The 63920-nt window shown below is 44.2% G+C and overlaps 3 protein-coding genes and 2 non-coding genes across 9 annotated transcripts in view; 1 reads left to right on the forward strand and 4 right to left on the reverse strand.

The window, feature by feature from the left end:
• Positions 1 to 27060, reverse strand: part of Cdkl3 (cyclin dependent kinase like 3) — a 94763-nt gene extending 67703 nt beyond the window's left edge. For 2 of the 5 annotated variants that reach the window (XM_026780040.1, XM_026780041.1), the window contains exons 1-9: positions 26911 to 27060; positions 26239 to 26421; positions 18666 to 18860; positions 10077 to 10255; positions 8888 to 9000; positions 5899 to 6038; positions 1745 to 1833; positions 589 to 748; positions 171 to 499 (exon numbers count right to left, since the gene is read on the reverse strand). In XM_026780040.1, the coding sequence (XP_026635841.1) occupies positions 171 to 499; positions 589 to 748; positions 1745 to 1833; positions 5899 to 6038; positions 8888 to 9000; positions 10077 to 10255; positions 18666 to 18860; positions 26239 to 26403 (1370 nt within the window). In that variant the 5' untranslated portion in view covers positions 26404 to 26421; positions 26911 to 27060. Of the gene's footprint in view, positions 1 to 170; positions 500 to 588; positions 749 to 1744; positions 1834 to 5898; positions 6039 to 8887; positions 9001 to 10076; positions 10256 to 18665; positions 18861 to 26238; positions 26422 to 26815 lie in introns of all 5 variants that reach the window. The other 3 variants (XM_026780037.1, XM_026780039.1, XM_026780038.1) reach the window with 3 other exon arrangements.
• A 3637-nt stretch (positions 27061 to 30697) lies between these two features.
• On the forward strand, positions 30698 to 44713 carry Ube2b (ubiquitin conjugating enzyme E2 B). Its single transcript, XM_005350111.3, has 6 exons — positions 30698 to 31136; positions 33319 to 33399; positions 35736 to 35761; positions 39185 to 39274; positions 42027 to 42115; positions 43464 to 44713. The coding sequence occupies exons 1-6, from the start codon at positions 31093 to 31095 to the stop codon at positions 43590 to 43592; spliced, it is 459 nt and encodes a 152-aa protein (XP_005350168.1). The 5' UTR covers positions 30698 to 31092; the 3' UTR covers positions 43593 to 44713.
• Positions 44714 to 52113: 7400 nt separating this feature from the next.
• Positions 52114 to 60499, reverse strand: Cdkn2aipnl (CDKN2A interacting protein N-terminal like). Its single transcript, XM_005350114.2, has 3 exons — positions 60201 to 60499; positions 57918 to 58017; positions 52114 to 53633 (listed from the first exon to the last, which is right to left on the reverse strand). The coding sequence occupies exons 1-3, from the start codon at positions 60437 to 60439 to the stop codon at positions 53622 to 53624; spliced, it is 351 nt and encodes a 116-aa protein (XP_005350171.1). The 5' UTR covers positions 60440 to 60499; the 3' UTR covers positions 52114 to 53621.
• Positions 60500 to 63352: 2853 nt separating this feature from the next.
• On the reverse strand, positions 63353 to 63481 carry LOC113456370. The gene has a single exon (XR_003377192.1). It is a non-coding gene; the product is annotated as a small nucleolar RNA SNORA70 (small nucleolar RNA).
• A 284-nt stretch (positions 63482 to 63765) lies between these two features.
• On the reverse strand, positions 63766 to 63873 carry LOC113456431. The gene has a single exon (XR_003377242.1). It is a non-coding gene; the product is annotated as a U6 spliceosomal RNA (small nuclear RNA).
• Positions 63874 to 63920: the final 47 nt, after the last annotated feature.

Consider the following 63920-nt stretch of genomic DNA (forward strand, 5'->3'; position numbering starts at 1 on the left):
AAAACTTTTCATGTGGCATTTCCAGAATCTACTCAGTGAATGCCGGATACATGACTATCATTTTAACTGATCTTCAAATTCAGTCTACATTGACACTATTGAAGTAACCCTTTGAAATGCCATCCTAAAGAAAAATGTTGTACTTAGGCCTCCCTTCTGGCCCAGCTCACCGTGAATTAGGGTGGGAGAGGTTTGCATTGAGCTTTGTAGCTATCAAATTACTGCTTGTCAGGTTGATGGGTGGCATTATCATACAACCTCCAGACTGTGGGTCTTCTTTGACACCGTCAGGGTGCATGCTGGGATTGACAGGGTTTGGCACTTCAGCAATGGCGGGCTTTCTATCCTGAGACAAGGCGTGCATGTCATCGGCTGGGCCCTGCTGGCGGTGTTCACCTTCACACTCTATCTTTTTCAGGTCTGGGACATTGCCTTTCCCTCCTTTGGCCTTAAGAACTCTGACTTTGATCTCCTTGGGTCTTTTGTCTTTGTCCGTTTCCTGAAATAGGTGTGTTAAGAATCCAGGTCATGAGAGCCCCGACTATGACAAAACCACAAAGGCGGAAACAGAAAGCAAGGTCAGCTCACCTTTCCATGAAGTGATGTGTTTCCATAAAGCAGCGTGTTGGTAAAAGCTGGTTTCCGCTCATCTCTCACAGGTTCATTTTCTTTAAAATTCTCTCTTGGCTTTATGAAGGAATTAACCTTTGCTTCTTGTAATAATTTAGCTCTCAGCTCTGGTATAAATCTGATGAATCAAGCAATATTTTCCAACTGTTGTTTTACTTATATGGTTTATCTCAATAGAACTATTCAATCAAGCATAAACAATGCTAAAGAAAATAACTGATACCAAGAGATGGCACTATTTTGATATTGTGTGTGTGTGTGTGTGTGTGTGTGTGTGTGTGTGTGTGTGTGTGACAGGCTATCACTGTGTAGCCCAAGCTGGTGTCAAGCATAAAATTCTCTTGCTTCAGCTTCCTGAGTGCTAGGAAGACAAGTGTCCAAGTTCAAGGCCAATCTGGTCCCCAAACGAGTTCCAGGACAACTAGGGTTACACAGAGAAACCCTATCTCAAAAGAATAAAAACAAAACACAAAACAAAGACAACCAAGCAGGTGGATCTCTGTGAGTTCCAGGCCCACCTGGTCTACAGAGCTAGTTCCAGGACAGCCAGGGTTACATAAAGAAACCCTATCCCAAAAAGCTAACAAACAAAAAACCTTACAAAACAGACTTACATTAGATTCCCTTTGAGATGTGAACTTAATAAAATGTCCACTTGAGTTTTGATACAGAAGCTGTTTGTATCTCTGGACTTACACAGAATTTGTTACTTAGCACTCATGTTAACTAGCTCGCAACTGCCTGTAACTCCACCTCCAAGAAGTCTATTGTTCTTCTAACTTCTATAGGTACCCATACACGTGCACATACACATAAATCAAAATAAAATAAATCCTTAATTCTTATATTAAATATGACCTCTGTCCTGAGATGAGGCTGCAGTCTGTAGAATGGGATCTTGGTACCCGGCCTACAACCTTGTGTCCCTGCAATGAATGCTAGCTGTAGTTACTGCAGTGAATCTTCACCCATGTCACCCGCCAGACTACCATACACCTGATCAATGCCTGGCACAGTAACTCTGTTGGGATTCTGTTATGTTGAATACTTTTGTTCTGTAACATTTTCCTGTCTAGCGATTCCCCATCTAGTAGAAAAGACCACACATACTTACTTCTCAATAAATCCATCTCTAGTAAAGTAATCGTGACGCAAAAGATCAGTAGACGATATCCTCTCCGCAGGGTCAATTTGTAAACAAGCCTAGAGAATAAAAAGGATTAATAAAAGATGAAGTATGGGCTCTGCCTCTAAAATTAAGTCTTTAACAGGATAAAAAGTTGATTTGTCACATGACAAAGTAATTAACCAGAGCTAACAGAGTTTGAAAATAGGCAAATTTCTCTCTCTCTCTCTCTCTCTTTCTCTCTCGATGTTGCTGTGTCTCTTACCAGCTACCATCTCACCAGTTAGTGAAAATTTTATTACAGGTTAAAAGTTACATGTTTGTAGTCAAAATAAAATCATCCTGCTCATGCTGAAATTAGCAGAAATTAGGAATACAGGGTACAGTTTAGTAGTGTCCTAGCCCAGCACACGCAAGGCTCTGGGTTCAATCCCCAGCATTTCTCTTACACAAAAATTGTAATAAAATCATAAGGTTGCATTAGGTTAACAGAAATAATTTAGTTTCTTTAGTTCCTTCTGTCAGCCCTGTATGAAGGAGCAGCTCACGGGCAATAATTTATACTGTGCAGATCCAGAAGCATGATCAGGGATTTGCCTAATGGGGATTTTAGCCCATCGTATCAGCTGACTCCTAATGCTGCTTGCTCCCTTTGTGGCATAAGGCAACTCAGATAATCCTGAAGCTTTCAGCCCTCCAAAAGCCCAGTCTTAAAGCCTCTCTCTTGCAGGGCTGGAGAGAGCTCAGTAGTAAGAGCACTAGATGCTCTTCAGAAGAGCTGGCTTCAATTCCCAGCACTCAAATGGCAGTTCACAGTCATCTATACCTCCAGTTCCAGGGCTCCAACTCCCTCTCTGTCCTCTTCAGATACCGTGCACACATACAGGCAGGCAAACACCAACAAACATACAATTTAAAAAAATTTAAAAGTCAATGAACTGCTCTTCTCTGCCCTGGGAAGACCTCAGCTGAGGAAAGGACCAAAGCCCAAAGGCAACTTATGGGACAAGCTGTGAAAAGGGAGCTGCACACAAAGATCCACATGTCACTAAAGACTTGGGCTGTTGCAGAGAAACATTCTTTCAAACAATGAGGCAGAGGCAGGCCGATCTCTGTGAGTTTGGGGCCAGCCTGGTCTACAGAGTGAGTTCCAGGACAGGCTCCAAAGCTACACAGGGGAATCCTGTCTCGAAAAACCAAACAAACAGTGAAGACAGGATGTGAATGAAAGGTGCCTGCTCTTTCCATGCCTGCTGCCTACTTCCCGGCTCATCCCTACAGTTCACATCACAGGACTCTTACCTGTGTACGCTCAAGGAGACCAAGCCCCATAGATGTTAAATCACCTAACATCTTCCAAAACTTTAATTTCATTTTGTGGAGGACGCATGCCACAACACATGTGTGGAAGTCAGAGGACAACACCGTGAACTTGGCTTTCTCTTCCACCTTTATGTGGCTTCCTGGGAAGAACTCTGGGTACCAGGCTTGCACTTCCTGACCCATCTTGCTGGCCCTTGTCAAGGTGGAAGGACCAGAGTTAAACTATAGAAAGGTGCTTCTATTATCTTCAAAATGTATAGTATGAACTAACAATTCAGTGGCTCTGCTACACAACAGTGTACACAGCACTGGAAGTACTGGTGAGATGGGAGAGTGTACACACATACAGCAATTCACCAAATGAAACTGAGTGTATGTCTGTGTGGTGTACATGTTCATATGTGCAGTCATGTACTCATGTGTGAAGACCAGAGGTTGATGTCAGGTGTTTTCCATCACTCTTCACCTTAATTTTTTGAGATTGCCTCTCACTGAACCAGAAGTTGGCCAACTCAGTCAACAAGCCTCGGGATCCTCTTTTTTCCACCTCCTCAATACTGAGATCACTGGTGCATACCACTGCCCCAACTTTTTACCTAGGTTCTGGGGGACAGAACTCAGCCCCCATGTCTATAAGACAAACAACTACCATGTGAACCAAGAGCCTCTTTTTAGAAGATACTTCATTATACTTGTTCTGAAATTCCAGAAATCATGTTTAAGAACTGTACATTGGGCTGGAGAGACGGCTCAGGGATTAAGAGCCAGGCAAGGTGGTGATGGTACAGTCTTTGATTGCAACACTCTGAAGGCAGAGGCAAATGGATACTGTCTGGAACTCCAATCCCTCCAATCCCATCACACCCAACACCCTCTTCTGGCCCATGTGGACACCAGGCCCACACGTGGTACACAGGCATACATGCAGGCAAAACAGTCACACCTATAAATTTAAAAATAAAAAAAAAGAGCTGTATGTTAGAGAAAAGGTCTTTACTGAAGTCTGTAATTGTTTTTTTTGGGGGGGGGGTAGGTTTTGCTTTTGTTTTTACTTTTTGGAGGCCTACCAACCAGCTCCCAAATAAATAGACAGACTTATTCTTACTTATGAATGTCGACCTTAGTTTGGCTTGTTTCTAGCCAGCTTTTCTAACTCAAATTATCCCAATTCTCTTCTACATTCTGTCTCTGGGCCTTGTATTTTTATCTTTCTTTATTCTATATCTTCCTTTCTTACTCCGTGGCTGGTTGTGTGGCTGTGTGACTGAACCCTGGCATCCTCCTCTCCTCCTTTTCTTGCTCCTTTCTTCTTCTTCTTCTTCTTATTCTCTCTGCCCACTAGTCCCACCCATCCTCCCTCTCCTGCCTAGCTATTGGCCATTCAGCTCTTTATTAAGACCAATCAGGTATTTGAGGCAGGCAAAGTAACACAGCTTTCCAGAGTCAAACAAACGCAACATAAAAGAATGCAACACATCTTTGCATCATTAAACAAATATTTCACAGCATAAACAAATGTAACACATCTTTTTTTTTTTTTTTTTTTTTGGTTTTTCGAGACAGGGTTTCTCTGTGGCTTTGGAGCCTGTCCTGGAACTAGCTCTGTAGACCAGGCTGGTCTCGAACTCACAGAGATTCACCTGCCTCTGCCTCCCGAGTGCTGGGATTAAAGGCGTGCGCCACCATCGCCCGGCAAATGTAACACATCTTAAACTAATTTTCTACAACAGTCATACAACCCTCATCTAGAAATAAGCATCTTCACTCCTCTTGGTATAAGAAACCAGCTGGTTAGAGAAATACAAGAAGATTCATAATAAACCCACCTTATGTACTGTGTTCACATGCTACTTAGTTTAAATACAATTTAAACTTAAAATAAGAAACAAGGGTTAGGGAGATGGCTGACTTGGTAAAGTGCCAGTAAGCCTAAGGATCTGAGTTTAGATGCCATGGCTGCATGACTTGTAATCCAGCACCAGTGAGGAGGAGACACGTGGATTAAGCTCATTGGTCAGCAGCGATACTATGCTATACTATACTATACCTATACTATAGCTATACTAGGTTCACTGAAAGGGATATCTCTCTCTCTCCTTCCTGTCTTCCTCCCTCTACCCCCCCCCAAGATGGATACTGAACTCAGGACCCTGTAAATGTTAGTTGTGTATTGTGTCACTGAGCTATACTCCAGAAAGAGATTCTGTTTAGATAACAACCACAAAGCATGGAGAAGTTTAAAGAAAGACACCTGATATCAAGTTTTGGCTTCTAGAAATACATGCATACAAGATGAATCTATGTGCACACACACTCATACTATGTACTGTCAAGTATGTATACCACACACACACACACACACACACACACACACACACCTCTTAAAATGTTTTTGTTTTCTCCAATTTGTGAATTGGGTACTGGTGCACCCTCAGCAACATTCATATAACTGCCAACAGATGCCTCCGTAGACAGTCAGGACAGCACAGGACAAAGAACAGCCCTAGCCTGGTAGACCAGATGCCGAAGGTGGTGAGAAACATGGAAAGTCCTTCAAGTGTTCCCAATTTATCCCTCAGTGTCTTAAATTTTAATTTCTTTCTATTAATTTCTATGTAATATGTAACATAAATATCACTTTAGGGGTCTTTCTGGAATCTCAAGTAACACTTTAAAGCTGTATTATTGCTGGGAATGCGGCTCAGTGGTAAATGCTTGCCCAGCTGTGGGCTCCATTTCTAACACCAAAGAGAAGAAAAAGACTCCATGTTATTATAATTTCTTCAAATTCTTAAGTCATTCTTAATGTCTTAACATACATGAACTATATCTGCCAGCAATCCGTTGAGCTTTGGGAATTTCTTTCTTGCATTTTTTGGGTGTTGAACTTGAGGAAGAACCACCCCGGCAAAGATAGGACTCTTGGAAAAGATATTGTGCAGGTGCGGGGTCAGGTTGCCTGAAACGAGAACCAAGTGTCTGAGTCACAACACTGCTCCCAGGGGAGATCCCACGTGATGTGGTCTCAGTTATGAATGGGGAGAAAAGGAAAAGCGCAGTTTTTATTTTACAGTTGAAAGAAAATATCTAAACATGTCATAAAAACAGAGGCTCTAGGTTAGGGACACAGCTCTGCAGTAGAGTGCTTATCTAGAAGTGTGGAGTCCTAGGTTCAATCTCCAACTCTACAAAAAAAAATAGTAAGTTTTAAAAATTGAGGTTTCCTCCAGGAAGCTGTTGAGAGGCAGCAAAACACATAAAACAGTGTGGTTCTTTTACACCAAACTCTAAGACATAATATATAATTACCAGCAAAAGTTCTTTAAAATTTAACATGTTTCTCTTTATTTGTTTCTTTTTGGCTTTTCGAGACAGGGTTTCTCTATAGCCTTAGCTGTTCTTGGCTGTCCTGGAACTTGCTCTGTAAGCCAGACTAGCCTCGAACTCATACAGATCCGCCTGCCTCTGCCATCCAAATACTGGGATTAAAGGTATGCGCCACCACCACCCATCTTGACATGCTTCTCTGTTTGTATCTTAATGGTTTAACTGTCAGATGTTCAGCAGCTTTTGAACCAAAACCATACTCAAAATAGCTAGAACAATAAAGCCAGGTGGTGGTAACATACATCTTTAATCCTAGCACTCAGGAAGCAGAGGCAGACAGCTCTCTTCTTTCTTTTTTTTTATTTCTTTTTTTTTTTTTTTTTTTGGATTTTCGAGACAGGGTTTCTCTGTAGCTTTGGAGCCTGTCCTGGAACTCCCTTTGTAGACCAGGCTGGCCTCGAACTCACAGAGATCCGCCTGCCTCTGCCTCCTGAGTGCTGGGATTAAAGGCGTGCGCCACCGCCGCCCGGCGACAGCTCTCTTCTAACACAGTCTCATAACAGGACTTTAAAAAGGCACATGAAGTGGATGCTTCAAGACTCTGTCTTTTATTAATCTTAAATCATCTTCAATCAATGTTAATCCAGGTTTTACTGCTTTGATGACTGTTCCCAGTACCTTCTTCCTCAGAATCCTGCAATGATGTGTTTATGAAGAGTTTCTCCAACACACTTGGGGCTCCTCAAGTTCTTCCTTCAGATTAAAATACTGTGTGCAAAGCTAACTTCCAAATGTGTAGGTAGTTATGGTGATCAGTGTTAACTGCCAACTACCAGGAAGCCTCTGGGAATGTCCTGGGGAAATAGCTTGATTACATTAATTGACCCCCTATTATGGATGGCAATGTTCCCTGGCTGGGTCCAGGATTGTAGAAATGGAGGAAGGGAGTCAAGCAACTTGAAAGCATTTGTTAGTCTCTGTTCCTGATTGTGGGTATGATGTAATCAGACCCTCAAGCTCCTGCTGGGACTTCTGCTCTTTGATGGACTGTAACCCAGGGCTTTGAGTCAAAATAAAACAGATGTCTCCTAAATTGCTTATCAGATATTACAGAGCAACAGGAAAGCATCTAAGACAGTAGTTAAAACAGATTGTAAGATAATTAAACTCTTATCAAGTATACTTTTAAATTTTATTTTTCATCAATTATATCATTGAACACATTACTTAGCTACATGGTTTCTACTGTGGGTTTGATGATAAAGAGGATGATTTAAAGGGACTGGAAGAGATGGATCAGAGGCTAAGGACACTCTGCTCTTCCAGAGGACCCAGATTTGGTTCCCAGCACCCACCTCTGGTGGTTTACAGTCGACTGCTATAACTCCAGCTCCAAGGGATCCAGCACACCTCTGGTCTCTGGGCACCAGCACTTAAATGCACATACCCACACACCCACACAGAGATGCACACACAATTAAAACAAAATAGATCTTATTAAAAGGATTATTAGCAAATAATTGATTTTCTATCAACAATACTTTAAAAAAGCATCTGACTAAACTTTACTGATGTGGGATAATGCTCTTGTACACTGTAAAGATTTGTCACTTGTACTGGTTTAATAAAACACTGATTGGCCAGAAGCCAGGCAGGAAGTATAGGTGGTGTGGCAGACTAGGAGAATTCTGGGAAGAAGAAAGGCAGAGATGCAGTTAGCAGCCAGATGAAGAGGAAGCAGGATGAGAATGCTGCACTGATAAAAGGCACCAAACCACAGGGCTAAATATAAATAAGAAATATATGTTAATTTAAGTTGTAAAAGGTAGTTAGTAATAAGTCTGATCAATAAGCCAAATAGTTTATAATTAATATAAGCCTCTGTGTGTTTCTTTGGTACTGAATGACTGTGGGACCAGGTGGGACAGAAATGTCCGTCTACACTTTACTATTTAAAGTCCCTGTCCAGAAGAGAAGCTGTTTGCAGAGGCCAACATCTTTTAGTACTTGAACAGAACAACTTTTTTTTTGCTTTGTTTTTTGAGACAGGGTTTCTCTGTGTAGCTTTGGAAACTAACCTGGCACTCTCTCTGTAGACCAAGCTGGCCTCAAACTCACAGAGATCTGCCTGCCTCTTTCTCCCAAGTGCTGGGATTAAAGGCGTGCACCACCACTGCCTGGTGAACAGCACAACTTTAAAAAAATATATAGTACTGGGGCTGGAGAGCTAACTTGGTGAAGTATACTACACCATATACTTTTCTTAGCAGCAATGATTAACATGTGCCTTTGAGTTCCTGCAAAAAAGTTATTATTTGTCAAAACAATTTTCTGCCTTCTTTATCAGCATAGAAACCCATCTGTCATCACCTGTCTCACAAGGCACTTCCTTAGTGTTCATTCCCTAAATATGGGCATCAGGCATAGCTGATCTGGAAGCAGTTACTTAGACAGGTAGCAGAGTATTTCAGTAATACCTACCTACTTTTAAAACAATCTTGTGGAGCAAATCCAAATCTGAACTGCTAGGAAGGTAGGGATTGCCAGTGGCCATCTCAATGATCATACAGCCCAAAGCCCAGATGTCTACTGGTCTGGAAAAAAATTTACCACAGAGTAAATTACTTTGTCAGGAACAAATATGTATAACAACTACTCTAAAGACGTTTATATCAGATCAAAGCTAAAAAGAAAGAATGTTTGCCAGCAGAAGTGGAGAAAGAGAAGAGAAACTAAGGACAGATGAACACAACCAAAGCGTGTACATACAAGAAAACGTCCCAATAGATGCCATTATGTCATCTGATTAATAAACCCACAAAGGGGGAAAGCCACAGTGATGGTGTATATCTTTAATCCCAGCACTGGGGAGGCACAAACGGGCAGGTATCTGTGGTTTGGAGGCCAGTTTAGTCTACATATTGAGTTCAAGGCCATCCAAAGCTACACAGTGAGGCCCTGTTTCAAAACCAAGGGATGGAGTGGGGAGGGATAATGTTTAAGTGGTATTATTTACAAACAATTTTTCACTGTAGGATATTGACTGAGGGACTGTGCTCCTTTATGAGTCATCTAGAATAGCACAATTTTTAAAAAGCATTACTTTCAGTCTTTATAAGGAAGGTGTCACTTTTTCCAAGAAAGAGGAAACTTGGTAGATCCTGTTTCAACACAGAATTATGGTAAATGATTGAAGAATCTTTGGAGGGGCTCAGCAGGCAAAGATACCTGCCACTGGGTCTGAAAACCTGAGCTGGATCCCACACAGTTGGAAAGAACTAAGTCCTGCAAGTTGTCCTCTAACCCCCATATGCATACCATGGGCCCCACCCATAAATAAAAAATATATAATTTTTTTAACCGTTGCAGAACACAGAAGCAGAACATCAAGAGAGGAGACAACACTGCTAGAAGTATGGCACAGACTAACGCAAGCCTGGAAACAGTGCAAGAACATGTGCCCAGGCCTCCAGCAGCTGCCACCATTTAAACCCTCCAGTGTAAGTACAGACACAGTCACCAGTAGCACAGGTGCCCACAATGTCCTCTGGGTGCCTTTAAAGGTATCCCTCTTCCTTGACCAAAGCCAGACACAGATGGCAGGGAGTGAATAGCAGAGGGAAAATGACACACCTGGGAGAAGCCAGGCGAGTTCCCAAAGTATACGTACTTTCCGTAAGAGGTATCTTTTAACACCAGTTCTGGAGCTCTGTACCAGCGAGTGGCCACATAGTCTGTGTAGACATCCCCAGGAGCTGCTAATGTCCTTGCAAACCCAAAATCACAGAGCTTAGTAATCCCTGACTGGGAGACTAAAATATTCTCAGGCTTTATATCTCGATGGATAATCTAAAAACAAACAGAAAATTTGATATATTAAAACGAGGTTTCGTTTTATATAGAATCCAAAACTCTTCAAAGACAAGTCTAGCTCACAGATAAGATAGGGAAGACATTTCCTAATCATGGAAAAAAAACGTTACATATTCTCCATCCATCACTTCCAAACAAAATGAAGCCAAAACAGACACAGAAAATGTAAATCTATTGTGCAATATGACTTTAACTGTGTAAAGATGTGTTGCATTTGTTTATACTGCACTGATTTAATTATGTAAAGATGTGTTGCTGTTTTACCGTGCCTGCCTAAGGCCCCTGACTAGTCTAATAAAAAGTTAAATGGCCAATAGCTAGGCAGGAAAGGGACAGGCTGGGCTATCGGGCAAAGAGAATAAGTAGGAGGAGGAATCTAGGCTCTAGAGGGGAAAGGAGAGAACAGGGAGAAAGGGAGACACTTGGGGGCAGCCAGGCAGCTGCCAGCCAGACTCCCATGGAAAAGCAGAAAAAGTAGGACATACAGAATAAAAGAAAAGTAAAAAGCCCTGAGGCAAAACATAGCTGAAGAGAAGCAGATAAAACTAAGTTGTAAGAGCTAGCGGAACAAGCCTAAGCTAAGGCCGAATATTCATAACTAATAAGTCATCTCTGTGTCATGATTTGGGGGCTGGCAGTCCAAGAAAGTCTGCTACATAAATCCCACTCTAAGAATGAAAGGGACTTGGTGAGACAAAGCTGAGCTTTGCTTTGACCCAGTTGGTACCCACTGTCTTCACAGCCAGTCCTCGGAAGAATACTGTGCACTACCCTGTCCTCTGCTGACCACGCTGTACTCAACTGCTCTGGACAAAGTCATTGACACTATTTCCACACTGATGGACCCCTCTCAGTCCTTTACCTTACTCATTTCTTAGTGTGAGTATATTATCAAACACTCTTCTACTCTGCAGCCCTGGGACCAGAAAGTCTCTTCTTTGCCTAGAACTTTCTTTCTCTGTCCTTTAAATGTAGGACTGTTTCCCACTTTCCATTCACAATATCATGCTCTTCTCTCTCCTTTCTCCCCCCTTCCATCTCACTCCTCTGGCTTCCTGTTGTGGTTTTGTTTTTGTTTTTAGACAGGGTCTCATGGAACCCAGGCTATCCTTCAACTCACTATGTAGGCAAGCATAATGTTGCACTCCGGTCTCATGGGACACTAGGCTCTGTCTCTCCCTGCGGACCATTTCCATCACTTGGTTCTGGAGACCACAAACTCGTGTTTCTTTCCAAATACCGACTGACCCAATTCAGTCTCAGCACCTCTCTTTTTAATAGTTTTACAGAATAAGAGAATATTTTAACTGACATAAATTACATATATTAGTTGCATATACTTTATTAAAATACACCAAAAAAGTTGGGCATGGTGGCACATGCCTTTAATCCTGGCACTTGGAAGTTCAAGACAGGAGGATCACTGTGAATTAGAGTCGGCCTGGTCTACATAGTGAGTTCCAGGACAGCCAAAACTAAATAGAGATATCCTGTCTCAAAAAAAAAAAAACCCAAAAAGTCCACCAAGAAGTGACTAAATTAGACAAACCTTTCACCTAATTTTTGCACAAAAGACCTTCAAATCTATTCTTAGCAATTTCAATAACATGATAGTCACTTACTAGAGCAACCATGTTGTAAAAAAAAAAAATCTTGTGAACTTACTCCTATCTGAAATTTGGTAGGCTTTGACAGGAATCTCTCTCAGCCTCCTTTTTAAGATTTTACGTGTGACATAATATCCTCAATTTACCCACACTGTCCCAGATGTTACTGCGCCCTATCATCAAGTCTCAGTACCGCACTGCATTCTCTGCGCCCACTCACCTACAGCCGGACACTTAGATGCACGGCACACTTGCCTGCTGTGAATGTGCTACGGTGAAAGCAAATGCAGGTATCTTGGACCAACTAATGTTTCCTTTTCATACACACCCAGAAGAGAGACTGTGGTTACCCATAAGTTCCTACTTTAAGCACTGAGGACACTGTAGTGTCCAAGGAATTTACACTACACTGGCATCTGCACAGGTTTCCTTTTCTCCACATTCTAATTGCCACTTCTGCAATGACCGTTGGAGCAGTGACTTCCATCATTTAAATTTCTCTGATGATGACAGATTTTGAGTACTTCTTCATATACCTGTCTGCCTACATGCCTGGCCTACTTCTTTCCTTCGCTCATCTTTAGTTATTCTATTTACTTATTGAGTTATCTGAGCTCTTCATTGGTTTCCATTTTCTCCCATTCTGGAAGCTGTTTCCTCATGCTGTACATTTTCCCTTGACTACATTCAAGCTCTTCAGCTTGGTCTCATCTGCCACACAACCGTTCTCTTTTAGCCTTAGCCTCGGGCCTCACATTAGCGTCTTTAGTCTATCTTGAGCTGACGTCTGAATGTGGTTCGTGGACTTGAGACACTCTGGTCTGTCGCTGTCACACAGTCCATTAAAAACTGTCTTTCCACCTGTCAGACTGCGTCAGTACTTCTCTACAAGTTTACCTTCCAGCGTCCAGATCTCACACATCTTTTGTCAAGGTTTATTAGGTTATATGATATTTTGATGCTATAAATGGCATTTCATTTTACTTCAGGCAGGGTTTCCTGTATTCCGCCCACATGTTTTTGACTCTCCAGCCTCCAGCTCCCAAGTGCTGGGATTTCAGGAGTGTACCACCACACTCAGTTCTATGTAGTGGGCGGGGGGGGGATCAAACCAAGCACATACAAGCACTCTACCAATTAATCTACATTACCAGACCCTAACTGTACCCTAAAATGTCTAATTTCTGATTATTTGTTGCTAATGTATAGAAAAGCATCTGGATGGTGGTGGTGCACACCTTTAATCCCAGGTTCTGGAAAGCAGAGGCAGTAGGGTCTCTGAGTTTGAAGCCAGCCTGGTCTGGAAAGTGAGTTCCAGGACAGCCAGGGCTACACAGAGAAACCCTGTCTTGAGAAACCAAAAAAAAAAAAAAGAAAAAAGAAAAGAAAAAAAGGATTTAGAAATGATCTTCTTTGCTGTGGGAATTTTCTATGTAAATAACATGTTATCTGTGAATAAAGACAGTATGCTTCACCCAACTCAAAAATAATGCCATGGTATAACTATTACACTAGCTACAATAAAAGTGACAGTCACAGGGCTGGGAGTGTACCTCAGGGGTACAGACCCTGCTCAGCATTCACAAGACTCCAAATTGATACTGTCACTTAGGAAAACAGTTTGGCTCTTTCTTGTTTTCTTTCTTTCCCTTCCTTCCTTCCTTCCTTCCTTCCTTCCTTCCTTCCTTCCTTCCTTCCTTCCTTCCTTCCTGTCTTTCTTTCTTTCTTTCTTTCTTTCTTTCTTTCCAGGACAGGGTTTCTCTGTAGCTTTTGGAGCCTGTCCTGGAACTAGCTCTTGTAGACCAAGCTGGCCTCAAACTCACAGAGATCCGCCTGAGTGTTGGGATTAAAGGTGTGCGCCACCATCACCCGGCTTCTTTCTTTATTTTTAGTTTTTGGAGACAGGGTTTCTCTGGAAATCACTTTGTAAACCAGGCTAATCTTGAACTCAGAGAGATCTGCCTACCTCTGTCTCCTGAGTGCTAAGAGTTGGCATGCACCACCACTGCCCAGTGGCAGTTTATTTAAAACTACCACCACCAAAATAAATAAAACAAAGCTGTTGACAGCAATATTATTCATAAGGCCTGAACTAGAAACAAGCTAAAAGTCCAGCAGCTGGTGTATGCTGTATCTTCACTAGAGAAGCACTCAACATCTAAACAGAACAAAGTACCAATACATGTCCCAGTGCAAATTATGCTAAGGTGAAGGAAACCATGTGTAAGACTGTTCATTTATGAGAAATTTTCAGCAAGAGCCTATCTATAATCTATATCGCCTATCCATATAAGAGCCTATCTATATAGCCTATCTAAAAGAGTTACCGGTTTCCTGGAGCTGAGGGTAGAAACTAGGACTGAGGAAAAGGAAGTGAGTTCACTTTAAAACTCCGTCCACTCACTAGCTGACCACTGAACTGAGCAGACATGACAAAGATTGCAGACTCAGAACTTTAGAGTGGGGCATGGAGAGGCGGCTCAGGGGTTAAGAGCACTGGCTATTCTTCCGGAGGTCGTCAGTTCCATTCCCGTCAGCTACGTGGTGGCTCACAACCATCTAAATATATAGTAGGATCTAATGCCCTCTTCCGGCCTGCAGCTGTACATGCAGAACAGTCATACATAAGATATAATTCTTATTTAAAGTACAGGAAAATTAACTTAAAAAAAAGTGAGTATTGCGACTCACACCTTCCCATCATGCCTGCGCTTGGACAGACAAAGGCAAGAGAACCTCAGCAAGTGACAGGTCACTTGATCATCACTATGAGTTCCAGACCAGCCACACCTACTTAGCAGGTGTGTGTAGGGTGGGGAGATAAGCCCAGACAGGGATGGAAAACTTCTATTTCTGTAATTGTCACATTATTTTAAATATCCTGTTATCAACAAAAACTAAGGGGCACACAAAAAAGAAAAGAATCAGGAAACAGAGCTCTCGGTAACTCAGTAGCTGTGCTTCCAAGAAGCCAACACAGTCCTTGGTGAGCAACCTTTAAATCAGGTTACTTACTTATTCCTTTTTGGTAAGCATATAGTACTTGTATAATACAGTGGGTCTCATTTTGACATTCTTTTCTGAGACGGGTTCACTTTGAAGCGCTGGCTGTCCTGAGACTCACTACATAGACCAGGCTGCGGTCTGCCTGCCTCTGCCTCTGGAGCACTGGGTTTAAAGGAGAGCACCACAACACTCCTTTCTTAGTGAGTCTCTCTGTGTGGGAGGGTGCATGTGTGCCAGTGTGTGAGAGACCAGCAGGAATCGTGCTGTCAGCCTTGGCAGCAAGTGCTACCTACTGAGCCATCCTCACTGTCCCTTGTGGCTTCTCCGAAATGCTTATACATTTGATTTTGTATGTGCGTGCTCTGGGAAAAAGCCTGTCCAGAGCAACTCTGCAATCACGTCTCCTCCTCCCTGATTTATCACCACTCTCCAAAGTCCCCTGCTCCCGGACAAAAATCTCAAGGTCCAAATCAGGAGCAGGAGGAGAGAGAGCACGAGCAAGGAACTCAGGACCGCGAGGGGTGCACCCACACACTGAGACAATGGGGATGTTCTATTGGGAACACTCTAAGGCCAGCTGGCCTGGGTCTGAAAAAGCATGGGATAAAACCGGACTCTCTGAACATAGCGGACAGTGAGGACTACTGAGAACTCAAGATCAATGGCAATGGGTTTTTGATCCTACTGCACGTACTGGCTTTATGGGAGCCTAGGCAGTTTGGATGCTCACCTTACTAGACCTGGATGGAGGTAGGGGTTCCTTGGACTTCCCACAGGGCAGGGAACCCTGATCGCTCTTTGGGCTGACGAGGGAGGGGGACTTGATTGGGGGAGGGGGAGGGAAATGGGAGGCGGTGGCGGGGAAGAGACAGAAATCTTTAATAAATAAATAAATTTAAAAAAAAAACAAAAATAAACAAAGTCCCCTGCTCAAGTTGACGTCCATCCTACAGCAGCAGCCTGTGTGCACTTCTCTCCTCTAACAAATCCTAGCTACATTTCAATCCAACTTACTTTACCTCTTCCTCAGACTTTTACTGTTTGGCCCACACTCCCTGCAGACACCATGCACTACTTTCAATTTGCCTGGAGGATGTGTGTGTGGGAGGGGACACATTCTATCTACACCCTATTTGGTATTTTATTTTTTCTTTTTTGGTTTTTTAAGACAAGGTTTCTCCGTGTAGTCCTGACCAGGCTGGCCTTGAATGCAGAGATCCACCTGCTTCTTGCCTCCTGAGTGCGGGGATTAAAGGCATGTGCCACCACCACCTGGTGGGTTATTTGGTATTTAAGGTCAGTGGCGTAAGGTCATGTTATTTTACAGACAATAAAGGGAAGCTTGAGAAGGTTGTCACCACAAAGGTGGTGCTGGTCTTCAGTGCCAGCACTCAGGAAGAAAGGCAGGCAGGCATCTCTCTGTGAGTTTGAGGCCAGCCTGGTCTGCACAGTGAGTTCTAGGACAGCCAGAACTATGTGAGAGACCATGTCTCAAAACAAATGAATCAAACAAAGAATGTTAAATCTCCAGGATATGGAATCATGGCGCTGTCAGCTCTGGTGCCACAAATCATGTAGGTTTTCATAGATTGGTTAGTGTGCTTCATTTTTGAGACAGGGTCTGATCAAGGAGCACTGCTGGCCTGAACTTGCAGTGACCCTCCTTCCTTGGCTTGTTGAGTAAGTCTGCACCACATGCCCAGCGCTATATGCACCTGATGGTCTCACAACTACCTCATCTTGGATCTAGCTGGCAAGGACATTACCACGTCAACTCCAATTGCTATCACAATAGTTTTTTCTTTTTTAAATAAAGACTTACTTATTAATTATATATACAGGGTTCTTCCTGCATGTATGCCTTCAGGCCAGAAGAGGGCACCAGATCTCATTACTGATGGTTGTGAGCCACCATGTGGTTGCTGGGAATTGAATTCAGAACGTCTGGAAAAGCAGTCAGTGCTCTTAACCTCTGAGTCATCTCTCCAGCCCCACAACAGTTTTCAAAGCCATGAAATATGTGGCATTATTAGCAAATCAAAGCAGTAAAAGCCATCGGAGAAATCCTGGAGTATGCAGCTGTACCAGTATCAACTAGACAAAATGATTGCTGATGCAACAGTGGGTGGCTCCCACTATGATCTCAGTACTCTGAAGGCTAAGGCAAAAAGACCTGGAGCTTGAGGCTAACCTGAGATGCATACTGAGTTTGGCATTAGCCTGGGCTACCCATTGAGAACCTTGTTTCATAAGACAAAAACAAAATATTTTTGAGGACTTTACTATTTTTTCTGAATATATAATGTATCGCTATTTCCTGATTACTTTCCAGAAAGTCAGGCATCTGAAAAAAATAAAGTGTCACAAAAACTGCTAAGCTAGGCTGGGCTTTGGCAGCATACGCCTTTAATCCCGGCCTTCAGGAGACAGAGACAGGACGATCTGTGAGTTCAAGGCCAGCCTGGTCAACAAAGCAGGTTTCAGGACAGCAAGGACTACATAAAGGCCATGTCTCCAAAAACCTGATGAGCAACATTACTACTTAACACTGAAGTCAGTACTAGAAATCAGCTGGGCTTTTTTCTCAATATTTTTTTACAGATTGAGTGATGTGTAGTGAGCCCGACAGGATCGCCATTACAAGATGGCACCACATCCTGTCTTGTTGGTTATAAACAACCCCATATTTGGCTATGCCTTTGAGAGCTACATGTCCCCTGCTTCCCGCATGCGCAGTGAATATGGGTCCCTGGGCCTATCTCGATTCAGTCTGGTGTCAGCTGATGGTGGCAGCCAATCACAGGGCGACCCGTGTGCCAATTCCCTATATAAGCAGCCGCCATTGTGCCCCCAGGTCTCTCTAGCGTTTCCCCCTCTCTCGTGTCCCCCTCTAGCGTCTCTCTTTCTCTCTCTCCCCTTTGCTTTATGCTCTCCCTCTCGTTTCTTGCCCCCCTTCGCTTCATGTGCTCTCCCTCAACCAAATGCACTCCTCGTGTGGTGGGTGTTTCTTCCTCACCGGTCAAGAAGCCCCCCCCCCCCCCCGCAGGGATGGACACCTGCTCTGCCTTCCACAGATCATCTGACTTACCATTCCTTTACCTAATAACCATCCCCTGGCCCCAAACCTCCCTTCATTTAAAGGAATCTTCATGAAAGCACAGCTCTGACTTTCAACATTTTGATTCATCTTCTCAGAGATATTCTTCAGTTCAATGATGAGTCCTTTAAACCAAATCATTGATACTGCTTTTAGCATCTGCCATTGATTGGATGTGAAGTGTCCCCTTCAAAAAGGCTCTTTTCATTTAAGAGCAATTCCCACTGCTGCTGGTGGAGGAGGCTCGGGAAATTTCAGGGGCATGTCCTTGAGGGAATACACCTTGTCTGGGACCCTTTCTCTTTCTGTTGCACACTGCCCCATGCTCCTGAAGGCATGATGCTTGAAGAGAATCATGGGCTGAAACCTCTGAAGTCATGAGGCAAAGCAGTATTTCCTCTCTTTAAGTTACCCTCACAGTTGTTTTCGTCACAGCCTATGGGAAACTAACAGTACCTCAGACTCAGCCCATCTTATCATCCCAATTACTAAGTACTCAATAAATGCTTTTGGGTTCTGCAAATAAGCTGAAAAGCAATCTCCCCCTTTGCATTTTCAGGAAGTCTATTAGTATTATACACAGAAAAATCTTAACAACCTCCATTAAAAATAGAACTATTCAAATGGCACTTGTGAGTCATAGCCATCCCAGCTGGGCTCCCTCTGAAGCACTTACATTATTATTGTGAAGATACTCAATCGCTCGAAGAATCTGGAACAGGTACTTTCTCAGTCGCTTACTCTCTAGTCCGTGACAGTAATGTTGCAACTCATCTAAGACTGTGTGGTCAATAAATTCAAATACCAAATGAATTTTCTTTTTTTGTCTAAACACTTCAATCAGATTGACCAGGTTTTCATGCCGAAATTGCTATTAACAAAAGAAACAGAGTTTAAAATAAAATTGTTTCAAGCAGTAATTCATTCAAACACCTATATAATTTTGGAGAAAAAAAAAAAACAGGAACAGTTTCAACTTCTTTTAACAGGAACGTCTCAAGTGATCTGGCACATTCTTAATGTGTAAAAATTACTGTGATTTCTTGCTCTCTAGAAAAAGGTGAGACATGTTGACAAGATTGCTTATTAAAACAATTTAGCACTAAAGTACCACAATACAATGAGAACTGTTTTGCTATCTTTTAATTTGGTTTGTACTTAACACATGAAATTTAAGAGGACTGCATCCAGCACTTGGAAGGCAGAGGCGGGCCAGTCTCTGAGTTCAACGCTAGTCTAGTTTACACAGGGAGTTCCAGGCTAGGCAGAGCTACAGAGTGAGATGGTCTCAAAACAAAACAAATAAAAATCAATAAATAAAATAAAATGGACCTTGTTTCATATTTGCTAATTTTGTTGTTGTTCTTTCTTTTCATTTTTAGAGACAAGGGCTTGCTATGTATCCCAGGCTAGACCAGAACTCACAACTTTTCTGTCTCAGCTTCTGGAGTGCTGGGTGCTGGGATTAAAGACATAAACCACCACATTTATCAGCAGGTGTTTTAATTTTTGGAAACTGAACTTGGGATCTTTCACATGCTGAGCTAAGTGTACCTAGCCCCTAAGGTCCTCATATTTCAGCTGAGCGTGGATTTTTACACTTTTACAATTTATGTTTGTATGCTGGTCTATACACATACATCTGCATCAAGTGCACTCCTGGTACCCAGAGGTCAGAAGAGGGTGATGTTGGATCCCCTGGAACTGGAGTTAAGAATGGTTGTGAATCACCATGTGGGTGCAGGAAGCAAACCTCGGTCTTCTGCAAGAACAAGTGCTCTTAGCCACTGAGCCATCTCTCCAGCCCACACGTATATTTCAACATCATTGAGCATATGTTATAAATTTATATAACGTATTCTCTAATTTTGGTCCTAAGTTGTAGAGACTGAACCATAAGTTCTAAGGGTCATTTTTAATTCACTTGATAATCAAAAAAATATCAAAATGTTTTAAAAATCTTCAAATATATGAAATAATTTATAACCATGGAAATAGCATAAATATGCAAATATTTGGGTTTTTTAATTAATTTTTTATTCTACAATTCTACTAAGAAACAAAACACCCTTTATCTCAGATACTCAGGAGACTGAGACAGGAAGATAAATCTGAGGCCAGTCTGGGCAATAAACACAGTGAGATCTTCATTTCATGCAAACAAAAATTAAATAAGTAATTTTTTGTTTTCTTTTTTTCTTTTTGTTTTTTTTTTTTTTCGAGACAGGGTTTCTCTGTGGTTTTGGAGCCTGTCCTGGAACTAGCTCTTGTAGACCAGGCTGGTCTCGAACTCACAGAGATCCGCCTGCCTCTGCCTCCCGAGTGCTGGGATTAAAGGCGTGTGCCACCACCGCCCGGCCTAAATAAGTAATTTTTAAAACAAAAATTCTTTTTTTTTTTTTGGTTTTTCGAGACAGGGTTTCTCTGTGGCTTTGGAGCCTGTCCTGGAACTCGCTCTGTAGACCAGGCTGGTCTCGAACTCACAGAGATCCGCCTGCCTCTGCCTCCCGAGTGCTGGGATTAAAGGCGTGCGCCACCACCGCCCGGCCCCCAAAAATTCTTTTTTGTGTGCTCCTAACAACCATTGTCAAAAATAATTTTAAGGAGTTGGAAAGATGGCTTAGTGGGAAAATGCTTGGTATGTACACAAGTACCTGAGTTCAATCCCTAGCAACCACAGATAACCAGACATAGCAGCAGGAGCCTGTAACTAGCACTGGGTGAGGTAAAGTTGGGTGGATAGAGGGGAAGCTCACTGCTCAGCTATTTCGAGCTCAACTGATAGCTTCAAATTCAATGACAGATTCTGTTTCCAAAAAGAAGGTAGAATGTGGTAAGAGGCAGACACCCAACCTGATCTCTGACATTCAGGCACACATGCACTTCAAACCAACAAATACATCAAATAAGTACTCTTAAATAATTGCCATGTAGCAGCGTAGAAGACAAATAAAGCTTAATATTTAAGTAACTTATTCTATTTTTCGACTATTGTCCTTGCTACAATCAATTTTGAAATATTTAACCACTTTTTAAATTAACAAAAATATTTATAGGGCTGGAGAGATGGCTCAGCGGTTAAGAGCATTGCCTGCTCTTCCAAAGGTCCTGAGTTCAATTTCCGGCAACCACATGGTGGCTCACAACCATCTGTAATGAGGTCTGGTGCCCTCTTCTGGCCTGCAGGATACAGGCAGACAGAACACTGTATACATAATGAGTAAATAAATAAATATTTTTAAAAAAAAACAAAAAAATTATAAATTTGGATTAAAAATGAGTATATTTCATTATTAGATTCACTAGTAAACTATAATTTATTTTAAAAATGTATTCATTTATGATGTATACAGTGTTGTGCCTATATGTCTGCCTGCAGGCCAGAAGAGGGCACCAGGTCTCAATATGGATGGTTGTGAGCCACCATATGGCTACTGGGCTGAACTTAGGTCCTCTGGAAAAGCAGCAAGGGCTCCTAAGCGCTGAGCCAGCCCCGCAAACTATAATTTTTTTAAGAAAATGCTTTTATTCTAGTGGTATAACGTCAAGTTTTCTACTTTCCTGCGACTAGCAGAGACTAAAATCCTTGAAACATGACTGGTAGAAATTTTTGCCAAAATACAATTCCAGATTCCTTTCCTAAATTTTTGGTTTTTTTGAAGACAGGGTTTCTCTGTAGCTTTGAAGCCTGTCCTGGAACTAGCTCTTATAGACCAGGCTGGCCTCGAACTCACAGAGATCCACCTGCCTCTGCCTCCCGAGTGCTGGGATTAAAGTGTACCACCACAGCCCGGCTTCTTTCCTATTTTTGCTCTCCATTTCCCTGTTTAGTAAGATGCTCTGGTGCGGCCGTGGCAATGACACACTGGCAGCAGTGAAGGGACAGCGGAGGGTCAGTGCTTTCAGACACCACACAAATGGCCCCCCTAGGGAAAACTGCTGGCTTTCTGTACGACCTCTAATTTATATTCCTATAGGCTTATTTATGAGTATAGGTGTCTGATCTGCATGTATGTCCGTACACACGTGCATGCCTGGTGCTCACCCCTGGAAACAAAGTTACAGATGCTTGTGAGTCACCATGTGTGTGATGGGAATCAAATACAGGTCCTCTGCAAGAACAAAAGCTCTTAACAGCCGAGCCATCTCTCCAGCCCTTAGTCTTTATTTTAAAGGCAAAATAGTGGAGGAAGTAAGGAACAAACAAAAACAGTAGGGGTCTTCTTTCTTTGTGTGTATTTAATTATATTTTTCTCTATTACTAGACAACCTTTCACAAATATTCTAACTGCTGTGTCAGTAATTTAATCAGATTCTACCATTAAAATTTAGTTAAAATTGAGTTATTTGGGCAATCATTTTAGGTTAAGAATATTAGCAAATGCAAGAGCTCTCTTATTAGATTATGCTAAATTGAAAAGTGGTATGCAGTGGCAAGTGCCTGTAATCCCAGGACTACAGAAGCTGAAGCAGAATGAGGAAGAATTTGAGGCCAGCCTGAGCTATACAATGAGTTCCACGCTAGTTTGGACTATGCAATAAAATTTGGTGTAAAAAGAAGGGGCCTGGAGAGATAAAATGGTGATTAAGAGAACTGGCACATCTTCCAGAGGACTCTGGTTCTTTTAGGTTTATTTCTTTTACAATTTTATGTGTATAAAATAGTAAAATATATGTGCAGATATATATTTTACATTTATGTCTGTACATCAGATGCATGACTGGTGCCCAGGGAGGTGAGAAAGGAAAATCAGATCCCACCTTGTGGGCTACAGGAATCGAACCTAGGTCCTCTGGAAGAGCAACAAGCACTCTTAACTGCCGAGTCAACTCTCCAGCCCATAAGTCTCTGATCCTGAACCCTCATGCTCAGAGCTGTGACACCCTCTTCTGGCCTCTGTGGGGATGCACTAACACGGTACAAACACATACAGACTAAAGACCTATACACATAAAATAAAACTCTTCTAAGTTTAAAAAATATTTCAGCCAGGTGAGGTGATGGTGCATGCCTTTAATCCCAGCACTTGGAAGGCAGTGGCAGGTGGATCTCTGTGAGTTTGAAGTCAGCCTGATCTACACATCGAGTTCCAGGACAGTCAGGGCTGTTATACAGAGAAACCCTGTCTTGAAAACCCAACCAACCAACCAAAGAAAGAAAAAAATATTTTAAAGGAAGAAAGGTAGGAAGAGAGGGAAAGCAGGTGGGACATCCCATACAAAGTCAGCGAGAATAGTTTAGAGTGCTAATGGTGTTACAGGCCTTTAATTCCAATACTCATAAGGCAGAGAGAAGCAGATCTCTCTCTCTCGGTAAATCAGAGGCTAGTCTGTTCTACATAGGAAATTCCAGTGCAGCTTGGACTACATAGGGAGACCCTGTCTTAAAAAAGAAACAAAGTGTCTTAAAACAATTTGCATATACCAGACATGGTCCCACATACCTTTAGTCTCAGCATTCAGCAGGTAGAGATAGGCAGATTAGTGAGTTTGAAGCCAGCCTGGCCTACATAGCAAATTCCAAATCACCCAAGGATGCATATGAAACCTTGTCTAAAGTAAGTTATTTGCCTATGGTTATAACAAAATATGTTTTCAAGCTCATCTCCATGTTCTTGTCACTACTTGTTAGTGTTATAGTATCACTAAATAGGGCTGGAGCTAGCACTCAGCTGGTGGAGTGCTGTCGAGCGTGCACAAAGCCCTGAGTGTGATCCCTAACAACACATGAAACTGCAAGGCTACATGGCTCAAAGGGTAAAGGCACTTGCTGTCAAGCCTGACAACCGAGAGCCCTCCAACTTCCGCAAGTTACCCTGTGGCCTCCACGTGTGCACTGTCAATGTGCATCACGCACACACCAGAATAAATGGCAAAATGAAATTTAAAAATTAAAAACAACAGGCATGGTGTATGCAATGTCAGCACTATGGAGGTGGAGGCAGAAGGTTCAGAAGTTCAAAGCCATTATTTCCTAATTTGATTTCTCACTTAAGGAGCACAAACTGCCTGACAGTGCTGTTTCATTTCATCAGGCAAGGACTGGTGTCTTTCATTAAAAAAAAAAAAATCATAATGTCTTTACTAGCTTTTACTTTTCCTTCATACGGTCTAGAAATATAGCAGTTCCAACTGTCCACAGGTGCTAGCATGGAATTCTATTTAGATTTATAATATCTAATACAGACAAAAAGAAAGAAAATGCTGGGCGGTGGTGACACATACCTTCAATCCTAGCACTCAGGAGGCAGAGGCAGACAGATCTCTGTGAGTTCAAAGCCAGCCTGGTCTATAAGAGCTAGTCCAGGACAACCAGGCTGTTACACAGAGAAACCCTGTCTTGAAAAACCAAAAAGAAAAAGAAAGAAAACGTTTCTTTTGTACCAACAAAGATGGGCAAGAGCAGCTGTACTCTTCATCACATGTAAAACATCTGGACTCCACTGTCAAGGTGAGAGCCCTGAAAGCACAGTAAGATAGAACACCTGTACCTGGAGGCACTGCTTCCCGTTTCGGTGTCTAGTTTTGGACCCAGTCCCCAAAGAATGTTCACACTCTTTACCTCCTCCGTTCTTTGCCTGTCACACATACAGTACCTTCATCTCTCCTGACACTTGCTGTTTGCAGAAGCCTTATAGTCTTTAGTTAAATATCCCTGTCGTCTGCAAGTCAACAGTCCCAGAACTGAACTAGCTCTCAAATTCTCCTCCACTTTACATCAACTGTAGCATTCTCTGAACTTCAAGGACATCTCCGACTCCTTTCTGCATGCCATTTACACTGCTGGAGTCTAAAAAAGGCCTCATCATATTAGCAGGATTTCTGAATTAAATTCCCATCAGACCCCTTTAGATTTCAGTCTTCTGATACATTACATTCTACAAAGTATTGATAGATTAATAACTAACAGATTTTTTTTTATTCTTTTAGTTTTTAAAGACAGGGTTTTTCTGTAGCTTTGGAGCCTATCCTGGAACTAGCTCTTGTAGACTAGGTTGGTCTCGAACTCACAGATATCTGCCTACCTCTGCCTCCCAAGTGCTGGGATTAAAGGCACGCGCCATCACTACCTGACTACCTAACAGGGATTCTTTACAATTAACTCAAACCTTCATTTTCCATCTCCTAAAAAAATCAGGTTTGCGTCTTTGAGTTAGGGTGTCACGTACCCCAAGCTGGCTTGGAACTTAATATATAGCAGAGGATTGCACGTGCTCAGTTTTATGTGGTTCTGGGGACCAAACCCAGGGCTTCGGACATGCTTGGCCAGCAGTCTACCAATGGAGCTACTCCAGATCAAACCCAAACCAAGTTTTGACTTCTTAGCCTAAAACACTTTAAAATCTACTTCCAATTTACGGCACTAATTAGAATTCTAATTCTATACAAGAAACTCATAGACAAGTACTTGTTCTTTTCCTTTCCACTCGTTTGTTCTTGTCTTCCTACGCTTATGTTGTTCTGGAACTCAGTAGTAGCTCCACTTCACCCAAATGCTACACATCCTTCAAGGCCAAGAACACAGCATATTTTCTGCAAGAATCCTTCCCAGCCAAACAGAAGTGTGTGGAATTTAGTAGTAACCATTAAAAAACACAAAACAAAACAAAAAACCTGTGTGGTTATGTGGTTCCGCACACAAGCCTGCAGGTGTCCCCCGGGAGCTGGAGGTACAGGCAGTTGTGAGCCTTCTGGTATGGATCCCGGGGACTGACTCTAGTCCTCTCCAAGGGCAGCGAGCGCTCTGAACCACAGAGCCATCTCTCTGGCTCAGCATGAGCCACTCTTATTAGGATTATCTTTTGTACACCTCCTGTCTAGTCATAAGTCATTAAGGAACAAATTTTTACTTCTTTCTAGTCTCAGCTTCTTCCACAGTCCTTTGTACAAAGCAGACATCTTTAAGCATTATAACTGAGTAGTTTTGAACAGCTTCACAATATTATCATAATTCTGCTATACACAAGAACGCAGATCTTTTATCACTAGAAATTACAAACTATAGGTAATGAGAATTTCTCTATGCAGTATATTGTTAATGGAAATGTTCTTTTATACATTTTATCTTCATTCTACAACAATTTCTCGCTTGACTTACACAATCAAGGCAAAAGAAGCCCGGTGTTGTAACGTAGCCTGTAAATCTCAGCACTGGAAAAAATAAGTGTTCCAGGCCAGCCTGGACTTCATAGCAAGATGAATTCCAATGGGAAAAAATATGTATACAATAAAAGGCAAAAGAAACAAACCTTTAGAAACTTTATTTCTCTCGTTGCAATTTTGTTGACAGATTTTTCTGGTTTCTCATAGAATATCTTAATGGCCACTATCCGCCCAGTATCTTTATGTTTGCATTTCATGACCGTTCCATAACTTCCCTCTCCCACTTTTCCAAGAGTTTCATACATCTCCATTTTCAAGCCGGGGTTCTGCTTCACAGAAATAAAGAAAATGTTATAAGTTCGTGCTTTAAATTTTCAAGCTGGATAATGTATAGAGTCGATAATAACCCCCTACTTTCAAATATAAGAACAAAATCTAGGAGAGCTGGCTACAGCACAGCCTGTTCGTGGGAACTCTTAGGTTGTCGGAGAAGTTCCAACTTTCACCACAACACATGGGTGTCCCGCATTAATCTAGCATTTTGGGACTAAGGGAGGTCTGATTCGCGCTTAATTCAGGAATCATTTTAGAATACGGGATTTAGAAAACAAGCTCCCTTTTCAAAAAACAGCAAAGACGAAGGAAGGCAGGTTAAAAAGTCCCTCTAACAAACACTGCGGGTTTCTTGTGACCGCTACGATCCACAAGCGTGGGAACCTCCACCTCGGTACCGCATTTGCCCACGCGGCCCGCCCTCTCCTGAAGCCCACAGCCTAAACAGCCACAACCCGGGTCACGCCTTCCGCCGGGCTGTCCACCTCGTCCTGAGAGCCGCTGCCGACTCAGCCCATCCTGTAGTCCCGCAGGCCCGGCTCCGCGAAGTCCCAGCCGGCCGCGGGACACCACGCCTCCTCTCCAGGCCGACTTTGCCGGCTCTGGGCCGCCCGACGCCCTGGCAACGGGGTGGGGGCGGGGCCGGCGTTCGAACAGCAGTACGCAAGACTGGAAATCGCTGGGGTCCCGACCCGGAAGGGAAAGTGACACGAAGCGGAAGCTAGATGGTGCAGTAGGCCCAGCGTGCTTGCGGAATGGGAGAAGGCGGTTTTTGTCGCAGATTGAACGCCCTCGAGGGCTCTTTCTGCCAGGGGAAAAGAGCATTTTGTCGTCAGGGTGACTGGTCACCCGCTTGTGCCCGGTCCTAAGAGGCTGATTATTATTAAAGACAACTGACCCAAGGAAGCCTTTGTGACTAGTTTGCCAGCACTACATTAATATTCCATACACCTGAATCCGACTTCAAAGTCGACATCGATACTTAAACAGGGACAAGATGTTTCTTAGGCAGAGGGCATAGCCCAGTGGTAAGCCATAAACTCAGCATTCATTACACCCCTGACTTATTCCTAACTCCGCATTCACTGGACCCCTAACTTATTTCTAACGGTATTTCTAATGTTCTTTAAGATTCTCGCTATTCCTTCGTGTTTTCCAACTACTGGTACTCCTTTTTTATTTGTTTTGAGGCAGGGTCTCCTTTGTAGCTCTGGCTGGCCTGGGACTTACCTGTAGTCCAGGCTGGCCTTGAACTCCCAAGAGTTCATCTGTCTGCTTTGAGTGCTGTGCTAAAGGCCCTCGCAGTCCTTTTACAAAGTTTCCTCACTACATGTGAAATGCAAAACGGAGTGCTATACAAGGACATTTGGGAATGTACATTTAATAACCCGAAGAGGTGTTGAAGGGCTCCACCTTGAGATCCTGATTCAACTGGAATAGTAGTAAAGCTAGTTCAATAAGATAGCTCAGGAGAAAGGCTATGAAGCTGACAACTTGAGAGCAATCCCTTGGGTCTGCTTGGTGGACAGAGAACCAATTCCTCCAACTTGTCCTCTGGCCTGCACACAAAAATAAATGAATGCACACAGGAAGGGTGCTAAGGGGTGTATGTAAAAAAAGAGAAACTAGTCTGCTTATTTAAAAACAGGCTAGAGCATCTCCTCCTGTTAGGAGGAGAAATCCAGTTAGGGCTGGATTTCGGAGCTTGAGAGTGAGGAGGGATGGGTACGTGGTTTGGGTTTGCCATGTGTCTGTATCATCGACATCCTCATCGGTCTGTCCTACCCCACACAATAAAAGTGTCAGCCATGTGGCAGTGGTAACACAAGCCTTTATAGCACCAGTGCTCAGGGATGGGGAGGCAGAGGCAGATCTCTGAGTTCGAGGCCAGCCTGGTCAGCAGAGCGCGTTCCAGGACAGCCAGAGCAGTTGCAGAGAGAAACTCTGTCTTGAAAAAAACAAACAAACAAAATGTCATAGTTAAATCTTCCAACATTACGAGACCTTCTGTATGTTAATTTTCTATTTGTTATGAACTAAATATTTGCAAAGAGCAAAGCATGAACCAGACTGAGTTCCTGGCATCACTTAACTCACAAAGCTGCCAAGTCACTGGTACCCATTCTAATCCCAGTACTCTGAGGAGAGGCAGAGGTCTATCGAGACTGAGGAAGCCTGGTTGACATAACAAGTTCCAGGCCAGCCTGAGCTACACATACCCTGTTTTTAAAAACAAAAACTAAGTTCTAAGACCATAGTTGTAAGTTTCCAGCAAGCAGCCTGACCAAGAAATTGTGTGGGGTTTGTTAATATTCTGCTTTCTAATACTTTAGGAAGTACAAGGAATTTGTCAAAACATTTCATTTTGGAAAAAAATCAAACTATCCCATCCATTTCTAAGTTAAATTACTAGATAAGGGACAGAATAAGATTTTTTTAAAAAAAAAATCTCTTTAGCATTTCACTGCATATAATCCCACATATTTATCTGCCTTTGTTCTTAACTCATGAGGAAGATTAGGAATGGTATGGCTGGATGGCAAATTAAAAAAAAAAAAAAAGAAGACAAGGAAAGGCAAGATACCTGTTACCTATGCCAGCTACTCAAAGGGAGTTGAAGCCAGCCCAGGGAACCTTAGAGCCAGTATCTCTCCACGCAGCTCAAGGGAGCGTGGAATTTGCAGCCCTCCTGTCCCCACCTATTTAGTGCTGAGGCTGCATCTGTGCACTGTCACTTCCCGCTCAATAAAAAGTTAAAGGGCCTTTAACCCCAGCACTCGGGAGGCAAAGACAGGCAGATGTCTGTGAGTTCGAGGCCAGCCTGGTCTACAGAGTGAGTTCCAGTACAGGCTTCAAAGCTACACCGAGAAACCATGTCTTGAAAAACAAAAAAAAAGGACTATATAAGACCCTGTGGTTCTATCATATACCTCAAAAAGGAGAAAAAAACTTAAAAAGTTAAGAAGTATTTAACTTTTAGCTGAGTCACTCTGCGAGTGCAGAGCAGCGGCTAGGGTAACTTAGACCTACCTAGCAAACCTCAAGGTTACTTTTCTGGGGGTTGAGGGGTAGGAGGATGAGACTGTCTCACTGTCACTGAAGCTTACGCTTCAACTCCTGATCCTTTCCACTACCTGAATGGTGAGATCAGCAGAGTACACCAAGTCATTGGGTTCTCAAGGTTCCTTTAAACCAAGAGAATTCAGAGTTTGAAGAGAGGGGTAAGGGCAGTGGGAAACGTAAAGCCTTCCTGGTTTCCTGAAAACATGGGCAGGAGCGGAGCAGTGGATTTTCATTCCCTTCCTCCTGCTAGAATTAAGAATTCGGCGTCTTCTAAAATGTTCTGTACCCCTGACTAACAAATCCTCACAACTGGAGATGGAAGCTGAGGGTGGGTATTCCGTGACTCAGCAAAGGAGGACAGGGTCAAGGCTTTTGAGCCTGCTGTGCATGAGCACCCACGATGGGGCACTTCCGGTCCTCTTGGCACCCTCCATGCAATTATCCAAAGCCTGTAATGAGCTGTAATGAGTTGTCTCAGACTCAAGAAATACCTCCCACTCACGTCTGCACCATCTCTCCCCCCCATCTGAATCACTTCTGTACGTTTCTTTGACAACCAGCAGCCCATTGATATGCTCTAAAATCACACCTCCACATTTCTTGAAAAATACAATTGTGCCTCAAACGCAGGCAAATTCAGATTCCAATTTCTTTAGCTCTGTGCCGTCTTTAAAGGCTTGGACAATCTAGTCCATGCTCATATCCGTATAAAAATCCCACTAGTGGGAACAGGTTATTGGTCCCAAAGCCTGTAAGCCATCTCATTTGCGCTGGCCTTAGCATTCAAAGCTGATTCTAACAAGTGTATGCGACCGTTTCAGCACCTGCCCCACGTACCAAAGTTGCTAAGTCACTTGAAATAGAAAATTCAGATTTTTTTTTTGTTCCGTGTTAAAGACTTAGAAGGCAAGCGGCTCCTTCCACAACATCTCCTTCGGCAAAGTTCCAGTACTTGGGGCCAAAAGAACAAGATACGACTAGAGGTGTCCAGCTCGCTCTTAAACTCAGCGACCTGCCTCGTTATACCTAAAACCAGGAGCCAGGCGACGCCGTCACGTGACCTGTTTAATGGCGTCACAGGGACACGTGGTTCTAGATACTTCGTTCCCTCCCCCTCAGGGGTGGATTGTTGACAACGCCGCCAGCGGTCACGTGACCTGACGTCACCTCCACCTCCCTTCCCTGAAATCTCAGGCTCCGGATGCGCCTGTCTCTCCCCGTCCGGCCGAACCTGAAACTAGCGACGGGGGGAGAGAGGCAAGGTAGCGTGTGGCCGCAGGCGGCCTCGGGCCCGTCGCGCCCGGCGTGAACAGGGAGCGGGCTCGGCGCGGCTCCCCACAGGAAATCAGCCCGGAAGACGGACCCTGGCGCGGGCCGCGGCCGCGCGCGCGCCCACTCGCCCCGCCCCCTCCCCCCTCCTTTCCGCGGTGGTACTGGCGGAGGGCGGAGGGATCTGGAGGCGGCGGAGGGAGACGTCATTGCAGGGTTGTTTTTGCAGTCTCGGCGGCGGCGGCGACACACAGTGATTCGGCCGCTGCGCCGGGGGGTGGGGGGGCCGAGCGGGACTCTTTTCTTTCAGACTGACCGCGGGGCAGCTGCGGAGCATGTCGACCCCGGCCCGTAGGAGGCTCATGCGGGATTTCAAGCGGTAAGGGCCCTCGCCTTATAGTCCAATATGACGGCCCCTTCCTGAACCCGCGGGACTGCAGGGCGGGGATCCGGGACATCTTCCCCTTAGTGACCCTGACGGACTGTGGGCCTGCGGGATCCGCGGCAGCCTCGGCTTACTGGCGGTTCCCACTCTCTCGCCTGCTGCCTCCCTTTGAGTGAGGATGGTCGGTACTACTGCCTTCTGCCTTCCCCCTCCCCCCAAAGTAGGAAGGTGGCCATCGCTGGGCCTACGTGTCCCCAAGGCCCATCAAGGCCAGATGCCGACGCCTCCGAGCCCGCCTCTGCACCCTGCGGCGTCCCCTCCCCAGCCGGTGCGAGCGAGCTCCGCCTGAGGCTCAGGCCTCGCCTGGCCGACCAGTCCAGCTTTGTTCCAGCGCCCCGCGGACTCCCGTTTGGAGCGGGGTTAGGGTGAATCCTACCCCACGTCCCTTCCCTTTCTGCTGCGTTGAGGATGGGGTCTGCCGCGCGAGGGCCGGAGGTGGTTAGCTCATCCCCCGAAACCCGACCCTGCCCCCGCCCACCTGGAAGGACCTTGAGAACTGGCTCGGGAAACCTGGGCCGAGAGATGGCCACTCTAGTGGCTGCCAGTGCCTTCTGGAACTGAGATCTGGCTGCCGAATAAAGGCCTATCTATAGCCTCCCGAGCCTGGAGAAATGCCTCCCGTCAGCCGGGAGCTCATCTGATACTCCACCTGGGCCTCCTTTTGGAAAATAGGGGTTTGTTAGGAAATACAGGGCTTGGAGGAAGAAGATGACATCTTCCCTCCTCTTCCAGTTGTTTCTTTCCGTGAAAACGTATTAGTGCAGAACAGTACCCCAAGTCCAGCGTCAAGATATTCTTTAAAGTTTTCTGGTCAGACCTGCCGTGATTGAGACAAATCTGTAATATAAAAACTTAGATTTGCCGCTCAGGAAGCAACCTTCACTTCGCCATTATAGAGCCCCGTGTGAGGCGTTTGGAAGCCTTTGTCTTGGGCCCTTGACAACTTCATCGTTTAATTCATTCGCTGCTGCTTTTAGCCACTTAAAAGTGGGGAGTCAAGCAGTAGGCAGTTCCTGTCAGTGGCCTAATCTGCTTGAGGTTGACCAAACAATACACTTTTTGTTGCCAAGTGCCCTACCACCTGAAGATGGTGTAGCGCTTAATGGAGAGGTTTTGTTTGTTTTTAATCTGCCGGGCAAGGATGCCCTTTTTTGGTGCAAAAGTCAGCCAGGGCTTGAAGTCACTGTGTTTGATTAGCTCCCTGACTGAAATGCAAATAAAACTCCCCAGTTACATCCATTGTTATCTCTTGTCCATTTTTGCAATTCCTGTACTTGATTCTAAGTTGAATACACCTTGCCTTTGGTGGTTTTCCAAGGATCTTCAGGTTAAAAAAATTTGATGATGACGTCTGGTGAAGTCTCCTGGTCTTAGAGATAGATTTTGCCTTCAAACAGCCTTGAAAATAGAGGCTGCTGGAAAAGCTAGCTGGAGCTTCTGGCTTCTTTAGAAAGCCGGTGTCTGAAGCACAGGGTGTGAAGTAAAACTTGCTTTCTAGTTACACTGAATGTGGTTTTTAGTCATTTAGCATATACAGAGATTTGCTATGTTTTTATGTTGTACAGTTTCTGTGGTTAGGACTGGTGAGCCTTGGATGGTAGGAAAGGTGTAGGTTCTCTGTTTTGTTGTTTTTGTTTTTCGAGACAGGGTTTGTCAGTGTAGCCCTGGCTGTCCTGGAACTCACTCTGTAGACCAGGCTCGTCTCCAACTCACAAGATACCCGATACCTGCCTCTGCCTACACCTACCAAGTGCTGGATTTAAAGGTGTGTACCACCACCGCCTGACATAAGCTGCTGGTTCTCTAGCAGTAGTTTTTATTGTTGAGATTGTAAGCTCTCAGTGGGTTAAGAGTGCAGTCTGGAAACATGAGTTCTTCAAGAGCCCGTATCTTAAATCTCGCTGTGTGAAGAGGGATGATCTCTTAGGCCTTTGTAGTTAGAGATCACTTTAGTATTAATGCGTGTATTAACCTGGTTGACTCATTTAAGTTGTGGTTCATTCCCACTCCAACAATAACAAGGTCATTCTAGCCAGCCTCTCAGAATAGGTTCAGTAGAATTTGACCTCACTGACATTTATGTTCAACTCTGAAAATGACCACTCTGGATTTCCAGATTGCAAGAGGACCCGCCTGTGGGGGTCAGTGGTGCACCATCTGAAAACAACATCATGCAGTGGAATGCAGTTATATTTGGGTGAGTTGAACTAGTTATCCAGGATAGCTGTGTGGGGCCTCCTTGAGAAAAGTAAGTACATAAGCACTAAGGAAAGAGGTTGAAGTAGAAATTCTCCTGGGTGGGGGCATTATCACTTAAGAAGCTGTGGTTGGACCCAGGGCCTCGTGTGCTTGCTTACTAGTGCTCCATCACTATGCTGTACGCCAAACCCCTGAAACATTTTATTGAGTCTGGGACAGTTAGATAAAATTGCTTTGCTTCTTGCTGTTATATATAGTTTTATGAGATTTTCTTTCAGTTGAGCCAGGGTGTTGAAATGTTGCCCAGGGTGATTTTGAACTGGGCTCCAGTGATCTCTTGCATTAGGCCCTCAAGTAGCTGGGATTGTGGGAGTAGGACACTGTACTGCCTATGGTACGGATTAACAGCCACTCCAGGTAACTGATAAAAACTAGGGTTCAAAGGCTTTAAGTGAAGCTTGCCTACCATGTATACAGTCCTGTGTTTGATCCCCAGCACTAAAAATAAGTAAATATTTTAAATTAAATGGAGTGATGAAGGAGATGAAATAAATTATCTCATTCAGTGTTTGTGCTCATGTTGTTGGAGGTGTAAAAGGGCTTAGAATCAAATACCGAGACCTTTGCTGTGACAAGAGTTTCAGCTACAAATCATCTGTGTCCTGAGCAGGAATGTGTTAGCATGCATGATGGTGGCATTGAACTAGGCCACTTTCCACATTGCAGCCAAACGCTCCATCGCCAAGCTACACTCAGACTCTTAAAATGGTATTTTGAGGTGGACTGTTGACAGGGTTAGCATGCAGCCCTTTGATTCAGCACTTGGAGACTAAAGTCCAGGCTGCGTAATGGAACCAGCTCACAAAAAGCAAAACAAAAGTTTAGAAAATCTACATGACTTTCCCAGATTGTCCTCAAACTTAGAATCCTCTTACCTCAACCTTCCCAATGCATGGGCCACCATACTTAATACATCCTTAAATTCCTATTTATTATTATTTTGTGTATGTGTGTGAGAGAGACCATGTGACTGTGTATATGACTGTGTGAGTGAGTGTAGGTGCCTGTAACCCACAGCACTCAATATAAAGGTGTAAGATGGCAACTATTAAGTCACTTCTGTTCCTTCATCATGGCTTCCAGGGATAGCATAGCAAGCACTTTTACTTGCTGAACCATCTTGCAAGCCCTGCATATCCTTTTTGATTATGTGTGTCTGTTGGTATGTATGGGATTGTGGGAATTTGCCACTACAGCAGACTGTGGTATGGTTTTATAGTCAACCCAGGTAATTGATTAAAAACTAGGATCTTAAGGGGATGTGAGGTACAGGAGAGCAGGTGCCCATGTAAGACAGGCAGGCAGGGGTAGGGAGTCATAGCTCCTGAAGCTGTAGTTAGTTATGAGCTGCCTGAATGGGTGCTGGGAACCAAACTCCTGTAAGAGTTTCAAATACTCTTAATCACTGAGCCATCTTAGTGATGGGAGACTGGGAATGTAGCTCAGTTGGTGGAGTGCTTGTCCAGCATTCTTGAAGCCCTGGATTCAGCCATCTGTAATCATACCCCTTGGAAGACAGTCAGTAGGATCACAAATTAAGAGCCCATAACAAGACCTTATGTCAAGAAAATCAAAATAGTTAGGTGTACTGGCTCATACTTATAAATCCTAGCACTTAGGAGTCTGAGGCAGGGGCATTGCTTCAGGGTCAGGCCAGCCTGACCTGACCATGATACCCAGTTTTTTTCTCTGTGTGTGTTACACCATCCCTTTTTAAAATTTTAGTTTGAGACAGGGTATTACCAGGTTGCTCAGGCTGGTCTAATTCTCCCTTTGTATGCCAGGCAGACCTCAAACTTGACATCCTCCTGCTTCAGGCTCTTGAGTATCTGGGATTATAAGTGTATGGCATCATGCCCACTTGTATACTGTTGTTTTGGTTTGGGGTTTTTCAAGACAGGGTTTCTCTGTGTAACAGCCTAGCTGTCCCAGAACTTATTCTGTAGACCAGGCTGGCCTCGGACTCAGAGACCTGCCTCTCTGCTGGGATTAAAGGTATGTGCCTCCACGACCCAATTTTGCAGCAAAATCATAGACAAGTTTGTTGAGTAAAATTATCCTTTGGGGAGAAGAAACTTGAACATTAAAAGTTATTTCTGCTCTCTCTTGTCAGTAAAAAGCTGAGGCTGTACGTTGGCCTAGGTGTGTGTACAACTCTCTGGGTAGCAGGATGACTACAGCCTTTTCTAGTTTCCCAGTTTATTCTTCCCCTCCTTGAAGACAGAAAAGGCAGAGTAAAAAATGTCTTTTAATCAGAAATCTTCTTGTTTTCAGACCAGAAGGGACACCCTTTGAAGATGGTGAGTAATTGTTAATTATTTTATGATATTAAATGGGTGCTTTTAAGTCAGGGATTCGAATACCAACACACCTATTTGAAGCCTTTAGTGTTCTAAGCAAGCACTCCACTGCCAAGCTCTCCCCAACTCCTGAATCCATAGTTACCAGTAGCTCCAAGCTTCACTACTTAGCGCGTGTAACACCCAAAGCATTCTGCAGTCTTTTGCAAGTTGGTTATATCTAACAGGAGCCAGGAAATGGGGGAGAATGGTTCAAATCTGTAATCAAAATTACATTTATTAAATTGATTTTAAGCAGGTACTTACAGATTTTCTCTAATTAAAGTAGATCTTAAAAAATTAACAGCTTTGCTGTAATTATCAAAGTGACTTCATAATTTATCCTATTAACTTATTTGACAAGAATAATGGCTGTGAACTATTTGTCAGGGAATAACCTGAAAGTCTAATAAACAAGTACTTGGACTTTGAAATATTGCCTGTTGAAGAACAATAGGGCCGATCTAGGCATAAGTCTTAGACAGAAGTACTGTAAAATAATCTAGATCTGTATTTGAGATGGATCTCACTGTAGCCCCTTCTGGTGACTGGGACTCAGAGAAAATCCCCCTGCCTCTGCCTTCTAAGTGCCGGGATTGTCCTCTTTCTTACTAAATATGTATGCATGTGTTAGAGATATGTGCCACACTGCCATACTTATTTCTAGGTAGGGATAAGAAATCCAAGGAGGTATCAAGTGACTGTAGCAGCTGTTTTTGTTTTTAAGCTATCTCAGGATGTCTCAGTTGCGTTCAATCCACAAACCCTTTCTGGTGTCTTGAGTCCTCTTTCAGGAGGATTCTGTGACCATCTTAATACTAATTGTTGACCTTTGCATTGCTGATATAGAAACAGTTTGAGCTAGAGCTGTACCTAAATAATTGAGCATCTAAGAGCAAGTTGAGACCTTGGCCCACACTATTGTAACAGTCGCTGTGTTCTTTGTATGGTAAAATGTCTTGGTGACAGTGGGAGTTGCTGGTGACCTCTCGGTCTGCTCCTTGATGTTGTGCATGATGACAGCACATGACAGAACCACTTCTGCAGTTGAGTCAGTCACAGCTTGGGCTGCTGGTGTGTTCGTGAAACATGCTTACTTGAAAGGATGACTGACAGACCTGGAGAAGTAGCTGGGTGGTGGAGTGTGGCTGCCATGGCCTTGGGTCTTGGGTCTAGTCTCTAGCATTGTCAAAGATTGACAAAACCAAAACTTTATCCAAAGTACAAAAGAGCTTAGTGTAATTGAGTACAGAATGTTTATTGATAAGATTGTAGGTGGTTCATTGCAACGAACGTTTAAAAAAAAATCTTATGCAATAGCAAACCAGTCTAAAGGGGCTATAAAAATCACATATTGTATGAGGCCAGATTTTCTTATGTACTATGCTACAATCAAAAAATAGATTGCAACAGATTGTATTTAGATAAGAGAACCCAGCTGTCTTCTTTAAACCAAGTCTTAAAGAGAAATGTAAAAATAATGATGTACCTATCACTAGCATGTTAAAAGTATGTTATTTAGCATGTCTGTAAGTATATTTAGGTTAATTGTAAGGCTCAGTTCTTTTTGATGAATTGTAGGATTTTCTGAGTTACTGTTTTGATAGCTTAAGAATGGCCCTCCAGGTGTGTCAGGCTAGCTCTTGTCACTGAGCTGACATTATTCCAACCCCATTCTGTGTTGAGACAAGGTACTGCAGAATTGTTCAGGCTGGCCTAGAACTTGAAGTCCTCTTGTCTCAGCTGTCTGTGTAGCCAGGGTTACAGTATTTCCCATGCACCCCACCCACCCAGGCTTGAATCTGCTCACTAGACAAGGGTTCTGTCGCTGAGCCATGTCCCCAACTGTCAAATCACAGTTTCTAGTCCAACCTCCAGTAGGTATCACCAGTGGCTTATTGGAGGCAGTCTATGCAGAAACACAAGATCTGGTTGTTTACATCTCAGAGATTTTTACAGTTACTATTTTAATTAAATGCTGCTTTTAAAAACAACATTTAGTTGGGCAGTAGTGATGCATGTCTTCAATCCCAGTGCTCAGGAACCAGAGACAGATGAGTATGAGTTTGAGACCAACCTGGTCTCCAGGGTTGAGTTCCAGGACTGTTATACAGAGAAACCCTGTCTCAAAAAAAAAAAAAAAAAAAAAACCACCAAATTTTAGAAATCAGAAAGTGGTAATAATTAAACCAAATGTTTTCTAATTTGTCTACCACTTGGTACTGTCTGGCTCTTAGAGTTCTTTTATCTGTTGCCATGGTGAGTTATCATAGTGAATGCTGTTCTGTTCACCTCAGTTTCATGAATTCACTCCTTGCCCATAGTGGGATTAATACTGATGAGTGGTCTTGAGACCAAAACCTTAAGATTAACTATCCCATACTTGTGCTTGAGATTGTATATGGTCCAGCTGTTTTTATAAATTGCAAAAATTAAAATGTAAACTTCAAATATGTAAGGGCTGGAGGTGTAGGTCAGTGAAGAGTATATGCTTGAGATATATATGAGGCCTTTGGTTTGATCCTCAGCATAGTAGTTAAGGCTAGCTTTATTAACTGTCTCAGTTACCCCTATTAATATATGTGCACATAAGAAATAAGGCTTTATTTGACTTCTTTCTATCTTTAGTCTCTAACCTAAATTTCCAGCCAACCGCAAAACAAAAAGTAACGAAATGGAGATTGTGTTCCAATCTATGAGGAGTAAAGATGTAAACTAGCCAGTTTGTTTTTAGCATGTTCAAAAAAAGAAGCTAGAAGTACCTTTCCTATCAGCAGCCAGGCCTAAGCTGTCCTTTGCAGTTGGTAATCAGCTCTCAGAATCCTTTGGCACCCTCCTTTTAAGCTGTAAACTTTCTAGTTCCTTAAGTGTGAATTTTTAAAATTTTAGTAGTTGGCCCAGTAAGTAGCCTTTCAAAAATAAGACATTCGGGACTGGTGAGATAGCTCAGAGGGTAAAGGAGTTGGCCCCACAAACTGACAACCTGAGTTTACTCCCAGAGAGTGGCCAGTCAGGAATTCAAGGCCATCCTCGGCTACTTAGGTGGGAAGAAAGAACTAACTTCAGAACAAATTTGGCCTCTGACCTCCACACACACATACCCTGGTGCGATGCCCATCTGCACACACAAATCATGCACCCCCAATCAGTCAGCTAAATGTGACCATTACCACTTCCACACTTCTGTAGTAGCCCATGAAAATGCATGTCCTCCAAGTGCTTGCCAGCATCGCTTGTCCACAGTCTAACACAGAAGTACGTTAGATGTTTTATATGCTAAGAGTTCTCCAGCTAATGTGTGGTTGTGCAAAATCTGATATGGAATTAAGATTTATTTAAAAGTAATGTTTGTCTTTACTGTAATTTGGTTTGTTTTCTACCTAGGTACCTTTAAACTAGTAATAGAATTTTCTGAAGAATATCCAAATAAACCACCAACCGTTAGGTTTTTATCCAAAATGTTTCATCCAAATGGTAAGTAGCAGCTTCTTAGAATTTTTTCAGTGATGGGAAAAGGGTGCTGGAGGGTTTGTCCCTCCCCGTGGGTATAGCTTATTCTTAGAGTTAGAACCTGTTTTCAGATACTGCTTCCATGCCCGTGTTAGCCACAGTTTTGTTGCTAGAATCCTAACAAGGTTCCATGTCTGAGGTAAAGTAATTTTAATAACATCTGAATTAAAAGTAATAAACATCTATTTGCTTAAAGAACATAAACTTCCCCTGAAATTTGGCTTCTGAAAACATCACATTCAAGCCAGAGGGTGGGCAATCAGGAGTTCAAGGCCATCCTTAGCTACTTAGCAACTTCACAGTCAGCCTGGACTTCAGTGAGACTCTGTCTTCCAAAATAAAAATACAGATTTTAAGGCCTTCAAAATGTCTCAGTGGGTAAGGGTACCTTGCCATCAAGTCTGCCAGCCTGAGTTCAATCCCCAGGACTCCCGTGATAGAGAGATCTTCTGACCTCCACACATGTTACTTGATGAACACTCATTTCTGCGTGTGCACACTCAAATGAGTAAAATGATAAATGATGGGATCTCATAGCCACGCTGGCCTTCATTTTGATGTATATATTCAAGGATGACTTGGAACTCAAGGATCTACTGGTTGCAGGTCTGAGTGCTCACATAACAGATGCCACCACACCCAGTTTAAGTGGTACTAGGGATCAAACTCCCAAGTTTACACAGTAGGCAAGCACTCTACAGACTAAGCTACATCTCCAGTCCTGGGTTGACAGACAGACAGATATACATACAGTGTTTGCCATTCTATTTGCCCGTTTTTATTTATTATTTATTTATTTGGTTTTTCAAGACAGGACCTTTTTTTGTAGATCAGGCTTGGTCTTGAATTCAGAGATCCACCTTAGTGCTAGTATTAAAGGTGTGCACCACCACACCCAGCCTACTTGTCCATTTTAATTACACAATTCAGTGGAGTTTTAGTATAGTCACAGGCACAATAAAACCATCAAAATGACCAGCTTTCCTTTTTCTTTTGAGATAACAGTCTGAATGTTTTGTGTTAATGAATTCTTAACACATGACCCTTACTTACTTTTCATCTACATAAACCTTTTGTCTGTTGTGGTTCAACTGTATCCCCAGCCTTTGAGCTGTCATTTGTCTCTGTTGCTTGAATAATGTTTTACTATTTTACTATTTAGATATATTCTGTTTACCTGTTAATCAGTTGATGGACATTTGGATTCAAGTTTTCTTTTGGCATCTTAAAAAAATCAAAACTAGTTCAAAACTTTAAAATTATCAAATGTTGTTCTGAGTATGACATTTGCTTCTATAGAGCTGATGAGAAGCATCTGGACTGAGTTTAACCGTTAGTAATACTGAGTACACAGAGAACAAGGTGAGGCCAGGAGAGTAGATATGATTACCCAGAGATTAATAATGGGGATAGAAGAGAAGCCCTAGGATGGAGCCCTGAGGAAAGGCAGGCGCACACACACAAACACATACACACTCACACTCCTTAACCCTGTTGCTATAGAGAATATTGTGGTCACTGGGGTATTTCAGTTTGGCAATACTGCCAGGAGTAGTAGAACATGCTTATAATCTCAACACTTGGGAGATAGAGAGAGGCAGGAGGATCAGAAGCTCACTGCTCTCCTAGGCTCCATAGCAGGCCTGGGCTACATGAGACTCTTCTAAAAGAATGAAATCCCGTACATTGGCAGTATCTGTAACATTGACCTAAGAGGGTAGAAAGTATATCCCAGGTGGTTAAAAGTTTTTTGGTTAACTTCCTGCTACCGCTGCCTTCTACTTGTGTGTGACCAGGGGTTGGGGGATGAGGTGTATTACAAGCAAGAGTAAAGGTCAGTTATCAGTCTTAGCTGCTAATAATTTGACATAATTTTACAAATACTTGATACTTCATTTACTCTAAGTGAAGGTACTTATATACTTTTTTAAAAACCAAAATGTGGAACTACTGGATGTAATTTTTAAGTTTTTTTTTCTTCAGGCCAATTCACAGGTCAATCTCTGTGAGTTCAAGGCCAACCAGGCCTACTTAGTAAGAACCTGTCTATAAACAAAAACCCATTGTTTTCATGACAAACACAATATAGATGCCGTTTATGATGACTGTACTAGTAGTAATGTTCCATGCGTGTGTCATCATTTACTATTCTGACGATGCCAGAAACCTAACCCAGGACTTTGTCCCATGACTGTAAAATGCTCCACCTCCAGGCAGCTGTGCTGTTGTTTGGCCAGACCATTTTTTGTACCACAAGGGAATTTACTGTTTTTCTCTCATAGATAATGTAATTGTGAACATCCTACAAATAAATCTTTTAGGTATTTTTGGTAATCTTCTGAGAATACTCTCCAGGAGTGGGGTTTTTAAAGAACTCTGTTTGAGACTTAAGAAGGGTGGGGTAGTTTTGTGTTGGTGCTGGCTAGTGAACCCAGGCTCTGTACCTGTGAAACAGGCACTTGACCACTGAGCTACAGCCTTGGACCTGAAATGAAGTGATTTGTGTATATTGTGCTTTGAGAAAAATCTCTCCCTCGGCCTTCTGAAGTGAGCCAGATAATAACATAACTTCAGAACACATTTTCCTATAAGACAGAAGAGTTTTGGTTACTCCCTGATGTTCAGAGCTTATGACTTGGTCCGGTTTTGTGTTTGCTGACAAGTTCTCTTAACTAGGATGAGTCAGTGGTAACTAACTTGAGTGTTGTCTTTGCAGTGTATGCTGATGGTAGCATATGTTTAGATATTCTGCAGAACCGATGGAGTCCCACATATGATGTCTCTTCCATCTTAACTTCAATTCAGGTAAGTGTGTGTTGCAGAAGCATCACAACCTCTGCACAGTCTGTGGAGACACAACCAATTACTTAGAGCAGACTAACAACCAAGGAAGCAAACCACCACCCTGCGCCCAGGATCTAATGCAGCACTCAGACAAGGGCCTGGACTGTTCTGCACTTTGCTTAGTTGACATATGAGGTCTAATCCACAGCTTGTTTGCTCTGGCGGTGGTGGTGTCTCTTGTTGCCTAGGCTGACCGACCCATGGATGACTTTTAACCTCTGATCCTCCGGCCTCTCTTCCTGAGTGCTGCAGGTACAGGCTTATGTGCCACCGTACCTAGTCACAACCTGTTCTTAATCATGCTACACATTGTCACAGGTCAGACTTACTCATGCCCACATAGTATCTTGGGGCGGGAGGAGTAAAGGTGATTGCTTAGAAAACCACAGGGACCTCTAGGAACTGCCAAATCAAAGAACTGTGGCCTGTTTTGTCCCATCCAGGAAAGTCTGTAAAAAGGGCAGTAGCTGTTGACCAGTGAGTCTGGGGAGGCTGTTGTAGCTGTGCTGATTTGAGGGGAACAAAAGATCTTTCGATTTATGTCCATCTTCCTGAGCCTTTTCCTCTACTGTTAGTTCTCATCTCTAGAGAACATCATTATGATGTTTCATTGACCCGTGTTCATACCTACTTCCCTACTACCTGTCTGTCCTGCTTACCCTCTGTCCTTCTGTCCCATCCCTGTATGTTGTATCCTCCTCCCCCCACAGCCGTCCACCATAATCCACTTCTGTTTCCATGTTCCATGTATTTAAAGGTATATTCTACATAGAAGAGCAACCATTACCTTAAGTTGCTTATTACTCTCTGCTCTTCCCTTCCCACTGTGGTCACCTTTACTATTCTATTCCCTTCTTGCTAAGTGTGTTTCATTTATCAAAGGAACAAGGCTTGCCTACAGATTTGCTGAGTGTCCACAGTAATGTTTAGGCCTGGGGGGTGTGGTTAGGAGTAAAGCACCTAGTAAGCTGGAGACCTGAACAACACCCAAAAACAAATAATGAAAATAACAGTTACTAAGGTATTACGGGTGTTGTAGTTTATTTCCTGGTGAGGAAGTTCTTATATGCTAATGAATATTGTACTTGGCTGATTTCCTTGAAATGGGAGGTCTCAAGGCACTGGGAGATGTTTTGGAAGCTTATGTTCTTGAGTAGCAGAAACCTGTTTCATGCCATTTCTCATGGCTTTGAGGCCTAAAAGATGGCTTAGGAACTTCCAAATAATTCTGTTTTGAATAATTTTTTGTCCTCATCTGATCCCTATTAATGTAACACATAACTGAAAAGCATTCTCTTCTTTCTTTTAGTCTCTGTTGGATGAACCGAATCCAAATAGTCCAGCGAATAGCCAAGCAGCACAGCTTTATCAGGAAAACAAGCGGGAGTATGAGAAGAGAGTTTCGGCCATTGTTGAGCAAAGCTGGAATGACTCATAATAGACACCTGGTCTGTTCATCTTTCATCGTTGTTGTGTATAATTTACCTCCCAGTAGAAAGGCTAGCCAGTTTTAAGTGCCACGGGTTTTAAGAATTCTGCAAAGAAAAAAGAAAAAGTCCTTCAGTTTAGAACCTACAAAAGCTTGTGTATCTTGATTAATGTACTTTTTATTGCATGGTGTGAACTAAGTTATTGCTGCATAAATTTGTAATATATCCTGTTTGTATTTTTTTCCAAGTGTATAATGTTGGTGTGGAGTTTTCATGACAGAATATACACATTTTGTAAATCTGTACTTTTTTCAAATATTGAATGCCTTATTTTTGAATTCTTTAGATTTTTAAATTGGAGAAAAGCACTTAAAGTTTTTTATATATGAATATTACATGTAAAGCTGTTAAAATACATAACTTCAGTGCAAGAGACTTTGTCACTTGTTTCCTTATCTGTGCAGGAGGGACTGAGAAGTCTCTAGCTCTCCACCAGTTGAGAGCTTCATTTCCAACTGCAGAAGATCATACTTCTATTTTATCAAGAAAGTCTGCAAATTTGATTCTAAAACCAATTCTGATCTCCGGCTTTATTTTGAATGTACTTCTGTTAGTTCAGTTAACTAATTATAGACTTACTGGTCTGATTCTGTCCAGCTCTGTATTTGGGCCACTTGTTAACGTGCATTTCTCATGTTAAACTGTACCTATTGTGACTTCACAATTGGCACTCGCCCACGAGCAGAGCTGACGTTCTCTGCAGTGTGGCAGCACCTTCACAGGCTTTTGATTAAGAAAGTAAAGCCATCACCATTTACCAAACGCCGGGCCGCAGTATTAACAATGGCCGGTTGCGTTGGTTTGAGCAAGGCAGAGATTTGGAAAGAATATTGGTGTAACTTGAATATTTGCAAACTACCTTTTAATGCAGCTGCGCGCTACCTGTTTATTCTGGAACTGTTGAGCACCAGGGCCTGCCGAGTTGCTTCTCACCTCCTCAGTTGTATACAAGTTGTACTGCATCTTAGTTTACTGGATAGATTTAAAACACAGTATTGTAGAAAGCTAATACAAAGCTATCCTATGCCTTCAAATAGTATAGAAAATGGAAAATATACAAGTAAATTCTGTTGAACCACTTGTGTAGTCTCTCTAGTAGTTGAAACAGCTATTGCAGTGAGCCTGAGTTTCTTGTTATCCATACCAGCCTTCTAGAGATGTGCTCTGGTAACCTCTCTGTTGGAAAATTGGGCTGCAGAATGACCAAGTCTTCTGTTCACGAGCAAAGTTTAAAACGGGGATGGTTAAGAACTGGTTCTTCCCTTTAGAAGTTACTCCTCCGTGGGGCTGATGGTTCAGTGGTTAATATCATGTACTGTTTCCTCAAGAATCCTAGCTCATTTTCCTGCACCCACTTCAGACAGTTCCGAGCTGCCTGTAACTCCAGCTCCAGGAGGATCCAAAGCTCATGATTAAAATTAATACAGAAGAATGTCAAGCTATTAAGCAGAGTGTAGTGGCACATATACTCAGGAGGTGGGGGAGGGGAGGGATCATGGGTTTGAGCCTGGTCTGCACAGTGAGTTCCAGGCCACCCCACGTGTGATAATTCTGCCATTTAGCTCTAAAACAAATTCTTTCCTCCAGTGACCAGACTGTAAATAAGCAGTAGCATGAGGGATCCTCCTGTTGAGCTAAACTGTCCTGGATACTGTGTCAGCACTGCAGGGTTTTGGTTTTGTTTTGTTTTTCAAGACCAGGAGCCTGTGTGGCTTTGGAGCCTGTCCTGGAACTCTCTCTGGAAACCAGGCTGGCCTCGAACTCACAGAGATCCACCTGCCTCTGCCTCCTAAGTGATGGAATCAGAGGCGTGTGCCACCATGGCCAGGCTGATAAGCCTTTACCATACAGAAATGTTTGTTTTTACTCTCTAGATATGTTTGTACAGCAAGGAGCTAGAACTACTACTGATGTAGATTTGCATAGGGTTTTAGGTGCACTTGTGATGTGGATGTCCAATAATGGCTGGCAGAGAACAGTCCCTATGGCACTGTTCCTGAACTTCCGTTTCATTACAGGTCAGGGACCTAAGTACACAGAGATGAGGTGTCTCATTCAGGTCAGCAGCTGAAAATGAGCTGTTGTTGGAGGAGTTTGACTCTGGAACCATTAAGGAAAATCCAGGGGAATTTCACTTGTGGGGAAATACTTGATAAAGAGTTACACAGAGACTTCGCAGTGGAAAGTTTTCCTTGTCATTTCCTACCTTCATACACATACCCCATGTCAAAAGTCTAGCTAGAGAAACTTACCTGGTCTCTCTATGAAGAACCAATTTCTCAATGAACTGTTTACCCCTCCAGGAAATCCCCTTGTCTGGAGCTCCTCAAGCTTAGCCCCTTCACAACAAAATGGTTCCATTCATATAAATACCTTCCAGAGGCTGGCTGTGCGATTGCTCAGGGGGTGAAGGTGCTTGATGCCAAGCCAGAGTCAGATCTCAGGGACCCCAGAAAGAGAACTGACTTCCACAAACTGTCCTCTGACCTCTAGCCACAACCTGGTACATGTGCTCTCACACACAAACACAAAAAAATCAGGTTAAGGTCTGAGGACTGATGTAAACAAACTCATGGGTGGGAAGTAATAAAGCTGAGAGTAATGGTCTGTCTGTGCTCAGTAAACGAAATGCCCACCTACTCAGTGTGAACCGGGGTCCTTGAGTGCCAGATGAGCACTATACGAATGAGTGGCACACCGGAGGCTGGAGAGGTGGCCCAGTGTTAGAGAACACACTGCTCTTGAAGAGGACTTGAGTTCAGTTCCTGGTACCCATGCCAGGTAGCTCACCTGTAACTTGAGGGGTCCTGAAGCCTCTGACCTGTGGGCACCACCACTCGTGGACACAGATACACACATGATTTAAAAGAACACGGGTATATAGCTCAATATTTGGGAGACTGAGGCAGGATCATTACCATGAGTTTGAGGCTATCCGGGCTACACAGAGACCCTGTCTCCAGAAAGAATCATCTGAACTCAAATTTTGAGGTACTGGGAATCAAAATGGCCTCGGGCATGCTAGGCAAGTATTCTATCCATGAACTCTGTATTACCTAGCCCTGGGATGCTTTGGTGTTTCAGTTTTCCTAAGTTTGGGAGCAGACAGTGTGGCTCACAATTCTTTCTATTGTGTCCAGCCATGGGATGTGTCACGTGGGTTAGATGTGTGAATAGAAATCGAGTAGTTCAAGCTGTAGAAGTTGGGCAAAATTGTAGGAGAGAAACTTGTGCCAGGGTTAAGCTTAGTTCCCATCCAGTTAGGGAGAAAATGAGCTCCTATCTACCAGTAAAGATAATTTTCTGTCCCAGTCAGTATATGACAGCAAAGATCCCAGAAGTCATGTGACTGAAAAGACTGGCCTTTCCTCCACCTCTACCCTTTGAGGAAAGAAGACATCACTGAAGACAAGTGCCATTTTTAGTAAATTCTTCACATCATTACAATAACTGAAAAATAGTGAAGCCTTGAGGTTTTAAAGCTGCTTCTGCTCGTAGGATAGCCAGGGAATTGATTTTAGTTGTGTCTTCTACAAATGGGTGTGTCAGCAGTCCACACACAGTTCAGCATTCGCTCCAGGCACCCTCCCTGGTATACAGAAGGTTCAGACTTGGATGAACTTAACTGCCATTTATTACATAACTGACGCTCTGGCACTTACCAGACAGTGACTTGCTGAGAGCAGGTAGCCGAGCTTACTAGAGAAAGAACTTACATGGTCACAACACCACACCTCTGGGCTGGGTGTGTGGCTCAGTGGTAGAGCATCTGCTGGAGCAAGTACACAGATCTGGGTTTGATCCCCAGCCACCCCCACACACTATGCTGCATGGCTTAGATGGAAGTGAATCCCTCAGCTATGGATCAGAGCCTGTCTGTGAGCTCACTAGTCACCATCCTTAGCATCTGAGGAGGATGTCGCTGTGTCTTCAAAGCTGCCGGAAGGAAGACATTGCTGTTTCAGCAGAACTCTGAGGAGCAAAGGCTCTCCCACGCCTGCCGCCTTTCTGAAGCCCAGAGGAGAAAGTTGCTCCTTTATAAACAAGGTCTTTGGCCAAGAATACCACTGCCCACCAGCTGAATTGGCACAGTGGCGCTCCTAAAGAATGTCAGATAAAGACACTTGGAGCTCTGGCTGGTCCGTATAAAGTCAGTTTTAGAAAACATAATTGGAAGTTTTGTAACAGTTGGTTCAGAGAAAACAAGGAACAGGAAACCCCTCACCTACCACCTCATTCCAAGCCTGCGAGATACTCTCCCTTTCCATAGAAAAAGATGTGTTTGCTTGACCTGATAACTCACACACTGGCAGAGACTACGGAGCTACAGGTCACCAGCTCCAGCTACATGCATCTGTCATCACTGTCCTTTGGGAGAGAGAGCCAGGCAGATCTCTGAGCTCAAGGCCAGTCTGGTCTGCAGAGCAAGTTCCAGGACAGTAAAAGCTACACAAAAACCCTATCTCAAAAAAACTAAACAAAGAAGAAAAGCTGTCATCCTGCTGAGCTGTGTCCAGCCTTGTCCTGGAAATGTTCCCGTGTGTGCACACAAAGATGTGGTATCAGGCAGAATGAGAACTGAAGGGCTTCCTTTAGAGAGAGGCCTCTTCCATGGGGTCCTCTGCAAGCCAGCGGCACAAGCATGACCAACACTGATGCTTGGGGGTTGATGGCAAAATGCTCACTCCTGGCTTTGTTATCACACATTTATTGGGTTGTGTGTGCTAGGAACAGTCTTCTACAGACCAGGCACACCTAGAACTCTATATAGTCCAAGATAGCCTCAGAGTTAGAATCCTCCTGCCTCAAACTTCCAAGTGCCAGTAATAGCCGGTGCCATCATGATGCATTATGTATGGGTATTTTGCCTGCACAGATGTTTTTGTAATGCCTGTGCAACTGATACCTGCAGAGGTCAAGAAGGGATCATCAGAGCCCCCTTGAACTGGAGTTACAGTTAACAGTACACCATGTGAGTGCTGGGAATTGATCCAGGACCTCTGAAAGAGCAGCCAGTGCTCTTAACCACTGAGCCATCTTTCTGGCACCTTTCTTTTTTTTTTTTTTTGGTTTTTCGAGACAGGGTTTCTCTGTGGTTTTGGAGCCTGTCCTGGAACTAGCTCTTGTAGACCAGGCTGGTCTCGAACTCACAGAGATCCGCCTGCCTCTGCCTCCCGAGTGCTGGGATTCAAGGCGTGCGCCACCACCGCCTGGCGGGTTTTGTTGCTTTTTGAGACAGTCTTAGATAGCACAGACTGGCCTTGAACTTAGTATATAGTCAAGGATGACCGTAAATGTCTGTTCCTCTTGCCCTCCTCTCCTAAGTGCTAGAATTATAGGTGTGCACCACCACACCTGGTTTACACATTGGTGGGGATGGACCCAGGGCTTCATACAGTTTAGGCTGGCACTCATTCCCAACCACATAATTTCTTTTGCAAACTGAATCTTCAGCATGGAACAGCTTGAGAAGTTGCCACAGCCAGCATCAAGGATCTGGTGATAAGAGCAGCAACACGCAATACCAAAGGACAGTGAGGATCGCTTACTTTGCAGCTAGCCTCTGCAGGCGCAGGCCTTTACAGGAAACAGAAGACAGCAGAGGATTTTGGGGGGTCCAAGGTGCACACCTACCTGTAATCCCAGCACGCAGAAGGCAGAGGCAGACATCTCTCTGAGGCCAGCCTGGTCTATATAGCAAGTCCCAAGCCAGCCTGGGCTATGTAGTGGGGCTCCAACTCAGTACAACAACAACAAAATTTAACAAGTTCTAAAGATCAATACAAAGAAGAGCGAGAAACACAAATCACCAACATAACACCTGAGATACTGAAAGCCGGTGGTTGAACAGTCGGGTCAGCCCAGAACTCTAGCCAGAGTGACGGGGAATGTGGTGTTTTGCAGCACTGTGTGGGACAGGCCTCCTGTCTCAGGCAGTGCATGCTGCAGGGCAGGAGCTCAAACCCCAGACTTTCTGGTCTCAAGAAGCCTAAGTTAGGAGCTGGAGGCTGCAAGTGGCCACCAGAGAGCTTTAGCCACGGTCTGCCACTTCCCGGGGTTTGTATTTGGTTGTTGGCCTCTTGCTCAGTACCACCCGCCGTTTGTCCGTCTCACCTCTCAAGTATCTGAGGCCACATACGTGCATGCTACTGTCTCTCCAGAGAAAGGTTCTTTCTCTTGCAGCCCTGGGATGAGGTGGGAGAGCAGGGCCTCTGTGGAAACTTGCTTTTTTTTTTAGTGTGAGCCCAAGTTTGTCAAAAGCTTTGGTTCCAACATGTTCCAGCTTGTCCTCAATGGAAACCCAGGACAGGACGGAAGCAGTGACACATGCCAGGCATGTGCAAACGTGGTTTCACAAAGTCCTTCAATAAGGGGAGTCCGATTTGCCAGATGTCCCCACCAAGGGCACTGGCAATGGGACATGTCTGCGGTCACACTCACTGTGGAGAACCGAATGGACCTTTTAGGAATCGCATGTGTCTCCCTACTTCATGGAAGGCTAAGGCAGATGGAATACCAGGCCATATAGCAAGACTCAAAAATGGTCAGCCTGAAGAGAATACAGCCCAAGAGGAACACATTTTGATGTCGGTTTTAACAGCAAAGCTGTTATGTCACCAGCCCCACACAGCATAAGGAGGACCTCTTAATTGCCCCTAAAGGGAAGTAGGGCTGGCTCAGTGGTTAAGAGAACTTGCTGCTCTTCCAGAGGACCTGGGTTCAATTCCCAGCACCCACAATGATGGCTCACATCTGTCTGTAACTCCAATTCCAGGAGATTGGATCCAGGGATCCAGCACCCTCTTCTGACCTCCAAGATCACCAGTCATGCAAGTGGTATACAGACATACATGCAGACAAAATACCCATACACATAAAATAAAAAAATTTAAGCCAGGCAGCAGTGGCACATGCCTTTAATCCCAGCATTCGGGAGGCAGAGGCAAGTGGATCTCTGTGAGTTTGAGGCCAGCCTGGTCTATATGGTGAGTTCCAGGCCAGCCAGGGCTATACAGAGAATCACTGTCTCGAAAGAAAAATAACAGTTTTAAACCAGAGAAGGACCGAGATGGGTCTTCAACCCCTAATAGTGACCATGGTGATGTCCCCCCAGGCAACTGAGGTTGGAAGGCCACAGAGAAGGACTTTCTAAGCCCTAGCCTATGAAGGTTGGTCGGGAAAGCAGAAGAGCTGCTGAGTTGATTCTAGAGGCGTCCCTGTCTGACACATCCTCAGGCTGGCTCACATGCTCACCTCTGAGACAAAGGAGAACCAATCTACAGGGAGCAGGAGACTCATCATTAGTTCCCAGTCTGTGGTTTTACAGGACTCTGAGTCTGTTCAGGTGACACAGTGCATGGTGACTCTACTCTCTTCAGCTGGTTCTCAGTGTGGGTACCCAGGTCCCCTTCCGTCACTGACAAGCACAGACTGCCTGGCTGCTGGCTATCATGAAAGCACACAGGCCTGTCCCCCAGACAGCAGGCTCACTCACCTTGTTATCTTCACCAGTGCCCAGAAGATCCTTCAGAGCTCAGGTGGGCAGCACAGGAATCTAACTTCAGACAGGGCAACATATTACAACATGTTGCAAAGAATTCGCCAGTAGGCAGTTATTTCTGCCACTGAGCAGATAGGTGAGCCAGTCCACGTCAATTCTAGAAAAGCTCAGAGGGAATCCTTACCTTCCTTACCTTTAATATCAGCAGGTGCATTTTTTTTTAAGTCAAGGTCACATGCAGCCCAGGCTAGCCTTGAACTCAGTATCAGCTGAGAATGGCCTGAACAGGAGTTAAGCTCACTAGTGCTGAGATTACGGGGATGCACCACCATATCCGGTTCATGTGGTGTTAGGGTTCAAACCCAAGGCTTCCACTACTGAGTCACATCCCTAGCCTGTACTGTGCCATAGGCTTCTCAGGAATATGGGAGAGAGCGATTTCCTGGGTATAGAACGACCAACCTGAGCACCTCTCATCTGTAGTCAGTGCTCATTTCTTCCAGCCTGATACAAGCTCACAGGAAGTCCTCTCCCAGGAAGGCGCTGCACAATCTCACACATTCTCACTTCAAGGTTCTGGGAAGAAATACGTAAAGGATAAAATACAGGTTAATTTTATAGGTGAGTCAGCCAACGGGTGGTAAAAAGATGAGAAGAAAGGCAGGCAGCTTGGCTGAGGAAAGGGAGAAAACTCACTACAATCAGAACATTAACCTGGGGCCTGGGGACGTAGCTCAATGTTGGAACCCTTGCCTAGCATATGAGGTTCTGGGCTTGGTCATCAGCACCAAAAACAAAGAAAAGCAAAACAGAAGGTTGGAGGGAGGAACCGAGAACAGAAGGCTATGCTGACCCCAAAACTTTATGCCTGCAACCAGCTCCACTTGCCAAGATTCTGGGTGTCCAGCTACCTCCGTGTAAGGAAGTATATTGAAGGGCATGGGAACAACCACACAACTCGAACTTCATTCAGTGGAAAAGCTGTTTTATTGGGGATTGAATACAGAAAATAAAATCAACACTCTATAGAAAGTGCATTTTAAAGTGAATTCTCACAATTTTTCATCTTGTTTTTAAGCCTCACAGATCTGACAAATGATTTGAGTGGAAGAAGGTGAGGCTGAGGTTGAGGTGAGGTAAAGCTCAGTCAGTGAGCACACAGCTCAGCTCTGATAGTTACTACCTTGCCCAGGCCTCTGTGACTGGCACCCTGGTCTCCAGTGCCTGGAGTTTGTCCAAGGTTTCAGTCAATGATCTTGACCCTTGATCCATCCTGGTCACTTGGTCTGGAGCCAGGAACCACACAAAGATGTGGTCTTCATCTCAAGCCACCAACGAGAATGTTGTCCCACTGCTCTGGGGCTGGACGCCACTGGCCCCAGCATCTGGGTGTCCAATTTCCTGTACTCAGTAGATGAGCCAAGGCAGACCCCATTGTCTTACTGACCATAATGGGCATGCCATTGATGAGTCCTGCTTGGCACACTGTTCCACTGCTACCCACAGTTCAGGTATCTTTCATCTAATGGTGAGACTCAATAGAAGGATCTGGAAGGGGGTTTGGAACAGATATATCAGCTGTCAGGTAGAATATCTAAGCAAAGCATGACTGTAGTACAATCCAGAGGCAATGTGCAAGGCAGTTTTTTTATCCTGAAAGCCTTCCAGAAACAGAAAATTAAGCACACGAGCAGCCCGAGAGACCTAGAGAGTCTGGAAATCAGCTAGCTGGCAGGACAAAGCTGTATAAACTTCCAGGAATTTTTATCTAGCTATTTTTTTCTGTCTCTCTGTAATAATGGAGACCAAACCCAGGACCTCAAGCATGCTAAGCAAGCCCTTTCCCACTGAGCTACATCTCTGGCCCTCGGTGAATTCTAAGATGAGACCAGAAGCTTTTGTGTAAGTGTCCTCCTTCCTATGAGCTAGCTTGGCTACTTCAGGGCTGCCGTTCGATTCCCTTTTTTTACACACTACTGAGAAGCCAGCAGTGGGGCGCTCCAGTGACACAGCTGGTTAATGCACAGTCCTTTGGTGGCAACTGGCAGTGAGGAACAAGTACAGAGTGGGTTAGATCGAAATAAGGAGAATCTGGCTTGCCTCAGAAGGACAAAAGGGGGTGGGGCAAAACCCAGAATTACATTTAAAGGTACTCTGCTAAAAAAAAAAAAAAATCACTGTCATTATTATACCAACATAAAAGGCATTTCAAATAAAGTTTGGTTTGGACAATGCCGACAAAATTTCGGAGAGTCTGCCATTTAATAAACACACGAATATGCATATGTACTGCACTTCACAGCAACAGCTTCTGGAAGAACCAAGACTTCTTTGAAGCACTTGTAGACACGTCCCTTTCCATTCCAGCTGCTTCTGTGCTGCAAACACCAGGAATCTCAAGAGCTGCCATGGTTCACCTCCACCCTGGTCTCCTTTCTAAGTCTGTCCCCAGGGGAGGAAATGTGGTAGATCTGCCTTAGCTTTGATGCTGGGGAAAAAAGAGAAGAGAAAGTTAGACAGCCATCGAGTCCCATGAATCAAGTTTATTTTCACACATTCAAATAAAGCAGCGATGGAATATTTATGCTCGACCCAGATGGCAAGTGTACTCAGAAATTATTAATATTTTACTACCTAAGAAAATGCAGCTAAACACTGACCACATGATCCACTTGGAAACCAGAACCTCACCTCCCCGACTTGAGGCTTGCTGTCTCTAAGTGTTCACCATTTAAAGTGATTACAGAAATACTTAAAATGCTACTCCTGCCACCGGCCTCTGCTCTCACAGACACTCACTGTTCTAAATCCAACACAGCCACATTCAGGTAGTAATTTGCAGCTCTCCACACTGAGTCAGGGCACTTAGGAGATGTGAAGGTTACATATTTTTGGAGTTCACACGATTAGAAACTGTCAAAGTGAGTCTGCAAACAGTGGTGACCCGGAGCCCACAGATCCCTTCCAGGTGCTCGCTAGCACTTGTGGTAATTTAACTTAGCTTTAGAAACCTTTCAAGCAGGGTGTGAAGAAAGCACTGACTGTCACCCTGGGTCTGAATGGGTTCCCTTGACACTGAGCGTGTGAGTGAATCAACAAAGTCTTTTTAGTAATCAGAGATTTCAAGGTATGACCTACTTTCTAGCTAAGCCAAAAATCCTCAGCGAAGATAAAATACCAGTCTTTCTCTCAGGAGAATGCAGTATGAGCAAGGAAACTACCTGCAGTCCAGGGGCGACGTCCCACACCATCTCACTCAGGTTTTCTATCATGTATATAGGTAGGTGTTGCATGTCTGTGCACCAGTGTATACCTGGTGCCCGAGGAGGTGTCAGGAGAGGGAGTTAGAGCCTCTGGGATTAGGGTTCTAGAAGATTATGAACCACCATGCAGGTCCTGGGAATTGAACCAAGATCCTCTGGAGGAGTCACCAGGGCTCTTATCCACTGAGCCACCTCTCCAGCCCCTTGCTCAGATTTTCAACTGGATAGACCTAGACTACTGTCTTCTCCAGAGGGTGCTGTCAGGTGATCCAACTATCCTGGACCCAGGACTACAAGACTGGACCCCTGGAATCAGATCTAGTTTTTCTTCCTTCTCCCTCTCCCTGAACAGGATCTACACAGCCCAGGCTTGTCTTCAACTGGCTCTGTAGCCAAGGATGACCCTGAGCCCCTGATCTCACCTCTACCTCCTGAGGGCTAGGATTAAAGCTATATGGCTTTCGTGAAAATATGGCCTCAGTGCTGGCTGTGACTGTGCACAGAGCACAGAAGAACCTTGTGACATGTAGGCATACCTGCTTTTCCAATTTTCACATTGCTACCTGTGGTCACTTTCACACAACTGTTTTTCCTCGGAAGAATCAAATTACGACATTAACAATGTCTGTGCACCAACAATGATAGCATCTTTGTCAATCATTCTAGGTTTGTTTTGTTTAGTTCTTTTTGAGGCCGGGTCTCTCTATGTAGCCCTAGCTAACCTGGAACTAGATATGTAGACCAGTCTCACTTCAAACTGAGAAATCTGCCTGCTTCTGCCTCCAGAGTGCTGAGATTAAAGGCGGGTGATTCAGTGGCAGGGGCTGCTGGTGATTAGATGGCCATGGCGTTTGCACACTATACTATGCTGAATGCTCCTCTTCCAGAAAAGAGCACACATTCCAACTGTTGAGCAAAGCCCACCTATCATACTCACTCCTCAGAATAAAAAAAGAGGGCTGGACAGGCAAAGGTTCACCTGGCCAAAAGCTGCAGGAGAGTAAAATGTATTTTTAAAACTTTGCTCCAGAGAGTCATCATCACTGTCTGGCCTCAAGGTGCCAACAATGCTGAGTGATTCATTTCCACATTCCAGCGAACTCTAAAACCCAACTAAACTCTAATTTTAGAGCTGAGGATCAATTCTGGCTGGCACAATGACAGGGCTTCTAGTTGTCTGGCCTACTACTCTATCTGACGTGAAAAGAAGGACATACTACTTGGAAGACCCCGGGGAGCTCTACAGAGGACTCAGAGATGGTTTTCAATGCATGCAAACCAGTCACAGCTGCTGGATGACTTATCTACAGAAATTTTCATTTTGCTGGGGTTCCTAGAGAGTACCAAACTTAGGCAAGCACGCTGCCACTGAGCCACATCCCCAAACTCCAAGAGGAATCTCTTGTTTAGTTTACACTGCTATTATTTATTTCCATAAGAGAGTTCATGTATGTGTGCAGGCCACAGCACATGATTGGAGGTTAGCAGACAACTTTCAGGAGGTCAGGTCATTCCTTCCACCATGTGGGTGCCAGGTACTGAACTCGGGTGATCAAGCTTGCCAGCAAACACCTTTTTCTGCTGAGTCACCTCACAGGCCCAAGACTGACATCTGTGACTTAGGGCAGAAGACAAAAGTGAAAGAATTCCCACTTTGTGTCCACACATTGTCTCCTTCAAAGCCAAGGAGTGTCAAGTATGTTTGAACAAACATGGCTTTCACGTGTGAACATGAATCCATCCTTTCCCCATTATTTGTATCAACAAGATATTGACTTGTTCTGTAATGGGGCTCACAGGCTCCAGACAGATACTTGAGCCGCCTCTGGTAAACCCCGGAACACAGTGGCCTGGGTTCACACTGGCTAGGTCATCATGTCCCTCTGCACTAAGCTAAGAATAAGGAGCATGTGATGGAAGCCCTGCATAAGATCAAGTTCACTAGCTGCCAAAAAACCCGTATTACTTCACAGAAGTGGGGCTTTACCAAGTTTAATGCAAGTAAATCTGAAGATCTGGAGGCTGAAAGGTAGGTCATCACCCAGTCTGTGATATCACAGCAGGCCCTGCATTGTGGCTCCTACATGGCTATACTACTTTCTGTATCATGCTTAGCAGTAAATCTTACACTCTTACCCAAATAAATAATTTGAAATTGTATATAAAAGGCCTAGACAGATATCGAAGGGACTTTAGGAAACAAGGGAGCAATTCTGCCTGAAGAAACCAGGACAGATGTGGGAAGAACGAATCCTGGGGCACATAGCTGGGACAGATAGCCCCAATCTCCAAAGTTCCTTTTGCCTCTCCCTGGCCCCAGGGATCCAGGATCCAGACTTAAGACTCTAGGACAAAGCTCACTGAGGACAAGGCCACAGCCCTAAGACTAAGCTCTGAAGACTAGAGCACAGCTGTGCTGTCTGGACACTACCCTACCACATTCCTCATCAGCAAGTCAGACAGTCCCCACAAGCCTGGTCCAGCCCTGACCTGCTGAAGCAGAGATCCTGGATGAATTAGTTTACAATGAAGTACTTCTTACTTTAGCACTCTAAGCCAGATATATATATATATATGAAGCAAAACAGGCCAAATCTGGGGACTTAGTCCTATAATCCCAGAGCTAGGGAGGCAGAGGTAGGAGGATCGTATGAAGTTTGCCAACAGCCTGGTATGCACGTCAAGTTCCAAGCCAGCCAGGGTTGTAGAGCAAGATCCTATCACAAATAAATAAAATAAATAAATAAATAGCAAGTAAAACATTTGTTCCTGGGGGCAGAGATCTGGCATCCAGGCCATCAGGGAGGCAGAGGCAAGAGGACTGAAAGCTCAAGCCTGCCTAGCTAAAGGGCAAGGTCAGCCTGGGCAGGAGCCTGTGTGGGAAGAGTCTGTACAGCTCGGGATAGAGCACTTGCCTAACACACACAAAGCTCTAGGTTCCATTCTTATCAACACAAAAACAATACATGCCCTTAAACCTACATTTTCAATGAGAGAAAACATGTTTGTTTTTCTGAGTTCTAGCTTATTTTGTTCAACATAATGACCTCCATTTCTATCCATGAACATCCAATTTCATTTTTCTTCACAGCTGACTAGGATTTCAGTGTGTATGTGGACAGCATTTCCATATTCACTCACCTAGTGATGGATACTTCGGCTGCTTACTGTGAACAGTGCAGCAACAAACACGGGTGTGTAAAATCACTGTGCTATGTCCACTTGGCCCTTCAGGAGTGGGACAGCTGGAGGAATGAGGATCTTCCTTACTGACTCCCAGTTTATCTAGCATAAAGGACCCAGGTTCAATCCCTGGCACCAAGAGAAAAGTGTTCTAGATAAACAAAGAGATTGAGCCTGTGTGTTACTGCACCAACAACACATAATCTATTACGCTGAGTTGTTGTCTAGTTATGAAAAGGTTTAGACCAACTGTGAGGAAACGGGAAACAAGAGTGCACAAAACACAGCACAGGGTCAAAGCTGGGACTGTCACCCCTACTCATTACCTTTTTCATTAATTCACTTCTGGTTATAAACTGTGGCAGGTCCTCCACTTCAATCCCATCAGCCATCTCCATCACCTTGTCCAGAAGGTCTTTACTGTAACTGCACAATAAAAAGCAGTAAGGTGAAGACCTGGGAAGACGCACTGTCATTAGGGGCTGCTAACACAGTGTAGGTTCTTAGACTGTAAACGCAACTCCTAGACTATAGAACTGTCTGTCCATTAGTTAGATCACACTACAGCATCTGAGGTTTAAGCACTGCTCCTATCAGCTTTCTCAGTACCTGGGACTCCAGATACACACCATGATCTGCAAGGTGCTGGTTTGATACTTCAGGGGAAACTACAGTGTTCAGCACACGGTCAACAAGTGGCTCTCCCCGCCTGTGGGTACAGAACGAGGCCCGCAGACTGCCAAGAGGGTCGATGTTTGAAGAATTACAAACACAGGGACTGGAAGGATGGCTTAGCAGCTAGAACACTTAAGGCTCTTGCAGAGGAGTTGGGTTCAGTTCCTACATGGCTATAATTTCCGTTCTCGGGGATCTGATGCCCTCTTCTGGCATCTGAGGGTACTCGGTACATATCTATACACATAAAATAAAATTTTTTTAAAAAAAATTTTAATTACAAAAACAGGAGCAGTTAAGAGCACTTGCTGCTCTTCCAAAGGATCCATCCATTTTGATTCCCAGCAACCACATGCTGGCTCACAACCATCTGCAGCTCCAGATCCAAGGAACCCAGTGCTCTCCTGGTCTCCACTGTCATCAGGCTACTCACATGGGGCAGACACATGTGTGGACAAAACACGTATCCGTATAAAATTGAAAAAAAGCTGTAAATAAATAAAATTAGAAAAACAGAGCATCATACATCTGGTGGTAGTACATATTCATGGATGAGATTTGAGAGCCAAAAACTTCTTTTTTTCTTTTTTGAGACAGGGTTTCTCTGTAGCTTTGGAGCCTGTCCTGGAACTAGCTCTTGTAGACCAGGCTGGTCTCGAACTCACTGAGATCCGCCTGTCCCTGACTTTCAAGTGCTGGGATTAAAGGCGAGCACCACTACTGCCCACCAAAAACTTATTTTTAAAACACAGAGAGTATTGGTCTAATGAAAATAACAGCATTCGTTCCTTTGTTCAGCTCAGTTATCTGTCTGAACTTGGCTCCTGTAAACTACGATTTCTGAGGGCACCTTACAAGGCAAAGGGAGGGTGGGCATACGTGGGTGGTGCATGTCGGGCACAGCTCCCCCACATCTCGTTCTAACAAATATCAGAAACCAAGTACCTTCAGGGCTGGAGGTGCTCAGAGGGAGAGTACTTATTTGGTGCTAGGGCCTGGGCTTCATCCCTAGCACAAAACCCAAAAGGCAAACCAAGTGGTTTGTCCTGGAGGGGCATGTGACCAGCTAGAGGATACAAAAAACAGATCTGAGTCAGGCGGTCCTATTTTAACACAACTTAAAGAAACTTTAGAAGCCTTTATAAGAGCTTGGAGATGCACACATAATTTCAGTATGTGGAGTTCCAGGACTATCTGGGTTATATAATAAACTGAAGGGTCAACCTCAGTTAAAAGGAGACTGACTGCCTTAAAAAAGTTTTTAAAAATGAAAATTAAATAAAAAACCATAAAGGAATGCAAAAACCTAGTGCTTTTTTTCCCCCGGTGGACTAAAGAGAATGCCTTGCCAGGAATCTCTGGCCCTCGCTCTTGGCCTCCTGGTGTGATCACAAAGGTCCTGGGGGCTTTGGGACAGCAATAAGAAAGTACCATTTCTTTCTTAAGAAGGAAAGCAAAGAGGAAAATGAAGAGGCAAAGATTACATCCTGTCTTAGCGGTGAAATCCACCAGCCAACGGTGCGATATATCACATCCTCTTGCTAGTGTCTTCATCTAGAGGGGGAGGAGGAAGTCTCAGCTTCGGTCTGCACTTTTGCCATGTGGGTGACAGGAACTAATGGACTTCAAACACACTCTGCAAAGGCAATCTTCCGGGATAATAAAAAGTAATAAAAAATGACCCCAGCAATTCAGCCGTCCTCGAGCCCACCTGCATAGCACTCTCCATCATTTAACTGCTGCAGTCATTACAACCACCCAGTCACCAGAAGAGAGCGAGGCTCAGAGAAGAGCTACGTCTTCCCCGAGGGGTTGCTAAGACGGGAAGCAGCCAAGGCCGTAGGAGGCTGGGTCGGGTTCAGCGTGGGGTGGGGTATGGCCAAACTGGGGTCGGTAGATGGGGACGGGGGCAGCCGGCTGGCGGGGGTCCGCACCTGCAGCCCAGAAAGAGGTGGTTGGCCCAGACCATGGAGAGGGACAGCAGCTGGTCCAGACGGCCGCCGCCGTCGGGTGGGTCTCGGTAGTCAGGCAGATGGCGCAGGATGAACTCCAAGCGCGCTTTCCATTGCTTCTCGCTCTCCGAGTAGGAGCGGAACTGCTCGGCGAAGTCAGCCGCCTGCCGCACCCCGGAAACTAGCTTCTCCACTGACGCTGCGGCCTCGCCACCCACCATGGCTCCCGCCGCCGCCGCCACCACCGAAGATCGCACTAGCCCGCCGCCTTCCCGACACGCCCCGCGCCGCCCCTGCCGCTGCCGCGCGGCTAGAACGGCCTCGACCGAGCGCGACTGCTCTGGAGGTCTGACTTGGAGCGCCCTCGAGGGGCACGGAGGCCTAGTGTGACCCAGGGCTGCTAGGGCCGCTGCAGACAACTGCGGGAGAAACTGAGGACCACAAGCACCCAGGTGGCAACTGGGTGCCCCCTGGGGCCCTGCAATGCTCCTTTTGCCCTGGAGTGTTCCCAAGGCAACTCTATCCTCAGCCACAACTGAGGCTTGCCCTTCATTCTACGAATCTCCCTGGGGAGTGATGGCCACTCTTTTATCTTTTATGGATCCACTGTGGTCTCAGGCTGTGCCCTACCTTCCTGCAGAGCCATCCACCCAGTGAGTACCTGCCAGGCACTTCGGTGCCCAGGATGTCCCGCTGTAAAGGTCTTTGTGAGGGTGATAGACGGTAGTGAAAGAATTGCCCAAGTAAATGGGACGTTGGCAAATCATAAAAGAAGTCAGATTGCCACAAAGCTGAAGAAACAAGGGACTGCCCCAGTCTTGGAGGTATGGAAATGGCGGTGGAGACCTGAAGAACACTGAGTTCAATCTCATGGGGAAGGAGAAAACCAGCTCCTGAAAATTGTCCTTTGATTGCCACATGAAAGCTGTGGTATGTGGGTATCTATACAACACACTAGTGCCCGTGCGCGTGCACACAAACACACGGGGGAGGCAAGGGGGAGGGGAGAGAGACAGAGACAGAGACAGAATAAAGAGAAGAGAGACAGAATAAACAAATAAATGTGAAAATATAAAATGTGCGGTTGGGTACAAAGGAAAGCCGAGAATCAAGGGTCTCAAGCTCCAGTGAAGTTCTTAATTTGGTGAATGGGCCCCAGAGTAAGAGTTCATTATATAATATTTCTATTACAGATGCTTCCCCCTCCACCACGGTCTGGACTACAACTTTCCTCCCTTCTGCAGTTTCTGTTTCAGTGTCAGGACCCCAGCAAGTAGAAATGTCATCTCGTACACAGTCCACGAATGCCAGGGTAGCGTAAGAACCAGTACCATGCTGGGTGACATCCCGTTCATCTCAAAAAGGCGTGCCGCTCACCCTCTGGCAAGTAGCACCTGAACCAAGCATGAGAACCCAAAGACAGAAGCAGTTTCTCCCCAGCCATCAGGGATCCAATGATACCAGCAACCAAAGCCGAGTTCCCACGGAGCAGGTGACATGCCTGACAAGCCTATTGCAGTGGTGATCCCCAGGTCAACCCTGGATACTCAGAGTCAAGCTTCCAGGAAATTCTGATTCTAACTTCAGCAAACCAGACTTTGAAAACATTCAGTGTGCCAGTCATAATGGCAGATACCTTTTGTCCCAGCTTCTCCATGTGTCGAGGCAGGAGAATTACCTGAGTCTGGAAGTTTGCAATCATCCTTATCATAGAGACCCCCATCTCTTAAAAACATTATTTAGGGGTCGCTGAGCTAAATTCTTGGCCCCTCGATTGTATACTGAGGTGGTTGATTCATAAATTAGGACACAGCCTGGAGAGATGGTTGGGCAGATGAGAGCACTGGCTGCTCTTCTAGAAGACTGGGCTTGGTTCCCAGCACCCAATGCTGGCTTACAACCATCCACAACTGCTTTGATGTTTCATTTTTAGCAACACAAGCCACAGACTTAAGATTCTTCTAACTCTGTGTTGGAGATACGACTCAGCAGTTAAAAGCACTGACTGCTCTACCAGAGGACCCGGGTTCAATTCCCAGCACCCACATGGCAGCTCACAGCTGTCTGTAACTTCAGTTCCAGGGGACTCAGCACCCTCACCCAGACATATGTGCGGGACAAAACATCAAAGTCTATTAAAAAAAATCCTTATGCCTCAGCCTCCCCAGTGCTAATATTTTAAGTGTGCTCCTCCATGCTATTGGGTTTTGATATAAATTTTAGCATCTATTCGTTGACTTCTAGAAAAACAGTCTCTTAGTATTTCATGTGGGATTGTGTTAAATATACAGATCAATTTGAGGAGAATTAACATTTTTATCAATATTAAATCTTCTAATTTTCAAACATGGTAATAATTTATCTCTCCATTTATTTAGGCTTTGTATGTGTGTAGTTTGTTTTGCTGTTATTTTATTTAGTGAGTTTTTGAGATGAGGCTCTCTTTCTGTAGCCCAGGGTGTCCTAGAAATCTCAACCTTCTTGCCTTAGCTTCCTAAATGTTGTGTGACTGTTGTGGTGTGTGTATGTGTGTGTGTGTGTGTGTGTGTGTGTGTGTGTGTGTGTGTGTGTGCTCTTGAACACTTTTAAAGACGGGGTCTTATGTAGTCTAGGATGGCCTTGAACTCCCTTTGTAGCCGAGGCTAGTTTTGAAATACTGATCCTTCTGCCTCCACTCACCAAGTACTAGAATTGCAGGCATGAGTCACTACATCTGGCTTTATGGTTGGTTGGTTTGTCTCTTTTGCCTGTTTTGAATGTGAGAGCTATTAGCAAACATGATTGGCAGAATACGGAACTCAGCACAGCGGTAGCCCTCAGGAGTTCAGGGCCTCCACTAGTCCAGGGAATCACATATAGGCATGTATGTAGCCCCGCAGACATCAGGGATGTGCTGCTTCTCAGCTACGATGTCTTCAAATTTGTCTGTATTAAACTGGGTGAAGCCCTACTTCTTCTGGTGGCCAGGGAACTTGAACCTGGCCTTTCCCAGAGCCTCAAACACATGTTCCTTATTCTGAAGCATAAGCAGATGGACCTGATGACCTGTCTTGTGTGAAACTGTCCCCTGTATCAGGTCTGGAGCGTAGAGTAGGAACAACAGGAGCTCAGAGACGTGCGTATCCACCAGAAAACTCTATCTCTAAGGCCCCTCGGGGCAACCCAAACAAGGTCCAGGCTGAACACTCCCAAGCAGGCTGCTGCTTGCAACCGTTGCACACAGGGCTCCATGAGAAGAACCTAGTCGGCCGAGTGGGCTGCAGAGGGAGTGTATTTTTATGTCCCATGAGCCATTAGACATACACACCTGTTCCCATTTTGTTTGTTATTCCATATATATCTTTTACACCATCTGGTTCATTGTCTTTTTTATTATTCAAAACATCTATTTACTCACTGGAAATGATCAACATAGGAAAAGCAGTAATGCATCTTTTTCTTACATGATCTTAAGTTCCAGTACATCAACGAACAAAGTAGGCTTAACATGTCACTTAATACAGTTCAGCATTATCAGCTTTGAAAGAAGCATCCTTAGTAACAAGTCAAAAATATGGAACACTTCACAAATTTGCATGCCACCCTTGCACAGGGGCCATGCTAATCATCTCCGTAATTGTTCCAATTTTAGCAAGTGTGCTGCCCAAGCCAACACATGGTTTCTTCTTCTTTTTTCTTCCTTTTTTTTTTTTTTTTTTTTTT

This window comes from Microtus ochrogaster, chromosome 7 (assembly GCF_000317375.1).
Source record: "Microtus ochrogaster isolate Prairie Vole_2 chromosome 7, MicOch1.0, whole genome shotgun sequence".
NCBI classification, from domain to species: domain Eukaryota; kingdom Metazoa; phylum Chordata; class Mammalia; order Rodentia; family Cricetidae; genus Microtus; species Microtus ochrogaster.

What these genes read in the sequence shown, in the direction of transcription:
- Ube2b (XM_005350111.3), top strand. Translation starts at nt 31,093, where the DNA reads ATGTCGACCCCGGCCCGTAGGAGGCTCATGCGGGATTTCAAGCG. An exon ending in TGGAATGCAGTTATATTTGG is followed by an intron (nt 33,400 to 35,735) that starts GTGAGTTGAACT and finishes TCTTGTTTTCAG; the next exon opens with ACCAGAAGGGACACCCTTTG. An exon ending in AGGGACACCCTTTGAAGATG is followed by an intron (nt 35,762 to 39,184) that starts GTGAGTAATTGT and finishes TTTTCTACCTAG; the next exon opens with GTACCTTTAAACTAGTAATA.
- Cdkn2aipnl (XM_005350114.2), bottom strand. Translation starts at nt 60,439, where the DNA reads ATGGTGGGTGGCGAGGCCGCAGCGTCAGTGGAGAAGCTAGTTTCCGGG. An exon ending in CACCTCTTTCTGGGCTGCAG is followed by an intron (nt 58,018 to 60,200) that starts GTGCGGACCCCC and finishes TTTATTGTGCAG; the next exon opens with TTACAGTAAAGACCTTCTGG.